Raw genomic sequence first — 72,089 nt, forward strand, 5'->3', positions numbered from 1 at the left:
AGAAGATTCTCTGCTGTTGGTTGTTTTATATATACAATACAGATTTTGTATATATAATAGTTGTAGCATATCAGCAAACATTTCCATAATTTTTAGCTGACAAGATGAGACAACAATGTGTGAGATTTCCCCATTCAGACTCTTCCTGTTAAAATACCATATTATTCTACACAAAGGAATAGCTTTATCCGCCAAAGTACATACCATAAGACAGAACTTCTCAACATTTTCAGAAATGTATAATATAATTTCTTACTCTTATAGTTGCTGCAATAGACAGATATTGCTTATCATCAGATGTGCTGCAAACTCCTTTTGAAGAAACAGCAGCTCAGTTTAAGGATCTATTTTGCTTTGTTTCTGACAAGCGAACATAATGCACTCCAGAGGATATGATTAGCTCTTGCTTATGGAAGATAGCCAGCACAAAGCAATGTCATTGTTGATCAAGGCTTTTAGTTGTGTGTTTTATTTTATGCTTATTTTTAATGTAGTCCACCTAGAGTCACTTTACTGTGAGATTGAAAGCTATACAAAAGTGTATAAAATAAATAAAACAGCAGTATAGATTCTTCACTTAATCGGACAAGTGTATTGTCAGATGGTATTTGTTCCAATTTTTATGATCTGGTCTTGGACGGTAATAAAATATTTATTCTTCAATATCAACAATTGCCATTTTAAAATGGCTTAGTTGGAAAATTGTTTTTTTATATATCATTGAAAAGTTAATAATAAACAAAGGCTAAAGATCAAATTCATTTTAATCTACTTTAGCCCCTAAGAAATTAATAGATTTTGGTAACTTAATGTACATGAGTCAAATGAGCATCAGCATTCTCATTAGTTGTAATTATATGAACATAATATGATCCTTTTTCCCCAAGAGCTTGCATTAAGTGAAATACAACTTGTAAAATTATATTCATATTATTTTCTAGCTTTCATTTTCCTGTGACTTTTGTATGCGTTATGTCATACTAATGGACCCATGTGCTTGTAGTTTTGGTGCTAATATTGTTGGTAGGACCAACTTTAATTATGCATTTCTTCTCTTAAATACATTTTTTTAACCCAATGGCCATCTTTAGGGCTACAATGGACCTGAAGTCGGTTGCTCCAAGGGTGGCCTGGCCCCATAAACAAAAATATATGGTAACTGGACATAGACAAACAAGATGGGAGGTGAGCAGAATTGTAAAAACTGTTCATCAAATTTTAGTGTAAAAATTGGCATCAAATTCAGACTTAGCATTACAAAATAACATAAAATGGGCCATTTGTGTGAAAAGAATGTCAATATTTTATTTTAAATTCATATAGAATCATTGTGATAAAGATATTATAATAGGAGTATGTGCATTAACAGATTAATTTATTTCTCTTTTCTCCAAATTTGAAGGCCTTTCATGAAAAAATTGAAATCAATATTTGATGTAGTCTAGTGCTTTAAATCTTGAGTTAAGTTTTGGTGGTTCATTGCCATGGTCTGTCGCCACAAAAGATATTTAAAGGGGGTCTGTGGTGAATAAAAGAGAATCTATAGGGAGAAATAAGTTATAACAGAATAGAACAGAATAACAGAATAATAGAATAACAGAGTTGGAACTTGGAGGTCTTCTAGTCTAGCTAAAGCAGGAAGCTCTATACCATTTCAGACAAATGGTTGTCCAATCTCTTCTTGAAAACCTGCACTGCCTAAAATATTTCTTATTACTTCATCTTCCATTATTTTCTCTAATTTCCAATTTTGTGCATAAACAATTCTTGCAGCTGTTATTACATTGTATAATCAAATAAATATATTCATTTTTAATTTTGTCAGGTAGGATAGATTGCGCTGAAATGAATTGATTAACTTTATTGATTAAAAATAGGGAAGAATCAGAATACTTTAAAACATGGAATTATTTTTTACTGTTGGTTGCAAAAGAGATATAAATGATTAATTGTATAAATATGTATAAAAAACCTGATAGTATGAATATGACTATAGTAATCAATTCGTACAGTGGTTTGAAGATGACTGAGACAGAAGAAACTGCTGGTACAAGAAGAATAAAATGAACTGAAGAATTTAACGCCGAGACGTCACAGGGGAGGGATGATTGATGTTTTAAATGTTTGTTTGTTTTTTAAAAAAATAATAATAAAAAACTTTACCAAAAAAAAAAGAAAGAAAGAAAAAGAAAACCTGCACTGTTGAGCACCCTAATTTCTGGAGCACTTATTAATTATTTTAACTGTCAGGAAATTTCTCCTTAGTTCTAGGTTGGTTGTCTTCTTGATTAGTTTCTACCCATTGCTTCTTGACCTACTTTCAGGTGCTTTGGACATTAGGTTGAGCCCAGTGGTGGGAATCAGCCAGTTCGCACCACTTCGGAAGAACCGGTTGTTAACTTTCTGAGCAGTTTGGTGAACTGGTTGTTGAAAGAAATCATTAGGGCAGAGAATCGGTTGTTAAATTATTTGAATCCCAGCACTGGTTGAGCCCCTCTTCTTAGTGGCAGCCCTTAGATATTCAAACACTGTTATCATGCTACCCTTAGTCCTTCTTTTCATTAAACTAGTATCAAATTTCTGCATTCATTTTTTGTGTTTTAGCCTCCAGTCCCCTAATCATTTTGGTTGTTCTTCTCTGCACTCTTTCTAGAGCCTTAACATTATATTGTGGTGACCAAAATTTGATGCAATATTCCAAATGTGGACTTTCCAAGGCAATGGAAAGTGGCACTAATATTTCACATGATCACTCTATTAATGTAGCTGAGAAATGTGTTGGCTTTTTTTGGCAGCACACTTCTGGCTCTTATTTAAGTGATTGTCCACTAGGACTCAAAGATCCGCCTTGCAGTAACTACTATTGAACAAGATACCACCTATTCTAAGTGATAGAAGTATGCCAGTGGAGTCAGTGTCCTAAAGACAGCTTTATTTGCTGGATTATGTAAAGATGTTTTAATTTCCATTTCTGCACAGAGCAGAATGTTTGACTCAATGACCTAAGTGGTATCCTCCCATGTTATCATTCTAGGAAGATAACACGGCATATGTTTAAGTTCACGGTCTTACTAAATTTGTTCAACTAAGCAGTTTAATATTCAAATTATATTTCAACCCAATTAATTGGCTGTCTTCCATTTTCTTGTAGTAATAATGGTCATGTAACTTAATATGAAGGAGAATGTGAAATTAATGCATGAAGATCTGCCCAAAGTTTTGCACTTCTTTCAAACAAGTTATGCCTGTCTTTGGGAATAATTCCAAGCTATTCCATATATCAATATATTCTGGAACTTTGAATAAACTACCATCAATGTTTTATCTAAAAACCATAGAGGTTGTAGTCTTCAAAAAAATCATACTTAACAACTTTTCCCAAACTAGTCCCTTCAAATTTAATTAATTATATTCCATCACCCCCATAAACTTAATGCAGGTGTTTTTGTATGTGTATGTTTTTAGGGGAAATTGTATTTCAAATATCTGGAAGGCAAGCAACATTGTCTAATGATGTCATAAATTTCAGTATATAATCTGAAGTACCTTTTGAATACTGTCCCTTTGTGTTTTAGAAGGTTCCTGGAAAAAATCGATAACCTATAAGTTAAATGCTACTTGTATAAATAATCACTTTCATCTTAAAAGGCAATGTGAGATTTGGAAGAAAGAAAAGTCTGTTAAAAGTTTTCATTCATTTGATGTATGTTTACAGGGACTGAATACATAATTGGATTTTAGTGAATACTTTAATTCTTATGCGAGCTTCTATCCTTTATGTTAAGCCCTGATATTTAATTTCAGGCAATAGTTGCTGTTAAATTTTTATTGCTTTGTTGGAGTAGATGTGGGTTGGTTTTTCATTTACTTTTAATTGTACTCTATATCTCAATTTGTTATCATTTTTCCCCAAGAATTACATGTAAAATGAATTCTAGCAAGGATTTCAGATCCCCTATTCTGTTCTCAGCTGCTATATAATTTGTGTACCTACTGTGTTGTCTTATCTTATTTATTTTTATGGCTTGATCCTTCTTACTACCCAGGAGTCTAAATGCAGCAATAGGAACTAAACAAATCATGCCATCATTTTTCAGAAAAGAAGAGGGAGGCAATCATTTTAGTTGCATGATGCTATAATAAATAATGAGATTCATTCTTTTAAATCTTTCCTTATACCCTGCAGAGTAAAATGGATTGTTTTAATGGCATGGTATAAAAAGGGCAATTTTGTTTGCAGAATGATGATTTGATTATCATATATTTCCCATATGATCTATGTGCTGAAACAACTTAGAAACCAATTTCCATGACCATCAACTACTAAAACTGTTTGAACAAAAAGTTTTCATTTGGATTGATGGATACAGAAGACAAAATAATGCATATATGAATGGTTTTTCCTTACAATGAGAGAAGAATTAAAACAAAATAAAAATAACGTGTAGTCCTTTTAACATCCATCTCTTACCATTAATACCATTGATGTGAAAATTATTCAGACAGAACTATTTGCTCTCAAGTTCTATACAACAGACATAACACACACACACACACACACACACACACAAACATAGAGAATTGGAAACAGAGCAGTAGGAATGATTCCTGCTTTCTGCTTCTTCACTTCTCTGTGTGTAAAAAAACAATGGCTATACTGAACCAGAACTTCCAGAATTTTTAATAATCAGCCAGTTGTCTTTCCAATGGGTTTTCTAATGGGATTGTAAGTGCCTTGGAGTAGAGAGAGATTATGCATGCTGCTCTGAACATTAAATAAATAAATAAATGAATCCAATCCTCAATATTTGGTCCATGCAGCTAGACAAGTTGGCCATTCTGCACTGTTGTGTGTTTTTAGATAATTAGCTCCCCCCAGAACACACATTGATAACATAATTGATTCAGAAGTATTATTTGAATTCAATAAGATGTTGAACTGAAACCACTATGTTCTTGTTTAGAAGAGAATCAAGTCACCAAAATATGTTGTTTCCTTGATGGTTTTGGAGCTTGGTTCTTTTCTGGCAGACATTTCATTACCCAAACTATGGTAATACTAGCACCGATGATGTTACATAGTTCGGGTAATGAAACCTCTGCAAAAAAACAACCAAGCTTAGAAAGCACCAAGAACTCTTCATTTCAACCGTGAACTGTTCAACTACAGTTACTAGGATTTTCATAATGACTCAATTGTAATAACAGACTTTTGAATAGACTTACTCTGTATCAGAGGTAATGGGGTCACCTGTCTAATATGGAAATAAATTTAGCAGTCATGCTGAACATTAAATATTCCCCTTTATCTGTTCTGGGAATAATATGCTTCTTATTTACACTGTGCCACATCCAGTTGCATAATCATGTACTTAGTTTCTAAAATATGCCCTCTAATATTTGGCAGACAGACCACAAGACCTATTGTTGTACTGTGGAATCTGAGATAGCTCTGCAGTAATGTTGTCCCAGAAACCCATTGTAAAAGCTCTCTTCATAAAAAATGACTTTGCATCAATGTAGTGATTCTCAAAGTCATATTGTCATTTGCCATAACATTGCAAACTTTAAAGTCAGGGATTCCCAATGCAGCACTTCTAACTTTAAAAAAAAAAGATTTTGAACTTGCAATCTGTCATAAGAATCAAAAACCCTAAGTGACAAGAAGCCTTTATGGCAAAGGCTGGCAAACTTTATTTATTTATTCATTCAATTTATATCTCATTTTTACGTGACTCTAGGTAGCTTTAAGAGAGGCTCAAAGCTCAGGGAGGAATAATTGGTATCCTATTTAAACTCTATGATTTAAACCTGCATTTAGTAGTACAAAGTTCCCCCTTACCCATTTAAAATCAATTTTAACCTTATAGACTCCTGCCTTCCATTTCATACTTAGATTTGGATCCATATAATTTTTACTTTTAAGGAGGAAAGATACACAATCCAAAGTGCGGTGAACATATTGAAGCAGGGGATAACTTTGAAATTGGTTAAGCTTGTCCAATTTTAATTTTCAGCTTCCCTTATCCAAATTTGAAAACTTCCATTAAGGAGTAGCAGGCTGCTCTGTGACAGCTTTATCCTCCTTTTCACTGCTGATATATTTAGTGGTAGTGAAGCTATGATTCACAATGAAGAAGCCAACAAAGGTGAAAAATATAAATATGGTGGAATCATGCGTTTTAAGTGCATTTGAAAGTTCAGGTTCAGAGGACACAATGCTAGAAGTCTTAGCTATCGTTACTATTTTTTTCCTTCTTTTTCACTTCCGCAGAGTTCAATCATTCTGTCCCACTAATTCAGACATATAGGTCTTTGTAGATAGAGGGTAAACTCTGCTGTTTAGCTAACTCCTAGGGATTCAGAGGATTGTTTTGTTTGCTACTGTGTCAATCATACCCCCACCCCCTCTTTCCCCCCAGAAATGAATGCTTTCTTATAAACCTCAAACACACTATTTTTCCAAGGCTAAGTTTTCAAATTGTATTTATTTTTCATTTACAATTCTTTATCTCCTTTCCGCTTCCTTTCTTATTTTTCTTTCACCAAATATAAACAAAAATAAACTCACAGACTGTCTTATAACACATGCAATGCAAGAAAAAGGAGATGGAGAAGAAATTGAAATAAAAATTTGTTTTAAACAAATAAATATTTTGTTTATTTCTTCCAAGGGGGGGAAGTTAAAGAGTGAACCATATCTAGCTGGCCTGTCTTCTCACATCCCTTTGACTCTACCAAAGACCAGGGGTGATTCAACCATTCCCCTTGACTCCACAATTTTTTCCCCAAGGGATTACAGTTACCAAGTGTCACCTTTAAAAAAATGGGGGGAACAGAAAAATAATAATAGTACAACAGAATATTGCTGGACTCTAAAATTGGTCTTGGAAATATCAACAACATTTTCAGAAGACTATCAATAGGCTCTAAATTGGGTCTAATTACAGGACCCTTGTGATTGTCTGGTTGCAACAATTTAAGAACTGAAGTTAGCCTCCTGGCATACTTCAAAGTACTAGTAATACCAGTAATGAATAGGCACCAGGATTCTTTAAAAAAGAATTTTCCATTGTAATGTTGTCTGGGTTTTGAGATTTTTATGTTTTAAAAATCTCAAAATGGGTTTTAAAACGCCCTGGAATTTGTTTGGTGGAAAAAATAAGCAATGTCCTAAGTAGCATTCATAGGTATTGGAATTCCTTGGTAAGACAGAGAAAGCTAAATTCATTTGTTCATACTGACACAAAGAGAAGCAATGATATATTATTTAAGCAGACATTGTGTTTGAATGACATATGGTTTTCTGTGGCTTTGTTCGGTATTTATTTTGTTTTTAATTAACAAAATTATTAATGTATTCTTTGTTAGTCACCCAAAGTTAAATAATAAAAATTATTAATAATTTATTAAATTTATATGTTGCTTGATTCCCTGTGAGTCTAAGCTATTTAACATTGGTAGCCATCTAAATTTTCAAAATTGGTTTTTTAAAAAATAATAATAATAATTGCTTTGCAGCCACCCATTGCTTCTCTGCCTAATCTATCCCACAGGAATTGTTGGTGGGAGCATGAGAGTAGTAAACACCATGTATGCTATTTTGGAAGAAGGTTGGAAAATAAATCTAACAAATACACTGCTCAAAAAAATAAAGAGAACACAAGCAGAAGATATCCGAGATCTGAATGAATGAAATAGCCTTATTAAATACTTTGTTCGTTACATACAGTAGTTTTGTGTTTCCTTTAGTTTTTTGAGCAGTGTATAAACTACTGTATGTAAAGAACAAAGTATTTAATAAGGCTATTTCATTCATTCAGATCTCGGATGTCTTCTGCTTGTGTTCCCTTTATTTTTTTGAGCAGTATATTTAAGTAAATACAATATAATTGTAGGTTTAATTACTTTTGTGCTAATACTAGCTGTTTTGGACACCATTTTGATACTAAGATGAGAAAACAATTAAATTAAAACAATTAAAAACAATTAATGAATACTTTTTTACTTGTGAAAATTCTGAAATAATACAAATAAATTTGAAAATCAAATATTACATTTTTACATTATTGGATCAATCTTTTTGTCTGATCAATTATCAATGTGGAAGATCATATGTGTACATAAATAAAAGATGCAATCATATATTTGAACATATCAAGGTTTTCTTTTTTGGGATGTTGCCTTCAGCATGCATTTTTAGCGGTGTTTTTTTTTTTTTTTTTTGCATTTGAGTCATTCTTGACACCTAGTAATTGCTTCGGCAAGTCCATGCTGTTTTCTAGTCATTTTTGGATTGGTTTGTCATTGCCTTTTTCCTATAGCAGAGAGAAAGTGATTGGCCATATGTTATCCAGCTGGATATATACCTAAATATATATATACCTATATTTATACCTAAGGCAAGCCTAGAATTCATGGTTCCTCAGTTTCTATCCCATGACTTTAACCACTATAACAAACTGGAAAAAGATGTTTATGAACGAAACAAATGAAAAGCTGCAACACTCAGCACTTGCTCCAAGTTAAATTGAATTAGAAGAATTAAATCAGGAATGTAATAAAGTTCCAAAAGAAGAGAATATCTGTAACTCAGGTTTAACTATGATTAGTGGTCTCTGATCACGGTTGTTGTTGTTGTTGTTGTTGTTTTAATTCAATGTGAGTGAGGGTGGGGTCTGCTTTTGGTGATGAAGTTAGCTAGTTGGATAATGAAATGTTTGCAAGCAAGCAACCAAGCAACCTCAGAAAGCACAGAGATTTCACAATGCAATGAAGGTCAGAGTATTCAGGAGTGAAAAGGAATGACATGAGGAAATTTAGTATGTTTTTACTACAATGCACTAAAATGGGTAATTGAAGTTGCTGCCCTCCTAATCTCATTTGGAATGAGACATCTAAAAAGGGTAATTGAAGATGACCTTAGGCAGATACATACAGTATTTGTCAAGTTTCACTGAAAAAATGTTTGATCAGAGTTGACTGATGTGGATGGAGGGCAAATTTATGAATACTTTTTGGCAGTTTTTGGAAATATTGCGAAAGGGCATCATACAGTTCACAAGGAACAATGGGGAGAAAATCAAAACTTTCTAATTAGAGAGATGATGGAAACTTTCTTCTCCTGTCCAGAAATTCATGGAGCAGCATATGCATCACAACAAGCATCACAAGGAAATGTGGACTGTTAATACAGTAGATGAATTATGCTGGATACTGATTCAAATGTAAACATTTTTCAGCACTACATTAAGTTGAATGTACATTTGGATGAGCATGTGTCGTATATTAAATATTAAATAATTACGACTAACTTTGTACAAATAGCTCTTTTGGACTGATATTTTGTCTGAAGGGCCAGTTGCAAATTAGAAGTTCCATTTACACAAATATTCCTGAATTTGTTCATATAACACGGACAAATGTTATCTGTAACAAATGTTGTAACCACAGTGCCCCAGTTGCAATTGAATTCATCCATATGCAGCTGTTTTAGTTTAAATAATAAAAAAGCAGAAGAGTTCTTTAATAAGTGGCTTTCTTGATTTAATTCTAGACTTTATATGAGTTTGAGATTGGTTCTAGGCAGCTGTGGCTGTCATTTCAGTGCTTACATTTAAAATTACTACTCAGCTGTTAGAGGGTGCTTGCAGTCATTGTCAGCTGTGTCAAAAGGATTAGAATGCATCCAGATTTCTTAAGTCTATTGTAGTGGAAATACTGCAGGAATGCCAATATGAAGCCCATGAAGCAGGTGGGAAGAATACTCATACAGCAGGACACAGAAGACATCCAACTGGTAAAGGCAGCAAATGGACGTAATCTGAAAGGAGAAGAGAAGATCTTATTTCAGCTTATTGAATAAATAAATTATTGAGCATATTTCTTGGACATAAATGTCATAGAGCCTAATTTCCCGCTCGATTGGTAATAGAGCTCAAAAAGAAGACTCAAAAATAAAGGGATATTTATTCTAAAGAAAGTTCCATTTTAGTAATCCATTAGTTTACCATTAATTTTGTAGCTTGATATTTATTAAAATTTGTACTGAGTTCTAAATGATCAGTTCTGAAGGGAACATAGTGCTGTGCTCAAGCATTTCCTATTGATGTAATTTTTGAAGAAGAAATTCAGAACAAAAACCATCAAAGCTTCAGCAGAATGGATGCTAATAAATCAGTGATAAATTCTAGTCCAACTCTGCTCATTTGTCCCTGAATTCCACCCAGATCAATGAATTAAAATGCATTAATATAATATAATCAACAAACTTTATTTTTAAACCATGCTTTGAAAACATTTGATGTAAAAGATGTTATAAACACTAGATGGAATAATTAAAAATCAGATGAATGCACTTTTTCTCAATGCAGTCTGCACTTACTTTAATTGAATTTGTTCTATGGGACAAATTAAGGCATCTGGTTGATGAAAACAGCAGTTTGCCTATACTTTCTTTATCATATTTTCAGGCTGACCACTTAGAACAATTCTTGCAATATGCAGATTAAAAGCATAAAAGCTTAGTACGTTAATGAAAATCATGTAAAAAAAAGGGAAAGATGGCCAAATAGGAAAGCAGCAGACACACCGACAATAAAATCACTCTTCCATTGATCCACACTGGGCCTTAGCCTGGGGAATGAGTCAGACCTTGGCTTTAAGGCTTCTCTTAAAAACACCAGAGGTCAGACTGGCTCTTTGGAAGACTGTCCTTCTAGAAGCCAAGCATTGTTATATAGATGGCATTTTCTTATCAGATAATGTTGTTTTAATAAGGTAAATTTTCCAAATGGTAAATTTTTCAGATATTACAGGATAGGGTGACAGCAAGACAGTCTCTCTCTCTCAAAAAAAGGTCTAAATATCATGTAGGTGTTTATAGGTAACAACTACCACCTTGCACTGTATCCTGAAGCTCAGCAGTAACCAGTTCAGCTTAAACAACAGAGATATTAAATGTAGATATCATGGTGTGTCCATAACTATTCATGCCATTGCATTAGGTTGTAGCTGAATGATCCTCAGGACAGTCCCTTGTAGAGCATATTGCAGTGATCCAGATAAAAGATGACTAAGATATAAGTGTCCTTAATTATGAAAAAGTTGCTTGTGTAATATAATTCACACTCAGTCAGAGCTGCCGGTATGTTTCAGTATTGTAAAATTTCAAAGTGTCATTTATTTGATATGCCTTCTGGTATTTCTTTCAAATAATTTGTTCTACTGTGTTGATGCTTTTATATTTAGTTGAGAATAGTTGCTTAAAAGAGATGCTATATTTTGGAGAGTTTAGTAGTAAATTAATGTAAATCAAGTACTTTCCAATGTTTTAGGCAGGGTTTGAGGAACAGAAAGCTGGGTTTTATATCACAGAAAATCTCCCCCCCCCCCCTCAGTTCTACAGATATTGGCTTTCACATTAAGAATTTTTAAAAAAATCAAGACTATTTTTTTTTTTTATAGATGAGGAATTCCCATAATATTATTGAAGTACAACACTGCCTTTCCCTTTGCACATACTTGCTGTCTGTGATTGTTGGGCTTAAAGTCTGCAGGCCAGCTTTCAAGTGGACCACCAAGAACAATTGTGTCTTTGAGTATCATAACGTTAGCTGGTGAGTCACCAAACTGTGTATGTTTTTCTTTTCCTTGACTCTTCTGTAACCTTCCTATCACAAGTTCTGGTTCAGACTGACTGTGGCCTTAGGCAACTACATGTCTGGAATTTCTTCTGCAGTTTGAAGCAACACAGCTTGAATTAATGTACAAGTGGTGTTGCATAGCAGTGCTTTAATCTAGGGATTTATTCAGCTGGATGGCTACACTGGTCATTATTTTTAACTGTGCTATATAGGCTCCCTATCTACTTGTATGCATTTTTAATCATTTCTTCAGAAAAGGATGTTAAGTAGTGTTTTACTGGTATGATTTATATTGAATTACTAATGTTACATATTGTTTCAGCTACCATTAAGTCATAAAGGTATAACGTAGAACATCTGCATTTAATTAATGAGTTAAATTTTATGTTAGGATGGAATAGGGGAAAAAATGATGTAGAGCCTGCTCCATGTCCTTAGAATTCAGTGTAGCTCATAAAAACAAACAACCTCAATACATTTTTACATTTTTTTTTGCCTTTTAACTCTAAAGAAGATTACACAACACATGAGCAACTAAAATAAAAGTGGGTTGCCATAGTTCATTTACAATATTAAGACATATTGTTTTAACTTAATGGTGGCTTGTTCAATGAACTGTGGTTTGAATGATCTATGGTAAGTATTAGGATTGAATTTCTTGAAGAAATCTAATTTCTTGAAATAAATGATTACCAAGTAACCAATATTTCGTAAAAGAAAATAAAGCATTAATAGATGGGAAAGAACACAAGAGAAGTTATTTGTTAAAATGAAACAGAAGCTTTGATTAATATATGGAGGAGCCGGAAGTCACATTCCAACCTTTAATTGGGTGGGATTAGTCACTTTTTCTCACAAGGTTTTTCACAGAAAAGAATAGAATCACCATAAAAGTGACCTTGAGTCTGGAGAAAAAGCAGAATATAAACTTAATAAGTAACCTTTGCATAAGAAGCAATAAGACATTGTATTTGAGTTCCAATGTAATTTATTACTTAATAGTTGGTGTACATATATTATGAGTTAATATTCAGCCATGCAAACTAAGAAAAAGTACTTAAAGCCAAACAGAGTTACTGGAAGACTCTGCATTCAGAAAACCAATTGATCAACTGGTGTAAAGGATTAAATATTCCAATTATAGCTCAGGTGAAATAAATTTACTACACTCACCATAATATGAAATGAATTTATTTTTTTCACCACATATTTTATGGATTTTGTAGAAAATCTTTACCTCCAATATTTAAAAATAACAAAAATTAAATACAGGTCTTTCTTTTCTTTTTTTAAAAGTTATAATTGAGAAAACTGGAACAACAATAGCAAATATTCACCAACTAGAGTTAGAATAGAGTAGAATAACAGAGTTGGAAGGAACCTTGGAGGTCTTCTAGTCCAAATCCCTGCTTAGGCAGGAAACCTACACCACTTCAGACAAATGGTTATCCAACATCTTAAAAATTTCCAGTATTAGAGCATTCACAACTTCTGGAGGCAAGTTGTTCTACTGATTAATTGTTCTAAATGTTAGGAAATTTCTCGTTAGTTCTAAGTTGCTTCTCTCCTTGATTAGTTTCCACCCATTGCTTCTTGTTCTACCCTCAGGTGCTTTGGAAAATAGCTTGACTCCCTCTTTGTGGCAGCCCCTGAGATATTGGAACACTGCTATCATGTCTCCCCTAGTTCTTCTTTTCATTAAACTAGACATACCCAGTTCCTGCAACTGTTCTTTATATGTTTTAGCCTCCAGTCCCCTAATCATCTTTCTTGCTCTTCCCTGCACTCTTTCTAGAGTCTCAACATCTTTTTTACATCATGGTGACCAAAACTGAATGCAGTATTCCAGGTGTGGCCTTGCCAAGGCATTATAAAGTGGTATTAACACTTCACGTGATCTTGATTCTATCCCTCTGTTTATGCAGCCTAGAACTGTGGATCTTGAAACTATTAATCTTGACAAACATTTAAATAGTGATAAGGGCACCAAATATCTTCAAGAGTAAAACAAGAGTCATTTAATCCTAGAAGACTGAAGAAATATAACTCATGATAAACCCATATAAAGAACTTGGAATTAAAGACTAAAACTTACTACTTGAATATTATGTCCAATTCTGGACAGGTTTGATGAGGGATTCAAACAAATTGATTGATTGATTGATTGATTGATTGGTTCGATTTATATGCTGCCCTTCTCCAGAGACTCAGGGTGGCTTATAATGTGTTAAGCAATAGCCTTCATACTTTTGTATATACCTGCTTAGTAGGGCTTTAAAACAGTATTAAAATTTAAAAATTTAAAATTAAAACAGTATTAGAGAAGGGGAGAAACACTAAGCTTATAAAGAGAGATGAAAAGAATTTAAATTTTGCCTTGAGAAGAAAGATGAAATGACACTATTCAAATGCCTGAAAAGATGTTTCACAGAATGAGGTCACATCTTGTTCCTACTAATTCTAGAATGCAGGATATAGAATAATATGTTTAAGTTATAGGAAGACCATTTCTGCTTGAATGTTAACTTTTTTTTGTTTTCTTTTTTTAAAGAGTAAATGTAGTTATATAGAGGAACTAATTAACCAGAGAGATAGTACTCTCTCCTTCACCGCATGTCTTCAATTAAAGGCTAGACATCCATCTGTTAAGAATACCTTAATTTGGATTCCTGTCCTGAGCAGGGCATTGGATTCAATCACCTAAATGACTGTTTTATGATTTTATGATATATGATTCTACTGAAATTTAACAAAAAGTTATCTTACTACATATGCCCTAATTCTGACTGAGAAATCCAAAACTATTATGGGAACTACAGTGTTGGAGAATTATGATGATCCTTAAAATTCTTCCAGCTCCATACTATCAGGGAAAAAGTCTAAAGGACAAATATGTTGCTGACTTTTTCATTACTTGTAATAACAAAAATAAGAAAAAATATTTAGTTCAACCAAATAGCTGATATGGGCTCTCCTCATGATCAGGAGGTTGGAGAAAAGCTGGTTAATGGTATTTTGGGACTTTCTAACACTCTAAGCAGACTTCCTGAAATGCTGGCAGATGGTCAGAATAGTTTCTAAGGGGTGATCTAAATTTGATTGGAGACAATGAATTGCATACATAAAAGTAAAGTATCCTTCAAGTTATGCTCAAATCCTCATAACTATAAGAGTCACTTTCATCTAGTTTATTTGGCAACTGCATGGACGTGGTTTGTCACGATCATTTTCTAAGATTTTTTTCACACACACACAGACACACACCCACACCCACATTTAACCTATAACCTTGAAATTTTTGTGTCAATTTCTAACTGTAAAGCATGATCAAGGAAATAAGATTTGAACAGCCTCATCACATTTAATGCCAGGGAAAAAGAATTGACTTATAAAGTCTCAGAAATTAGACACGATAGCTATACTCCAGTTCTCATTACGTAGAGAGTAGATTAAGGTGGAATTTCTGTTGAGGAGTTTGATATTTTGCATAGATTACCAATTAGACAAACTGACATCTCACTTAAGAAATGAGACTGAAATGTACATTTGCTTCTTCTCTGTTCTGTTTTAAAAGCCTCTCTTTAACTTCTTAGTCAGAATTTATTTGCAGTATGGTTTCCTATACACTTATTAACTAAATCTGACATAGCATACATTAGGAGAACATATATTACATAGAACTGAACCCTCCCTTACCAAACAAGAAACATATATCTTTGCAGGATCAAATCTGGGTCGGTCACCGGGACCAGAAGTTTAGCCTTCAAAGTTTTCGGACTCATGCTGGAGCCCATCCTCAGGAACTTCCCTCTTACACTGCTAGACACACCCAATAAACACCGTGGCAAGCTAATTGGGAGCTGGTTTCACTTTTCTTTATAAATAAGTGGGATATTTCTCTGAATATATTATTCATTCTTAATAGGTTTACTAAGCAGACTTAAACCTGTAGATATAGTTAACCAATGTTCCACCTAGTTAAACCCTGTTGAATGACAGGAAGTATTTTTGGGCAGTCATTTTTTAATGGTCTTTCCTAAAAAATGTTCCTGATTGTCTCTGAGACATGAAGCACAGAAAGCATCCCCTCTCATAGCATTTCCTGTTGTTTACCACTGTTACCTTCCCACTAAAATGGTACCTATTTATCTATTTGCATCAGTGATGGGTTGCCCCGGTTTGGACCAGTTTGCAAGAACCGATAGTAAAACCGGTGGGAGGCTCCGCCCATCACCCCAGATGTCATCATCGGCGATCTGCGCATGCCATTGCAAACCGGTAGTAAAGGTAAGAAAAACCCACCCCTGATTTGCATGCTTTTGAGCTGTTAGGTTGGAAGGAGCTGGGGCAAGGACTGGATCTCACCCTGTCTCATAGAGCTCGGGTCTTGAAACTGGGCTTCTAGCTTTCCAGCCAACAAACCTGTCTTAACCACTGAATCACCTGGCTTCCCTTATATTGTTGTAAAAGAATTTTGAATGAATATAACATATATAACCATATACAAGATGATCTTTCTATTTCTCGTGTGCTGTAAAGAAAATCTTAAATCATTCATAGCTGTGCATCACCGTGAACCAGAATTATTGTTAACATCCCCCCACCCTTTTAGCTAGGGCTATGGAAGATGAAGGACTTTTTCTTGGCTAAACACATTGTTTAATTCAGCCTTTCAAATTACTTAATATATTTGTAAATAAATTGTTGCTCTAAGACTTATATTTCCAATTATTTCATATTAAGTTTCTTTTGAACTCAAACTAGCTTAATTTTAACAAGGCTATAAGTTATTTGTCTCGTAGTTAACTATTTTGAACAGCTTTATTCTTGAATGGAATGAGTTGTACAAATAAACAAATAATGATGATAATCAAGCTATAAAATACACAAAAATGAGAATCCAACATTTTTTTTCTGCTTGACTTTTTAAGAAATATGTGTTAGATTTAACATAGTGGGATAGTATTCAACATACTTCTTAAACCACGAAGGCTTTAATCGAAAATATATTCACCCAAATAATTGGTGATTACAAAACAAGTGATGTATTTTTCATAGCATTATTTCTCCATTGGAATATATATAATATCTAAGTTCCATAAATATCTAAGAAGCAAAGATGCTTTTGGCTAATTGAAATAAAGACACCTTCACTCGTTTGTTACTTTTTTCAATGAACAAAACCTTTTCACTGGATAAATCTATGTTTTCCCATATGCAGGATGGTTACTCTGCCAGGTTATACAGGCCCTCAGAAAGCACCCCTTATTGCACAGGTCCAGATTCCAAGCTCAGTACAGCAAAAGACACTTGATAAACAAGTCCAATGGGACTTTGTGTGTGTCCAATGGACACACACAAAGTCCAGGAAAGCAGTCAATGAGTCAGACAGGCCAGGATACAAGGCACAAGCACACAAGGCACAGAATTGGGCATGTTGCTCCAGCAACACTCAAGTCTTCAGGGTGGGGTTAAATAGGTAATGCCAGTGCAGCTCTTCATGAGAGGTGAGATTGCCACCTCATGAGTAGCCTAGCTGACTGGCATTGTGACTGTCTTCTCTCTGCTCTATGTGGACTCCACCTCCTCCTCCTTACTAATTGCTGCTTCTAGTCCTCTCCTGGAGCTTTATCTTTTTCATCAGCCTGTCACTTATCCTATGACCCAGCTGAGGCTGCTGCATCAGACTAGCACTCTCTGAGCCCTATTCTTGACCAATACTCTGCTCCATGCTTTTCTCTGCAGACTCAAACTCACCCTCATCCTTTGAATTTGCATCTGGATAGAGGTCTGGTGGCAGATCAATGACAGGTTAGCTTGATGGCTTTCCTGAAATAACAAGAATTCTAAATTTTAGATAACTGGTTCTATTTGGAACCTGTTTAAACAACAACAAAAAAATCACACACATTCAAGAAGTGCTTGTTCCATGGTAAGCAAGAAATCTCAGTTAAATTTGCATTAAATAAAGATGTTCAGATATAACATCTAGGTCTCTCTTGATTTTAATATACTGCTTCTCTTGAGTGCCTTGCACTCAAATGTAAACATTCTACTACTGGATGTTACCTTTTATTTTTTTATTTTTAAAAATATTTAAGCTTATGAATATCCACTTGTTTGGTGTATCCATTTCTGTTTGCAGAGCTGATGTTATCTTCTTATGCTTTTCTACTTGAACTTGACTGCTTATAGTTTGAAAAGTCAAGTTCAAAAAGTCATTGTTCTTTGTGCTACTAAATTACCAGATTCACTTTGAATTCACGTGACAATAAAGGCATTATGATGAAAAATTAAACAAAGTCTGTCAACTTTACCCTCTGACACACATTTTAAGCATCAAAAGTTGCACTTAAAGATCTTTATGGGATGGGAAATTGGAAACACTACAGTGAATTTCTTTTCACCTCTGTCTATAATGTGTCACATTTAAAGTTACCACTTTTCACAGAGGCAGTGGAAACAAAATAATTCACATTTATTTTCTTCAAAATATACATCTTCATCCAATGTGTTATTAATACTATCAAATAATGGTCGTAAAATCATAAAAGCATGTCTGATTGTATAGTCAGTTCCCCTACCTCCAAGTTATTCACATCATCTTTCTAAGCTGTTGGGAAATGTTTATTGATATAAAGTAGCAATTTAGGAAAGGTTTAGCACATTTAATACCCATAATTGTATCACAGTTAACATTTATTCTATTCAAAACTATGGATTAAATAGTTACTCTTTAAAAGTATACAATTAATCTTGGTAATATACATACCTAGAGGCATCTGGATACTAATTATTTAATTTGAATAGCCACTACCTGCTTCAAATCAATTCTAGGTGACTCATATCATAAAAACAAAGAACAAATATGCAGTTAAAAGTAGGGCATATGATGGGAAACAAAAGGGTGGATCTGGCTAATAACAAATATCTACATTCAATAAGAGGTTCCATCAATTCTATCAAAGGCTGGGAGAAGACAGGTCTTTAAAGTCCTCTGGAACACAATCAGAGTTGGAGCCACCCAGATCTCAGGAAGAACCTTATTCATTTTAATCAATATTACCCTTCAAGCCCCCAAAATACAGGAAAGAACTAATTAAGTGGTATGGGGACCTTTTCCTTCTTGGATTCATTTTGCTCAAAGCAAGCTGACATCACCCAGAGGCCCAGCCCATAACTAGAAAAATGCACAGAACACCACCTTGAATACATTTAGAAAGTGTATTGGTGGAATGTTATTTGGTAAGTCAGTTATGGCAAAATAGGAAAGGAGCCATAGATTTTCCAGAAAAGATATTTTATAAAATAATTGGCATTTATAAATTGGCATTTATAAAATAAAATATAAGTCATCAAGGAAAGGAGATAGAAAGGAAGAAGAAAGGAAAGAAGAAAAACTAGGATTAATAAAGATAGCAATGAACCATGTCTAGTTTGGCTTCAGCATTTTGGAAAAAGGGGTGTTGGAAAGAAAAAGAAATACCAAAAAATTGTTAAATATTTAATCAATTATGTAATTGTTGTTCTTCCCTATGATCTATCTAAGTAAGGTATCATGGGAACACTGAGTGTTGGATTGGAACCAAATTCAGTCCCAGTTAAAAAATCTCCACTTGTCCATGAAGTTTGTTGAGTGATCTTTGGTCAGTCATTATCAATACCAGCTGTTACGTTGTGAGGATAAAATAAATAAAGCATTGTATAAAGGAAATACTGGAACAAATAATTTAGAGATGTGTATAGAAATGTTAATCACATATTGAAAAATAGAACTGAAATGAATGCTATGAATATTAATGGTCAGTATAAAAAATGATGAAATGAGTTAACCATGCTATCAGAATACCAACAAATGTAATGCCACTGATGTAGATGGTATAACTGGACAACTGAATGCAATTTGCTAATGGAGTTGCAGTGTGTCTTATTTAATGTATTTAATAAGAGTGCATCTGGGCTTCATAATTATAATTATAAAATTACAATCAAAATTATAAAAATTATAAAAATGCTATCACTATAGGAAGAATGAATGCAAAAATTATAAGAAAATTTGTTGAACATTCCTGGGAAAGAATTCTGTCTGAAAGTGAACACATCTGAGAAATAGAGTACAATTATATGCCAGGCAGAGTGGTTTGTGTAGATCTGATTTTTGTTTTTTACTAGATCGTTAAGAAATACAGTATATGAATGGGAGAAAGTAAGTTGAGAGCATGCAGTTCTTTTAAAAAAAATTCAAGAGAGCATATGAATAATGAGTAGGTTTCAAATTTGGAACTGATTGCACTAATAAGGATTTGAAGGTTGTTTTCTGACTGCTATAAAAGTAGTATATAATGAAAATAACATGTAACATAATTGGAATCCTTAATGAATGGCTCAACATTGAGCAGGGAATGATATTTTAGTATCTTCATTTTCTGTTCTAAACTGATTACTGTACCTGTTGTCATTAGTTTGGCCTTCTTCATATTTAATCTTAGAGCCAGTTTTTCATTGTGCTCCTTGACTTGCATTTATTAGAACTTGCAGTTCATTTGCATTTTCAGTTATCAGAGTAGTGTCATCAGCAGAGGGCAGGTTATTGATGTCTCTTCATTGTGCTGTTGCTTACTCCAAAAGGAAATAGCATTCTAGCTATTAATGTATGGATGAATATGGATTAAAAATAATCTTCTTCCAGTGGTAAACAAATTTAAATATATAAATAGACAACAGTCTATTTAGTTGTTTTGCAGAGATTTTTTTTAAAAAAACAAAGCAGTAATCCATGAATGGGAGTTAATGCTTACTTTTCCCTATATGATCATGATCATATGAGCTACCCCCAGGGATACGACTGATCCCGGACCTCCGGACCTTCCGCCTGGCCCTGAAGACTTTTTTATTTCAGCAAGCCGGGCTGGATTAAAAATCTTTTAATTGGGGAATTTAATGGGGAAGGGATTTTAAATTGGGGAAGCCACAGATAAATTTAATTTCGTTTTAATGTATTTTAATATTTATATTATGTTTTTAATTTTGGCTGTTCACCGCCCCGAGTCCTTTGGGAGAGGGGGCGGTATAAAAATTAAATAAATAAATAAATAAATAAATAAATAAATAAATAAATAAATAAATAAATAAATGTAACTGGCATTTGCAGAATGAAACATAGGGCCTAAAGATATTTTAGGGATTATATCAGGGGTGAAATGCTCTCGGTTCGGACTGGATCACCCAATCCATTAGCGATGGAGGCGGGTGGTTCGGAGCAAAAATCCCTGCGCCCTCCCCCCCATGCCCAGCTGAGCCGAACAATCATCAGAGGCTTTCTTTTTACTTTTAAAAGCATTTTTTCTACAAACTCTTTGGGCAAAAAATGCTTTTAAAAGTAAAAAGAAAACCTCTGATGATTGTTCAGCTCAGCTGGGCATGGGAGGTGGGAGGCAGAGATTTTTGCTACCGGCTCAGTTGGAATCCTCAAAGGCTTTTAAAAGAAAAAAACCCTTTTTTTCTTTTAAATACCTCTGACCATCCAAGCTGAATTGTCTGATTGGCAGAGGCTTTTTAAAAAACCCTCTGCTGATCAGGCAACTCAGCTGGGATCGTTAGAGCCTTTTTAAAGTATTTTTTTACAACCTCTTCGCCGAAGAAGTTGCAGAAAAAATGGTTTTAAAAGTAAAAAAAAAAAATTGGCCACACCCACCCAGTCACATTACCACTCCCACCAAGCCATGCCGACAGAACTGGTAGTAACAACTTTTAGATTTCACCACTGGATTATATGAATCAGTTTTTAAACCATCCGTGACTGATGCCCAAATCTCCAAAATGACGGCTCAAAAATACAATTTTTCTGTGACTGAGCATATGCTTTTTATTCACAAAGTGTATATACCCACTTTGATAGATTCTGCTATATTAGACATCAGTGCAAAGAACAATCTATGCCTTAGTCCTTAGAATTCTGTCCTAGGCACAGATTGAATCAAATAGGTCAGTCATCTGGCTAGCTCATGTTACATTTCCTCTGACCTATTTTTCATGACATGTATATTTAAATAGAGTTTTTCATTTCCAAGATCCTCATAATACAATAAAACTTTCAATATTCCCATGGTCTCCCTCTACTCCTTCAACTCTTCTTTGGGATAGCTAGCTTAAAAAAAATTGAAGAGAAGTTGCCCTTATACCTTGATGAAGTTGGAGTCACCCAAGCTACTGGTGAGTTGGATGGCTATAGGATCTATACTTCAATTGTTTTTTCAGTTAGATCTGCAAATCTGGTTTTATTATCCTTTTGTTTGTATTTCTTGTTCTAGTTACAAAAGACTTATCCTTGGAAAAAAAGATTGTCCTTGTAGCTGCTTTGGGATAGAATATATGGAGCAGTCTCAGCCAGCTTTACAATAACTTCCCAGAATACATCTTGTTATTATATTTTCCCCTCTATTTTCTCAGGTTAACTTTATCTCAGTATTTCTATCAGCCACAAAGGCTTGAAGTAGTATATCATCATCCTCCAAAATGACACCTTCATATCTGAAATTCACAAACCCGTGAAGAGTTGCATGTTTTTTTCCTTTGTAGATAGTTTTTTTTCTATATCATTTTGTTTATATTTTTATTGAGAATTTATTTTTAGTGCTCCTAGCTCCTCTGTACCTAACAGAGGATCCAACAACTGTTTCTATTTCACCTGGATTATAATTTATTTGAAAAACTTTCTGATGTAGTTATTAAAATCATCATATTTCCTATCACTCCAAGAACATTATTGAAAGCTATCTCTTGGACTGTCTATTATTTTGCTTTTTTTAAAAAAAATGTTTGTTTTTATAGTTTTTAAGCATTCTTAGCTTTACAGCAATGGTTTTATTTAATACTGTTTTTATTGATCCCTTGAAAACCACTTTCAGCTACTCTGGGAGTTAAAACAGTATGTAGAGAAGTAAAATTAAATCAATCAATAAAGAGTAGGTTGAGAATAAAGCCACAGTGCTGCAGAAATTCCAAGTTGTTGCACAGATCTGATGTCCTGCATAATTCAATAACTGCAGGATGTGATAAAGTCTTTTCAACTACAGAATTTCCTAAGCAATGATGATAAAGTATTTAAGTTCAGATCTGTCACTATTTTGTTTATTAGTAATTTTTCTTTGTCTCTGAAGAAACAATGTGGCACTGGTGATTTTCTATCCAAAATTCTGCCTATTTTAAGCAAAGTTGCACATCATGTGTCTTCACACTCTCTTGCAAATATATGACTTATAAGTGGCTAGATTTCTTTTAGGCTACATATGCCAGAAAAACACACTTGTATAATTTGTTAATCAGGCTCTTTCATAATTCACTTTATGCAATGGGAACAGCTTGATGTGTTTCTGTCTGAGATACGGCATTTAAATGTCACAAGAAGGGTGCTACATATTTATATATGTCAGTTCTTGATTCTTCTCCTGCATAACATTTGATCTGGCTATAGCAAACAGAAAGAGCCACAATAGTTTAACCTTTCTTTTCAGTATCATTCAATTGGTGTTTGCTAGTTTTATTGCTGATTTAGAAGACCTGACGTAAGACAGACAAAATTAATGCATTTCTTCCTGACTCATTAAAACACACACACACACACACACACACACACACACACACACACACACACACGAAATCCTAAGCCTACTTCTTGTTATATATGTTTTCCTCCTAATTCCATACATATATGTTCTCATTATTTCCATGAATTCAGTGTCTTTAATAAAACTGCCATTTTCTTAAAATTTTTATGTCATGACTCAGAGAAAATCAAAGAATCTAGGGAATTCAAATAGGTATAAAGATTTATTGCAAGCTTAAGTACTCTACAAGAATCTGAACTACTAACAGTTCAACCAAATTAGCAGTAGATAAGAGTTATAGGAATTCAAGGTGGCTTAGTGCAAAGGGACTCATGACTAATGATGCATTTGACCCTCCCTCAGGATCAACCTTGCCATCTCCAACAATTTAAAGCAGTGTTTCTCAAACTTTACAATTCTAAGAAGTCTGGGCTTCAGTCCCAGAATTCCTCATGGCTATCTGGGAAATTCTAACAGTTGAAGTCCAAACCTCTAAAAGTTGTCAAGGTTGAGAAACACTACTTAGCAAGCTGCTAAGAAGCATTTAGCTACTGAATAAATCTGAAGATTGTCTAGATTAATTCCATGAAATGAGATTGTGAATTTAAAGAAAAAGGGCAGCATAATGGCTGTACAGCAATATTATACAACAATCCCATCCCTAAACCTGACATTCATTGAACATCTGAAGTGGTTAATTAAATATATACAGTACTTGTAATTTTCACCACAAGGAGGCTTCTACTGGAGCTTAGCCCTAGTCAAGAACATCAAGAAAGTTACTGGTATTAGAGGTGGATTCAGCATGCTTTTCAGAATTAGAGAAGCTTCTAGGATGAGAAGCAAAACATTTTCAAGGTGGGGGGGAACAAGAAACTCTAGTTGTCTTTTGGAAAAGCACCTTTGGGACAATCATGACCTGGATGATGGAGAATTTCCATAGACGTTTAGTAATGTGATCGCACTTCCTCTACATCAACACATTTCCTAAATTGTATTTACTGGAGACTTCTTATAAGTGAAACAGGAGGACACTCTCCCCCGTGTGGGAAGAAATTGGTCTCTGAAAATGGGGGAAACATTAAGTTCTGTTCTGTTTCTTAATGTCAGTAAAAAATTATTCTGAAATTGGTAAACTACGGTATTACTTTGATAAGCTATTGTTGACCTCAGTCATTAACTGAAATATTCTAACTGGGTCTGGAAAGCTTCAGCACCTCATGTAGGTATTTCAACATGGATCTAATGCTGTACATAGTTTGATCTTTAAATTAGATTTTTATATTATTGAGTTCTGTATCTATTTTAGCAGACTATCTGTAAAAAAAACCTCCTCTGCTTGCTTACTTATTTCCTACTTAGTGTACACACATAACTATTATGGTTAAATAGCTTCTGGGAATTTCTCCTTTAGAATGTGTCTTATTAACAAACACAGAGAAAACAAGCTTTTCTTAAAGCGTTGTCCTAGGGTTGTAATTGTCTTTGGGATTTAAGGTGAACAGATTTAGAGAAAAGGAAGTGAATAATCATTAAGAGACCTGATCCAGCTTTCTAGCTTTTATTCAAACAATGCAATCCTTAGTGTATTGTAAAAGTAAAGGTAAAGGTTCCCCTCGCACATATGTGCTAGTCTTTCTCGACTCTAGGGGGTGGTGATCATCTCCGTTTCAAAGCCGAGGAGCCAGCGCTGTCTGAAGACATCTCTATGGTTATGTGGCCTGCATGACTAAATGCCAAAGGCACAGGGAATGCTGTTATCTTCCCACCAAAGGTGGTCCCTATTTTTCTACTTGCATTTTTTTCGTGCTTTCAAACTGCTCGGGCGACAGAAGCTGTGACAAGTAACTGGAGCTTACCCCGAACTGCCGACCTTTTGATTGACAAGCTAAGTGCCTTAGCCACTGAGCTACCATGTCTCTTAGTGTATTGACTCAGAGGTAAATCTAAATTATTTCTAGTAGAAAATTATTCTCAGATAAATATATTTAGAATTGTATCATTAGTGTCATAAGACAACCACCATCACCACAATCATCATCTACCTAGTAAACTCAGTACCCAGTATTGGCTGCAAATAGCTGATATAAAATTGAAAATAGTAAAAATAGAAAATTCTGCAAAGCCATTGGGACATTCCTGTTCCATGTTACTAGGAATCCAAATAAATTATTAAAATGAATTGAGAAGAAAACCTTTTGTTCTTATGTGCTTTTGCATACCTTGGACAGAAAGAAAATGAATTCTATTTTAAATATAGGATAAAAGGAACATACATTATACAGAGAATATAAATATGAATGTGGAAATTGTGCAGTTGAGAGTTGCAGTGCTTTTTCATTCAACACTTTGATCTTTTCTGTAATCTTTCTATACTTTCATAAAGGTTAACACATGAAAAAGCATCACTACCAAAATATTCAGACATTGCTGGCTAAAAGACAACAATGCTTTTGATCTTCACCTATTGTCATTTTGGTGAGTTATGTGAAACAAATCATAAGCTGCTATTCTTTCTTTTAAAAGGCATTGAAAAATGTATCCAATTGCAAGGCAAATGATTATCTTTGCAAAGTTCTTCTCTGGTAGAAACTTGGGAGCATTTATTCTTATTTTTTCTCTCCTCTGTAGATGTTTTTTTTTATTTTTATTTACTTAGATTTTTATCCCACTTTTATTACTTTATAAGTACTGTAACTCAACATGATACACAGTACTCCTTCTTCCTCTTTTCCCCACAACAACGAACCTATGAGGTTAGTTTGGCTGAGAGAGAGTTACTGGTACAAAGTCACCCAGCTGACTAAGGTTGGACTAAAATTCACAGTCTCTTGGTTTCTAGGCCAGCATCTTAACTACTACACCAACTTGGCTATTGTCCTACTCTTTATATTCATAATATAAAGTCTCGTTTCATAATATAAAAATCCATTGTCCCTTTTTGCCATTTTTCAATGTTTTGCCCTGTTTTTCCAAGTCCTGGATTCCAGATGGTTGATAAGACAATCATATGACTTTAGAATTATTGGCTTTCCATTTATCTCTCACAACTCAATCCTAATTTTAATGTTAATATTCTGAAAACCTGGTTCTTCTTTTGAGCAATCAGTATAATGACCAAACATCAAACTGTAAAACAGCTACTCATACATGCTCTTTGAAATATGCTTTCAAGGAAAAGTATGTCCACAATACCATGAACAATGACTAAAAATAATATCATGAATAATGGAAGATTGTATAGCATTTTTTTTAAAAAAAGTGTGTGTGTGTGTGTGTGTGTGTGTGTGTGTGTGTTAATGACTGTCACATTAATTGAGGAGACTTTAACCAAAAGGTACAAATATTCTAATTTATGCACATATAATTCCATATATATAATGTGAAATAAATCTAAATTTGTGAAATAAATCTAAATTTCAAAAGCATTCCATCCTTTTCCCTCAGCCATCTTTCCTTGATACTGTAATACTTAAACTTCTATCTTGCTGAGATTTTTAGATGATTAAAGGAAATAACAGCAACTATTACAAGGTAACATTTATAGCTGTCCTTTTTTTGTGAAAAGAAATGTGACTCATGTAAGTAAATGGTTGAAAAGAAACCTAAATTTATTTCAGATCTTGCTTGAATTCAGGCAAAAAAGGCTAAATAAAAAGTTCAAATTACCTAAATTTTCTAGAACATCTGAATTAAAGGACACGCTTCTTAAGATCTTAAGATCTCTAGCCTACAACTGCATACTGAAGTTCATGGTTCTGAGCAAAGGGCTAAGATGTTGTAACTGAAAGAAACCAAGTGTCAAGAAACATTTCAAAGGGGAAAAAAAAGAATTGTACATCAAGTAAAAAGAAAAAAAAAATGTACCTCGAGCAAACCAGGACATGTGTGTCCCAGTGAGGCACTAACTTGAAGAGGTTGTGGGACTTGTATACTCTGAAGAAAATGAGAGTTATGCCAGAGGCTCAATAGTGGGCAGATCTCATCAGAAAAGTCAGATGAAGAGCGTTTGTCCCATAAACAATAGGTAGCTTTACTTGGAACAGAGCTTACATTCTGCAATAATGCCTTTAGTTTTAAACAACAACATCTATCCCAGGCCCTTGAGAAGGACTCAGTTGGTGGATAAAATTCAGTCTAAGCATCTGGTTGACTATCCAATGAACCATAATAATCTATATACCTTAAAACAAGATAGAAAGTGTAAAAACATTTTTAAAACCAGCAAAATAGCAACAACAATCAATAAAACCATAATGATTTGCGACTACCTTTTAGATCTATCATAGAACTCTATTTTTTTTAAAAAAAATTGTTGCTACTAAAACATTATCTTTAATAATAGAAACTCCTGTAGAACTGAATATTGCAAGGCATTATGGCATTTGAGTCATAGATAAGATGGAAAATAAAAGTTAGATAAATTCACATTAAAAATTAATGACTTTACTCCTATTCTCTGTTTTTCGAAATGTGACTAAGATTGCCATATATTAATGTTTTTCATGATGGCTGGGTAAATTGAAGTTTGTACATCTTAAAATTACTAAGTTTGGAAAACATTGGCATATATCATTGCAATCCCCTAGCTGCATATCTACTTAAGAGTAAGAACACTGAGTTGTTTCTAGTGTCTGAATAGCTGTTAGATGTTTGTTGTCTCATTATTCTAGAACAGGAATGTCAAACTCAAGGCCCATAGGGACGGGCTGGAAATAGCAAAGGACTGGCCCATAGTGCCTCTGGCAGCCAAAACAGGGCACAGAGGGTGCCATGTGAGTGCCCCCTGTGCCCTGTTTTCTGCATGTATGGCCTTCTGCAGTACTTTGCTGGCCATAACGGGGCGCAGAGGATCTTGTGTGATTCCCCCATGCCCCATTTTGGCCAGCAGGGTACTGCAGGAGGCAACTGTCCTCTCTCCCCACGCCCCCGGCTGGCCCATGGAGTAGAACTACAATGTTGATCTGGCCCTTGAAGAAATCTAGTTTAACACTCCTGTTGTAGAATAATCAAATGAATAATCAATGACATCATATCGTCACTGCTACTGACTCGGCGGAACCGGGCGGAACCGGGTGGAACCCACCACTGGTAGTCCTTGATTTATGACCACAACTGAGCCCAAAGTTTCTGTTGTGAGACATTTGTGAGACATTTGTAAGTGAGTTTTGTCCCAATTTATGACTTTTCTTGTTGTTTAGTGAATCACTGCAGTTGATTAGTTAGAAACCTGGCTGTTAAGTGAATCTGGCTTCCCCATTGACTTTTCTTATCATAAGGCTGCAAAAGGTGATAACATGACCCTGGGACACAGCAACGCTCATAAATAGGAATCAGTTGCCAAGCATCTGAATTTTGATCACATGATCATGAGGATGCTGCAAAGGGTGTAATTGTAATAAATGGCTATGCCACTTTTTTCAGTTGTAACTTTGAACAGTCACTAAATGAACTGTTGTAAATTGAGGACTATATGTACATCATGAGGCATATATCTGTGACTCAAGATACCTCAAACTTAGAAATATGTAAAGTCTGGCAGCCATTACTTCCTGTGGAACTGAAATTCTAAGTATCTTCCGACCAGTTGTATTTGCAAACATCTGACCACTACAATGCGTCCTGAGTCAAGCATGCATCATAATGCAATTGTGATTTCCAATGCTCCATGCCAGTTCCCCACATCTTAGTCAATGGGAAGCTGGCAGGAAGTCAGAAGTGATTCCTGTTCCCACTGCTTGTTGTTGTTGTTGTTGTTGTTGTTGTTGTTGTTGTTGTCTGTAATCATTCAGTTTCTCCATTTAGGTACGGACTGTTTCTGAAAAAATGACCCAGTAGATAATGGATCATTTAATACTTTACAAATTTTATACATTTTGCTGGTCACTGACCCAATAAACTCTACTGGTAGTGGTACTGTACAGCTTTGTACATTATTTTGTTATATTTTCCAGAAGAAAGAGTATTTTCCAAAATATGCATTATAGGTGGTCACCTTTGACTCTGATTATTTTTCTGGAAGCAAAAATTGATTTCATCACAACCAAAGCAAGAAATATAGTTGCAAACATTTCAACCATTGATTTTAATTTTTCTTTTCATCTGGAAGAATACAGAAGGACCAATTTGCCATGTACAAGTCGAGGGTAATTGGCTGAAATCTAATTGGAATGAAGTAAAATTACCCATCTATGGTTTTTCATTGATATTGAATCCATAGTGACATTAAAAAGATACAATGCTTGCTAAAACCTTTCTTGTCACTATTGTAGTATATGGAAGGCTAATACAATGTTTGTTAATAAGATGTGAACATCATATGATATTAAACTTTCTCATCGAGGTAAATAACATCACATTTTATTACCAATTCTGAGGATGTTACAGAAACACATTGCTGTGGATGCCTTTCTTTGTTCACCTTGCTGGACTGCGTCACATACTTTAGAGTGTACATTTCAGAAAACCCAGTGCATGTCTGATTGAGTCAGTATATTATCTGGTATAATAGATTAGAATCAGTTACAGTTCATAGAGCCCAAGTGATGCATTGGAGTTCTGACCAATAGCAGCAAAAAATTACATTTCTATTCACACACACAGGTAACCCTTCGTGATATAGCAAGATTTTCAGGGGAGTAAAGAAGATAGCTAGTTTAAGTAAAATGTAGCAGTCCTATAGTTCTTGTTTTTTATTTTTATTTTTATTTTATTTTAAATTTATATACCGCCCTTCTCCCTGAGGACTCAGGGCGGTGTACAGCCAGAATTAAAAAACATGGAATACAAATATTAAAAACAATTAAAATATATATAAATTTGGCCCAAAATTAAAAATACAAACCAATTAAAACATTTAAAATTTCTTCTTAAGCCAGCCCGGCTTGCTGGAAAAAGTGGGTTTTAAGGGCACGGCAGAAGGCGCTAAGATCTTGGATTCTCCTTATCTCTGGGGGCAACTGATTCCAGAGGGTAGGTGCCCCCACAGAGAAGGCCCTCCCCCTGGGGGTCACCAGCCTGCATTGATTGGCTGATGGCACCCTGAGGAGGCCCTCTCTGTGGGAGCGCACGGGACGATGGGAGGTCGTTGGTAGCAGCAGGCGGTCTCGAAGATAGCTAGGCCCGATGCCATGGAGCGCTTTAAAGGTGATAACCAGCACCTTGAAGCGCACCCGGAAGACCACTGGGAGCCAGTGCAGCTCGCGCAGGAGTGGTGTTACATGGGAGCGCCATGCTGTTCCCATCACTACCCACGCTGCTGCATTCTGGACCAGTTGGAGCCTCCGGGTGCCCTTCAAGGGGAGCCCCATGTAGAGAGCGTTGCAGTAGTCAAGGCTAGAGGTGACGAGGGCATGAGTGACTGTGCACAGGGAATCCCGATCAAGAAAGGGCCGCAATTTTTATGATCTTATGTTATTTCGTTTAATAAAAGACTTTTCTTTTAGGAGGGACAAGACACAAGGGCCATATCACTGATGCTGGATGGTCATCTTTCAGTCTGTATTACAATCTGTGTCTTCTGTGAACACACTAACCTCTGTAGCCATTACATATTAGATATTCATTCAATCAATATATCAATCAATATATCAATCAGTCAATCGGAATAGAGCTGGAAAGGAACTTTGAGGTCTTCTAGTCCAACCACCTGCTCAAGCAGAAGACCTTATACATTTCAGGGAAGTGACTGTCCACTCTCTTCTTAAAAACCTCCAGTGATAGAGCACCCACAACTTCTTATGGCAAGCTGTTCCACTGGTTAATTGTTCTTACTGTCAGGATGTTTTTCCTTAATTCTAGGTTGCTTCTTTCCTTGATTATTTTCCATCCATTGCTTCTTGTCCTGCCCTCTGATGCTTTGGAAAATAAGTTGACCCAATATTCTTTGTGGCAACCTTTCAAATACTGGAATATTGCTATCATGTCCCGCCAATCCTTCTTTTCTCTAGACTAGCCAAATCCAAATCCTGCAACCAAATCCTGCAACCATTCTTTGTATGTTTTTGTCTCCAGGCCTTTAATCATCTTAGTTGCTTTTCTTTGCACTTTTTCCAAAGTCTCAGCATCTTTTTTGAAATGTGGTGACCAAACCTAGATGCAGTATTCCAGGTGTGGTCTTACTAAGGCTTTATAAAGCAGTACTAATACTTCACATGATTTTGATTCTAAGCCTCTGTTTATACAACCAAGGATTGTATTAGCTTTTTTTGGCTGCTGCCGCACACTGCTGGCTCATGTTTAAGAGATTGTCCACTAGGACTTCAAAGTCCCCCTCACAGTTACTGTTTTTGAGCCAGGTTTCTGGCTGTATACTTCTACCTTTGGTTTTTCCTGCCTAAGTGTAAACTCTTGCTTTTCTCCACATTACGGACCCATTGTCCAAGTCTGTCAAGATCTTTTTGGACCCTGAGCTTGTCATCTGGATTCTAAGATTCTAAGCATATTTGCCTCTTTAATGGACTTCTTTGTTTAAACTGTCTATGGATAGCCAATGTATTTTCAGTGTGGTAAGCATAGAAGTATGTGTTTGAAAGATTCATTCATATTATCTTCTCATATAATGTTTCTGTTCCTTGGTGTTCCTTGGCTCCTGGGTGTATAGAATTTGGATGAACCATCTCTGAATCTATCAAACCATGGTTCTCTTCTCTTCTTTCATTTCTTACCCATGTATTGTATGCTATACTCTCTGCAGCAAGATACAATTCCCTTTAATTTACTTGCATTTATAAATCACACATTTATAGCAATACATTTCCTCAAAACTCTAAAATCTTTGTTCAATTATCCTTATTTAGAACTGTCAATTTAGCAAAGCTTATTCCAGAGGCGAGTGTAAGAAGCCGGCCCCAAGCCTGTCTAAGGGGAAGTTGATTAAAAGATGTTGGAAGCTCAACCATGTTGTTGGATAAAACTGAACCTTGGGAGACAAAGTATGTGGCCAGGCTGTTCTTCCTGAGGTTCAAGAATTTTGAAAGAAATCCATTTACCGAGGGCTATCAATACCTAATACAAACATCCTCTAATTCCACTGAACCATTCTCTTATGGCTTGTATTTTTCTTGTTTTGTGTGCTTTGTTTCTTCCAGAAACATAATTTTAAATGAGGTTTCTACAATCTACATGGGGGTGCTAAACAAATAAAAGGTAATCCCAAAATATATTTGAGTATGTTCCTTATAACAAAAAATTGGAAGGGTTCATTCACAGACTGAAAACGATTGCCTGCAGCAATGTTTAAGAAAAGTGCTACTGCTAATCAAAATTTTTCATTCATGAGCTGGTTTCTATAAAGAAAGCCTGGAATAAGCATTTGAAATATTGAATGGAGCTGTAGAATGAGAGGAAGCAGCATGTAAAAATTACAAGGGTGTGAAAAAGCTTCCTTCTTAATGGAAACTTTGATGAGCTCCAAGCTACAGCACAGTGGTACTCCAACCCCAGCTATGACTGTCACTTTTCTTTGACTTAAAAAATGATGCTTGAAATGAATCTTAAAATAAGATTTCTATGCTAATAGCTGAAATAGTGACTGCCTTGGCCAGCCATTATTCATTCTACTATAATCATTCCTACACTCTAAGTGGCACTCAGTTTCAATAAGACTGTATAGCCTGGCATTTCTACTATGAATTCTAAACCTTCAGTTGGTATTAAATGAATCTACCTCTCGTGGTTCCAGATTCCGCTAACCTCTATTTCAGTCTATATATCACATGTACAAATCATATTTTAGAAACCTGTTTTTACATCCTCTCTTATTGTTTCTCTGGTGCTGCTTCTCTGCAATTGTTTAATAAATAATGAAATATGCCTGTAAGATTTTGCATGTATAATCTTCCTATAATCAATACTTAGCAGCAGAATAGAATGAATGTTGTAGAATTAGAAATTGCCATTTTAGTTCCAGTTTATAAAGTATGCTAACTACGTGCAATGCAATCCTTATTCTGTTCAATTTGGAGATTTAAGATTCAAAGAAAACATGGATCAATTAGAGTTTGCAATTTGAAATGTGAGGGCGGATTGATCTGGTTCATGTTCCTTCAAGACCGAAGCCTGAATGAAAATATATCCTTATAATAGGGAAAGCATCAAAATGCTTGAAATGTTGTCAGTTTGGAGCAGAATGGGATGAATTTAGCAATATGTCCTTTAGAGTAGACAATATAAGCAGCTAAATTTCAGTGAAATAACTTCAAGGATTCCCTGCAAAAATGTTTGAATTATTTCTCCTCTATTACTGTCTCTTGGAACTCAGTTAGCAGAGATTAGGAGAAAATAAAATAAAACATCCAGAAAATAGACTTCTGGGAAATTTTGCTGAGCTGTTGCAAAATTATTATTCTCTAATTTTCGATCAGAAACTGATAGAAAGTAAACTATTACTTTTCTAATTGCTTTTCTAAGAGGCAAACAGTTTTTGCACATTTCTTCAAAATTATGTCCTCTATTCACTACAGTTAAGTTTAGTAGAGCTGATTGCTAATCCTGGCCTCTCAGACTCTTTCATCTATGACAAAGTTAGATTGTGTCAGGATTGTGGCTTGTGGTCTATGTCACAGAGCTATCAAAAGGAGCAGAAGTGGCACCTACAGTGAATACAATTTTACAATAAGCAAGCCACAGAAAAAAGAAGGAAGGAAGGAAGGAAGGAAGGAAGGAAGGAAGGAAGGAAGGAAGGAAGGAAGGAAGGAAGGAAGGAAAAGCTATTGTGGCTACCCTCTTTGGTTTAAAACAATAACATTTACAAAAGCAAATTAGGCAGAATTTAAAAATAGTGCTTATCTTAGTGGAGTCTAATGAAGTGTATGAAACTGGTTGGTATGAATCTATATTCAGAGTACTGAGAACTATGCCAAAATTAATCTAGAAATGTAACAGACTATTTGGGTAAGAAAGGGTGATTAGTGAGAAACTAACTGAAGACCAAGCAACATTAGCTTTATCATTCCAAAATTGCCCTAATAGGCAAAAAGGTGACAAAAATTACTCATTAACATTTGAGGGAGCTCCTCACTCAAAACACAGGATTCCAGCACTTATCATGTGTAAAAGTGAAGTTGCAACATTGCATATTGTCAGCAATAAGTCAAGAAGTAGCAAAAATCTATAAAATCTGCAAAGCACTTTGAAAGTCTGTGAAATGCTTCAGTACACAAGGCCACTTCAACAGGGTGATTCAGACACAGCTCCATCAAACTGAAGGATCTCTTTGAAACTCTGCTTAGACAAAAACTGAGAATTAAAAGCCACAGTAAAGTCATAGTCTGGCAAGATTTGTAGAATTATGGTGGTCTGCATCAAAAATCATGGATCAGTACTGATTCAGTAATGATAGTAATGATTCAGTTACTGTATAGTTATTGAACACATACAGTTTAAGAAGAAAATTTATTTATTTTCATTATTGGTTCTCATGAGTTATATTGCTTGCTAAATTCTATTTTTTTTACCACATACACAGGCAAGAAAGCATAACCAAAAGCTTTAGGCAGCTGTTCTTTTATTGATATACAATGTGAATGAAAATAGTTTTCTATAATATTTTTATAAACAAGTGTAACATGTACAATGCATGAAAACTGTTTTTTATAACAACAGCAAACCTAAAAATTTTCCAATCCTTTGCTATTTCCTTTCTACAGTGATACATAATATTTGTATTTAATTGGATCTGGAACAAGTACAAAAAGGATGGGTAGAAAACAAACCATGTGATTTACCACATGACCCTTTGTTTTGTCCAGGAAGGACTTCCCATCTATCCCTTCTTCTATATCAGAAACCTTACTAGCATGGCTGACTTCCTGTCCACCCTCTGAGGCTGTCCGTCACTTCCTTTTGCAGCACATTGAGTACCAAACGAAGACGAGTACTGGTACAATATTTTTACATCAAAATGTGTCGAGTACCAAATTTGATGAGTTTTGAAGCAATTGAGTACTGAGGTACCACTGTGTCTCATACAATGAATTTTTTTTTACTCCATGTTAAAAAAAAGTCTAGAAGTAATATTTAGGAATTGGCCAAATAATAGCAGTCAAAATTTTAAGGACAGAAGTATAAACATTTCATATTGTATGCTTTATCAATCACAGTATTCCTAATAATATATTTATTACAAGACATTAATACTATGATATATATCATATATATATATATATATACACACACACACACACACACACACACACACACACACACACACATATATATATGTGTGTGTGTGTGTGTGTGTATATATATATATACTAACTTGCAATAGAAAACTTGTAACAGGAAAATTATCTTACATGTTATCCGTTTACAATGTTTAAATGTACATTAATTTATGAAGAAATACTTTGTTAATATAGAAAGCCATTTAACCTTCTTCCTAAGAGTCAACCATATGGTAAACTGCTGATATAAATTGTCAAATCAATAGGAGAATATTCTAATGCTACACTGAAAGAAAGGAATATAGCTGAAGCAGCATGACACCATTTTAACTATATTTTAAAAAGAGCTAAGATAATTGATTTCATATAAAGTGTTTTACCTATAAACATTCCAGATTGGTCTTTGAAGAATTGTTCAGTATTTAGAAATATTTAACTTGTCATTAATATAATTAATATATATGGTAATATATTATTGAAATGACAGCCATACAGAGACTTAAAACTTATTTCTATATATAATTCAACTTTTATGGGGTAAAGAGTCTTGTTAAGTGACAAAATTATAAATGCCAGTTTTGTACAGGAATAACACAACTATATAAAGCAAAGTAATTAACGTTGCATAATTTGCTTGTAAATGGATAGAAATAGCTTTGATATAGCATGTTGCAGTTTTGTTGTAACAAGTGAAAGGTTACCAAAGGTGTTTCTACTTGGAGTGTAATTGCCAAATGTGTGGAATCCAAATCAGAATCTGGAAGATGTTCATCATATGAAAAAGAAACCAAACTCTTATTTAAAACAAATGAGAACAATAGGACAACCCCTTTTAAACAGGAGGTCAAAAAAATTACATTGATGATGATGGCCATGCAATCAAGGTCTTATTCCTTTAATATGCTTGTCAATACCACACAATTGTACAAAAGGGCAGGGCTTGGATCACGTGATCCTGGTCCTATCTTAACTTTTGCATCCCCCCTAACCTTTTTCAGATGCTGGTGACTTCATATTCTCCCCCTGTGTATTCTTTTATCAAGATATGCTAAAGCCACCAAATTAGCAGTATTGGGAAAACAGCATGATTAACAAAGGGTTCTGTTTAGATTTTCTTGATCTACAGAACATTCACCCACTCCATCATTACTCCATCTGACTCTGAGAGTCAGACTTTAAGCGACTTTTGTTCACAGATTAGCATTTGATTCCGTTTTTAAAAATGAATGAACAGCAAAAAAGTTAACTTGTGAAGTTAGCCTGTGGCAACTAACAATAACACTTTGATTTCCAAGCGAGTTTAATTGATACAAGTCAAGCTTTATTCCTCCACTCCTAGATATCTACAGTTGGCATTTCCTACTTTGTATACAGGATATATTCTGAATATGGAGTTCTGAAAGGGAAGAATTAGTCATCATTCTTATCTGGATTGGATTCCCTGTGTCTGTGATGTAGTTATTAAAAACACACACAAACAAACTTGCAAAGTCTAGCTCTGAGAGATTTAATGATGGAGTGGGAGAATGTTCTGTAGAGCATGCAAGCAGACAAAACAGAAGGGTTTGCCACTTTATGTTTTGAAAGCATGATAACCACCTAATTGACCCTATTTCCTTCCTTCCTTCCTTCCTTCCTTCCTTCCTTCCTTCCTTCCTTCCTTCCTTCCTTCCTTCCTTCCTTCCTTCCTTCCTTCTTCCCCCACTCCCTTTTGTTGTACACCTTAAGTGAGATGACTGGAAGTTTCTTCAGTATAAAACATATGAGTAACATTATGAATTCACTTGTTCCTTCAGATTCCTGATTTCTTTGAATTGAACCAAAAGGTCTGAAGGGAATTGTATTTACATTCATTTCAACACAAGTACACTATTTCTGTCCCACTGAGGAGCCTGTAATTTTCTAGCTCCTTGTGGAATTATTATCATCATGTTCCCAGGCCTGCAGCTAGTGTTATTGTGGAACCCCTGTTGTGTTTTTATTGTTATGGTTGCTTTTAATTGTCTGTGGGGCTGACAAATTTTGTTTCATATGCACAATTGTATATTTGGATATTGTAAGCCATCCACAGCCCTTTGGAATAAATGCAAATAATAATACATATTTTATAAGAGACTAAGATGAACATAATTTCATGACAAAAGTTACAGACACAAGAGAAACAAAGGTTAAAATATTGCTAAGAATTTTCTACACAATAAGAGAAAGAGTATAAGGATAATATTAGAATGCAGAAGAAGATCTAAGATACTTTAAAAAGCTAAAATTACAAAATTGCTTATCTATTAATATAGATTATTACTGTATTACTGAATGGCAAGCCAAAGAGTTACTGAAACATTGATGTAATAACAATTAAAAGATTTAAGACTGTTGAGGCATAACTTTAAAGTGATATAATATGTGGCTCCACATAACAGTGGTTAAGAGTCTCAATTTATTTTACAAAGCACCAGAGGGCAGAACAACAAACAATGGATGGAAACTAATCAAGCAGAGAACAAAATGGAATTAAGAAGAAACTTCCTAACAGTGAGAACAATTAACTAGTGGAATAGCTTGCCTTCACCTTGTGGGCGCTTCATAATTGGAGATCTTTAAGAAGAGACTGGACAGCAACTTGTCTCAAATTGTATAGGATCTTCTTTACAGGGTATGGACTAGAAGACCTCCAAGGTCCCTTCCAGTTCTATTCAGATTGAACTGAAAATACCTAAAATATAGGAACCGTGACTATATATATAATCCTTGGACAAACTGTAAAAGTTTTTTTAAAATCTGTGATTACCATCTATTTCTGGCTTGCAGATATCTGCTTTTTACAAAACACTTCTCAAATTATCTGTTTATTGGTTTTTAAGTCCTTTTGTTACAATATTGTGAAACTGCTTAATTATCTCTACTTTACCAGATCTAATTTAAATCCCATAATGTCTTGGTCTTATTTTCAAAGCTGATTTATGATGATTTTCAAATGAAACAACCAGAAATTTATGGGTTAATAGTTAATTTAGTTTTATTTAATTTAAGATTAGAATTTGTTCTTTCAATTTTTTCCCCATATGTATTTAAGGAAAGGCATACCCGTTTATGGTAGCCAAACTAAGAAGCAGTCTGGTAGCACCTTTTCAGATTCACACATTTTAATAAAAAGCATATTTTTAATGACCTAAAGCTCACTTCCTCAGATGTAAGGGAGTGACTAGACTGATGTAGGATTTAAATTTGAATGAAGTGAAAATAGAAGACCAGGTGATAATACAGATATATGGTTACAAGGATCCGTTTTATATATATATAACGTGATTTTTTTTAAAAAAATATGTAAGTTTAGGAATCTCTTGCTCAATTGTGCTGGTGAATTTTTATTTTTTAAAATGTGGCTACTTTGGAATGTCCTGGAAAATTGAAATGGTCTGATATTACTTGGTCCTTGCTTGGAGACCCAATTATTTTTCTGTACTGAAGGTTTTTTGTGAAAAAAAAATAATAACACAAGTTTTCTTTGCCTGTACAAAGAAACGCAGTACTTCTTTGACTCCAAGAATACAACTCCAAGCATCCATCCCCCTCAGTAGTGGGTTTCAAAATTTTTTACTACCAGTTCTGTGGGTGTGGATGGTGGGCATGGCATGGCTTGGTGGGTGTGGCTTGGTGGGCGTGGCAGAGAAAGGACATTGTAAAATCTCCATTCCCTCCCCTGGGACTCCAGGAGAAGGTTACTGTAAAATCCCCATTTCCTCCCGATCAGCTGGGACTCGGGAGGCAGAGACTAGATGAGGGCGGGGCCAGTCAGAGGTGGTATTTACCAGTTCTCCGAACTACTCAAAATTTCCACTACCGGTTCTCCAGAACTGGTCAGAACCTGCTGAAACCCACCTCTGATCCCCCTCCTCAAAACTATTGTATATAAACAGAAAGAAGCACCACGATAACTCAAAATGATGTACTTAGCTGAGTAATGAAACATCTGAAAGCAAGAACCAAGCTCAGGGAGCATCAAGGAGTGCATGGTTTAAACCCGAGCTACATATATTTTTTTCTATTGAAACTCCAAGAATATAGTTAGGATCAAAGAAGAAATATATATGCTTTGTATTTTAAATATATGATGTGTAACAAAATCTTAAATATGATTATATTTCATTTCAGCATTATAAATTGACAACTCTAATGGTCTTTTCTAGTTAGTCCTATTACATTATTGTCCCCCAAAACTTCCTCCCCCTCATTTGGCATTCTGAACTGTTTTTCATTAAATCACTAAAATATAAGGATGGTTATTTTAATTGTTTCTGTGTGTGAATATATATATATATAAATATATTTGGGGAGGAGGTGAGGTTGTGTCTGCTGGTGTTATCCTATTCCTGCATACTATTATACTAACTATCTTATTGTCGCTTACCACTTGAGTTTATTATTAAAGTGATTAATAATGAATTTCCCTCTGGAAATACTAAATAACTAAGAGCATGCCACTCTTGGAATCATCTTTTAAGTTTCTAATGATTTAGTTTTTTATCATGCAGGGTTATTGCTTCCTATAGAAAGACCCCAGCGTAAATGTTTGAGTGCTCCTAATTTGTGTTTTAAGGCTTTGTATATGATTGTTGAACTGTGGGAACTGAAATTAATAACAAGTACTTCAGAAAAAGCTGGAATGTTTTTGAAAAAAACATTGTGTAAATGGCAAAAATAATTGAATGCTATAATACTCAGTGACTTGAAGTTCTAATTTTGTCAGTGGTTTTATCTTTAGATGAAGTAATTTTTATTCACCACCTCTGCAATTTATTGTGGAATGAAAACAGCTAAGACATTTACCAGTTTCTTTAGATTTTCCATATGTAAAGTTTGAATTGGACAAATGGGTTAATTATGGATGTATGCATTATGTTGTTTTATTTTTGATGTTGGTTTAATTCTTGGTTGGGAGGCACCCAGAGTTTGACATAAGATAGATGGTTACTTTAATATTTTAATTAAAGAAACAAACAAATAAATAAGCATGCAATCATATTGTAGATTAAATATTGAAGGTATGCAATAATTGACTAGTATGATTATTTGTAGATAATTACATACAAACAAAGATACCTTGCTCATTCTTTTAATTCAAAATGTTTTTCAACATTAATTATGTTACTGATTAATCTCCTAAATGTTGCCACTTTTATGGTAATTAACAAAGGGCAAATTAAATGAAACCAAAATAAAACAGTAATCCACAAAACTGTGATTGCTAAGCAGACTACATTATCATGTATAAAATCCAGTTTTAAACTGTTTACTACAGTAAAGCACAGGCAGCTCTCCAGGTGTTGTATTCCAGCATCAACCTCCAAAGTGGCTTCTGTTGACTCTGGAAACTGAAAATTGTAATTCACCAGGTTAGTAATTTGTGATTTAAAATAGGGCTGGGCACTCTTAAATGCCCCTACAATGCTTTTTTGGGGGGCAGGTTTTAAAATGGGCCACTAACATTACTGGTTATATTACAAACATGGGTACATTTTATTTTAAATATAGCACATGTATTTTAGGTATATATTGTAAATCTGAGGTGTTTTTCACCTCATAATAGTTGAAAAAGTTGTATGTTCCCAACAACCCTAGCCTGAGGGTTACAATAAGGGTCTAGGGATGTGCAACCTATAGTTCAAAGACTACAAAGACTATTTCAACCATAGACATATTGCTGCATGCACTGAAGAACAAGATGCCTCATCCTTTCAAATGTAGAGATAACCATAGTGGTTCCAACTTCACCCTGAGTAATGGGACACTGCCTTCAGGTAAGCAAGTTATCTTAAAGCTTGCAGCAATAGTACACAGCTCTCTTCCCTATAATACTTCACTACTGTGCACAGATTACCATCTTCTGCTGGCTGGGATAGCTTTTTCCCAAATAGCAAGACTAGATTACCCATGAAAATGCCATTCAATATAGTAAGTTGATTAAGGAAAAGAAAAAAAATGGATTTATTTAAGTTATGAATTAGTACCTCTTCTAAATAATTATTGAAAGCAATTCCCTTTGAATTTTCATTACTCTCTATTCATGACAATGTTTTCTAGGACCAGAATGGGGACTAGCATTTTTTTTTTCACCAGTTCATATTCAGTTTGATGAAATAAAATATTTCTTTCAAAGACATTTATATAAAATGTCTTTGAAAGCCTTGGTAGTACAAGGGTTTAAGGCACCCTGTTATTAAGCTGCTTAAGACCAGCTGCCTGCAATTACTGCAGGGTTCGAATCTCGCCAAGGCTCAAGGTTGACTCAGCCTTCCATCCTTTCTAAGGTAGGTGAAATGAGGACCCAGTTTGTGGGGGCAATAAGCTGACTTTGTATAAATATACAAAAGGATGAAGGCTATTGCTGAGCACATTGTAAGCCTCCCTGAGTCTTCGGAGAAGGGCGGCATATAAATCAAATTAAAAAAAAAATGGCATAAAATGGTATTGAATTTTTTTTTAGCAACAGGCAGGATAAAGAAATATATGCACAATTGTCTCTCCAATGGCAGATGGGCTCCCTGGCTCATGACATAACCTCTCCTATTGGGATTTTTAGATTGGAATATGGGTAATCAGGGAAACATCAGAATGATTGAGTGGTTGGAAGTTAAAAGTTCTCTGATCTGCCCCTCCCTTTGCCACCTCACTCCTACACCGGGAAGGCAGGAATTCCCTCAGATTAATGGAAGATGCCAGATCCTCTCATAATAATTCACACCTGGGACGATCTTCCTTTTTGGATTTTACACTCCCTCAGGATTAAAATCCAGGGCAGGCTGGATTTTAATCCTAATCTTAGGTAATGATAACCTAAGCAAATTAAGCAGACTTTTGACCAGTGGTGAAATTTAGCTTGTTCTATCCGGCTCGGAAGAACCAGTAGAGCCGGCGGTGGGAGACTGTGCCCACCCTCCCGAACATCATCACGTCCTATTTTTGACCTTTTGTGCATGTGTATGCATGGAGGATGTGCATGTGCTCACATTTGTGAACCGGTAACAGGTAGTGAAGGTAGGTGGATTTCACCTCTGCTTTTGACAGAATTACACACTAAACCAGCATATACATAAACCATTCCTCCCAAATCCACACCAGACCCCATATAAAACCAAGTCTCTGGACGCCTTTTCTCTGTAGTCTACCCCATAAAACAAACCTCTTTGCTTTTGGGAATAAAAATATCTCCTTTGTCACAGAATGTCTGGATTTCATTTTTTATTTATTCTTGCACAACCCAGGTTTGCAGAACCCCCAAATTATTCTTCTAACAGAGTTATTGATTGTTATTGTTTATAGTTAAGGGGAAGGATTGAGATTGAAAAACCAAGCATACCATCAAAGATCATGCACTAAACAAAATTAGTTGGGTGTGCTTGGTTGTACAGTTGGTCATCTCTTGCCATACATTTAATAAGTAAAATTCAAGTATATGTGAACACCCAGTATTTCATTGTATAATTATATCTTTTTTCATGGATACCTGGCCTTCCTGGTTTCACATACTTTAATTAAATTCCAACAAAACTTCTCCTAAAGGAATTTCTGCTACTGGAGTTTCTCAGTGGCAATATTACTTATGAACACTATGAGGAAATCCTGTTGATAAATTCTTTGGGAATATTTATTTACTTTGGAAAAATCTGGGAAATAATGTGCCTAGACTCTGGGCCCTCATATGTAATGGAATTTTTATCTTTTATAATTTTAAGATACTCAGTTACCTTGAGGCATGAAGGGCAGTCTATAAATTTTATAAATAAATAAATATGTCAAAAATGTGTGCCGTGCACTATTTTTTTCCTTGACTTCTTCACCTTCTGTGTTCCTGACTAAACAACACAAATATTAATGATAACCTAAGAAAACTATATTTTTATCCTTATAGTGCATATAATTTGTATATTTGGCTGACAATGACATTGTAATATCCCTATTAGTGGCATCTTTACTTGCTGTATTATTTGAAATGAGGGAAAAACTTTTTAAATTTGTACATAGAAGGAAAATGCAACTCTTCCTCCCTTTTGGCCATTTTTCAGAATTAAAGGAGAGAAAGCAAACAACACCTAGGACAGGAAGCTCTTCTTGAGCTTGCAGAGACTGCAGGAAACTCTGGGCTTCTTTTTCACTTTGAAGCCAAACAACCTGCTGAGGAAAATGGAGCAATGACAGAAAAAAAGGGAGAGGGAATCAAAGTGATTTCCTGAGCTTTGATCTCTTGCTTTCTCACGTGTCTGAATAAAATTTCTGCAGCACAGTAGGGGCTATAGCTGTGTTTTGTATGTACAATATCAAACAAGAGATTCATTCCCAATTTTAGGAGAAGATGACTTCCAAAAACAGGATATAAAGAAGAAAGAAAAATAAATAAAGAATATTTATTTTGCTTTGTCGTTGTTATGTTCGCCCCAGCAACATTCAATGTGTTCCCTTGAACTTGCTAAAAGAAGTGAATGGGCTAAATCTGGGCAGGAAATTATATTCCTATTTATTTGGATATCTGACTCAGTGGGTTTCCTACCCTGCATGCTAAGATTTTCTTCTCTTGGGCCACTCAGCTTTCTGAAGCCATTTTTGAATGTCATAAAGTTTGCCAGAAAAGGAAGAAATAGTATCCGTTAGTCAATACCATGTATAATACTATCATATTGGATAGTTAATATTGCGGTACTGTATTTATGAAACAAAACAATTGTATACAATGGGCATGCATTTAGATCTTATTTTTACATTTTATATATAATACACTGTTGCAAATGTAACCTGTGAGTTGCAGTAAAGTTAAGGAATGAATGAAGCTGATGCAGACGGTAGGTGTTTGAAGCTGGTGCAGATTGCAGACAAGAAAATAATGAAGGTGTTGGGGGCAATATGCTGACTCTGTAAACTTAGAGAGGGCTGTAAAGCACTGTGAAGCAGTACATAAGTCTAAGTGCTACTGCTATTAACTAGAAATCTTTTTCTCAGCCAAAATAAGTAATATTTCTAAGTGATTAAGGAAAGAAAGAAGCACGTCTTCCCTCTGAAGCTTTCTGGATTCCATGCATTTCAGAGTATTGATTGAGGATCTATGAATCAATAAATTGTTCCTTGTCTATATTTCTCATCTTATTTGAATAGACTGGAACAGAACCATATATAATGTCATAAGGGCATTATTCTTCTACATGCAACACATAAATAATGTGACAATTTACCATTTATGCTGCATCTTGATAAGCTTCATAATGCTTTACATGTCACATTCATTTTTTGAATAATGAATTGTGACACTTAGGTTTTCATCAAGTTTTGACACTGGTAGGCAATAGTTTTTCAAACTGTAATTTTTCATACTTATAGAACAATCGAAGACAGAAACAAAGATAACCTCAAGATTTATCAGTAACACTTATATCAGACTTATTCATTGAGGTGAGCTTTTCTTTGAAAAATGTCTACTGTTCCTAGTTGGTACTAATTTTATTTCATTTTTTAAATAAAAAATATTAATTGTCCTTCTGAATGAACTCATTCATGTTCATGAAAGAACAAAAAGGCTTTTAAAAATCTCATTCACTAGGATCAGCTTCCCATCAAAAATTACTTTCACTCCTGGCTGGAGCTAATTTTATTTTTTTTTAATTTAAACAGAAAATATGATATTTCATATAACCATGTATTTCCCAAGATTAATCCATGTATGTAGGACAACTAAATAACATAGTGATCCTCTAAATCAAAAAGTTGTTATGTTAAGTGGAATTGTGGAGTATTTATTCATTTAATTTGATTTACATTTGGTTGTCCATTTCTGGGTACTTAACAGAAGTTTAAAATGTCAATATAGTAACAATAATGAAGTAGTAAACAAGTAGTAATTACCCAAAGCATAAAATGGCAGCTGAGGATAACCATACATCTTAGTCATCTTAGGCTCATGAACCTCCTGACATGGGAAAAGTGCTTGATCTTAAGAACTTTCCAAGACAGCAAGATTGGTCAAACTAATGTCATGTGAAATAGAGTTGAAAAGGGGAGGGACTGTGACAGAATGACATAGTTGGTTATTCTACCTGATTGGAGAGAAGAAACAATTGGAGGCAGTCCCTTAAACAATCCAGACCTGTGCCATCACAGGCTTTATCAGTCACAATCAGCATTTTGAATTGCACTGGGAAGCATATTGGGAGCATACAGATAGTTTGCAGGCAAATATGTATTAGGATAGAAGGAGCCAGTATCCATGTATCATCCATATTCATGAAAATCTTAGAATATTTCATATGAGATTCTATTAACGTTTCCTAAATGTTGCTGTGCAAAAGGTATCTGATTTATTTCCCTTCTTTTTTAAGGGAATGTTTGGTGATTATATATAATCACCAAACGTAAATTATTCACAGTAACTTAAAATGCAATAATCCTATAGCATGAAATCACAATTTTAAGACCAGAAGTTGGTCTTATGAAAAACATTTTTAAAAACATTAAAATGGGTAATTTTTAGGAACCCATTTTTGTCTTCAAAGTTCTAAGTGGCTTAGTACTTAAAAGAAAAAGGCATCTTGCTCCAATATCTTCTAACTTAAGATCAACTGGAACACTCCTTTCCATGGTTCTTCACACAATGCAATGATCAGGAAATTGGCCCACCTACAGCACAGTCTCCAATATCCCATGGATTATTTAGGGAGTTACCATATTCCAAGAGGAAGCATGTATGCACCTGCCCATTGGAATAACACCCTCCCACCCCCAAGGCTAGGACCTCTTGGTGCTGAAGACTTGGCTTTGCCATCAGGCCCATGGATCCCATAGAAAGAGGGAGTCTGCAAAATGGCTGCATTGTGTGTAAGATTTTGATTCCATATTTCACATATTTGTAGCTTTAAATTCTTTTAATTTAAATGCTTAGTTCAGTGATGGCTAACCTTTTTGTCATTGCGTGCCTTCACCCATAATTCAATGTGTGCACAATGCCCATAGCACATGCATGCACATACCCCCCGCACTCCCCCCGCCGCTGCACATACATGTGCGACCCCCTCATGCCCTGTTTTGGGCCTAGCAGGCTTCCCTGCAGCCTCTTGGGACCAACCCTCTCCCGTGCCACACATCCCTGAACTCTCCCCACCCATGAATGCACACACCACCCCCTACCCCCTGTGCATTCATGCATGTCTCCTGCATGTGCCCTGTCCCCTGCGCATGTGTGGCAGAAACCCAAAAATCAGTCGGCTGGCGGGAGGCCTGAGCTGAGCTGGGGCAATGGCTCACGTGCCCGCAGAGAAGGCTCTGCATGCCACCTGTGGCACGTGTCCCATAGGTTTGCCATCACGGGCTTAGTCACTTAGGTGAGATTGGATAGATAGAAATTTAATAAATCAATAAATAATATTTTAACAGTTTTGTTGTAATTGGGTTAATAGGATTTTTTTTTTGTTATTTTAATTCAGAGTGCCACTCTGAATGGCACAAATATATATATATATATTTTCAATAACCAGACCAAAATTAGATTTTGGCTTACTTCTGAGCCCTTACCAATTTAATTACACTATAGTTTTTTTTCCTTTTACTTACCATAAAATCCATTAAATGTTTCTTGTTTGTATTTTCTGTTTCATGTTTTTACATTTCATTATATAGAAAAGAATGAATACACACACACACACACGCACACACACACACACACACGTGTATTTTTGCATATGTGTGTGTTATTTTTCTTTTTGTCTCACAAAAATGATTTTTTTCTTGCGGAGCAAAACTTTATCACTAAAAATAATTTTTCTTATAGCGGAATTATTAATAATAACTGCTGCTGTGGATAATATTGTTTAGGACAAGTTTAGAAACAGTTTCTGTTTCTGTGTCACCAGCAAAAATTTAGAACAACCTACTGGGCTCTGGAAACTTCTTCATATCTGTGAAAATTTAAGACCTTGAAAACACTGCACACATTCAGGGATATTTCTTGGTATATAAAATTACAGAAGGTGGAAAAAAGTGATATTCTGGATATTCTGTCAAGCTTTCGTGCACATCATTGTTTCACTCTGCCAAGGGAATACGCTATGTAGAAATAAAAAGAAATGGAGAGAGAACCTGAAGCTGTGGGAATTAATTATATGGGATCAGAAACGATATAAAGGAATACCTTTTATTTCCACTAGGTATAATTCAATGAATTATATCTATCTCGGAAAGAAAGTACCCAACACCTGAAAAATATGGAGTATATGAAGTTTCTGCAGAGCAGATAATGGTTGATTTTGCACTGTCACAATCAGAGGCCAGCTTCTGCTTCATTTGAGACCAAATGAACTCTGTTTATCTGTCAGTACCAAGACTGAGTACAGCTGGGAGGGGAAAAAAAAGAATAATAATAAGTGAAAAAGATGCTTTGTTTCTTTTAAAAGTTTTTCTCAGGTTCCCCAGGTGAGATGAAATTTCAGAAACACTTTATAAAGATGCTGCAGTATAATATAATTAACCCTTTTCCATATGGACTTGAGAACCCCATGTGGGCAAATAATTGAACTATAGTTTTATTGTCCATAGGAAATATAGAACTAAACAATGAATAGTTAAAGTGTCAAGTTTATTATACAATTGTTTTTAAATGGTTCCTTTTCTTTGCTTCCTGTATTCATTTTAAAATCATATTCCTGGGGTGATTCTGCAGTCTACTATAGTAGGTATCCTGGAATCTTCCTGAGTTTGAACAAGAAGCCAATATTTGAAAGACAGAGCTTAGTGCAATTCACTACAGACAAAGGGTAAAGGCCAGTGGAAAATCTTCTTTGTGTTATTCATTTAACTTTGCAGAACTGACAAGTTAAGACCTGATAAAATATTTAAACAGTAACATTGTTGATAAAGTCAACATTAAATAAAAATACATTGTGATATACACAGTGATGTCTGCCAGTTGAATGGACACTGCTGATAGAATAAATGCATCCTCCCCCCTCCCTTATGTTGTGTTTATGTGTAGAATTCCCTAGACTGCTCCTTCCTTCCTTCCTGCTCTCTTCTTCCCTTCTTCTGTATCTTGTAAAACCCCAAATATATGCTATGAATTCCTGAAATAACCTCCACATGCAGGATGAAGATGAGAAAGTGAAATTCCATTGCAGGAACAGCAGTTTATCATGTGACATGGGGTGTAGATCTATATGTAGTGGAGAAGACAATAGAAGACATGATAGCAATTACAAAATATCTGAAGAGCTATCATGTGGCATACGATACATAATTGTTCATTGTTCTTCCAAAACTAAAACAAGAAACAAGAGGTTTCAATTACCAGAAAATAGATTTTAGTGGTCTGGAAGAAAAATGTTCTAATAATAAGAGCTGTTCAACAGTGCACAGAATGCATTGTCTGCAAGTTATTGAACAAACAATTAGATGGCCATCTGTCAGAGACATTGCAAAAGTAGATTCCTAATGGGACAGAAATTGGATTAGATAATTTCCAACCCATACATTGTATCATTCTACATCTGTATAAAAGAGCATGCCAGATCAAGGTCTTCCAAAGGGATTCTCAAGAAGGTCCATTATCAACCCAACCTCAGGTAGTTGTTAAAACCAAATGTAGTTTGATGGAAATTCTATGAAGCTTTCTTCCATGAAGTCAGCTACTTTCACTGAGTAATAAGGGAAGGGAGTATGTGAAAAAATAATACTAGTTAAAATATTAAAACATTACAATGCGTTATGGCTTCTGTGTTCGAGAAGGTGCTCAGTTTTGATGGAGCAACTTGTATTTTAAAATCTACATTCTGTGCAAGGAAAATCCATGTAATGCCTCTTTTCGTGGTGATGTTCTTTGCCTTATACACAGATATTGGATAACCTTAGAAATAGTGCTTTCTTGGATTGACTACCTGTGCGAAATATTTTTTATTTTCTGTCTGATGGTAGCATGCAAGCGTCTGAGTCAGCACAATGACTTGCTTTCCATTTTCAATTCCATAATTGTACAGTAGACATCTTTCAGTTTTATTTAAAGTCATGACGGATATAATGGTGTTCTTGAATATTCTTCCTGTTATGAAAGAACTGGCTTCTGAGCATATTTATTCCCTTCTATGATATTCTATTCTAAAAACTTTGCCAGTGTATTTCTAGCCATTGGCAGAAAACGATACCCATTAAAGTAAATAAAGTATACACCATCCTTTACAATATGTACATTCTTTCAGTTGTATATTTCTTATACCTCTTAAATGTCTTTATACTAAGGTTATGTGATCCCTATGGAAGGACAGCATCAACAATCTTTTAAAATATCTGCCTACTGTTAGATATTTGCAAACAAAAGTGCCTACAGTAATGATACGGAACTCACTGGAGTTTTTATTCTCATATAATAAACTTTATCAAATGACAAGAGGCCATAGATAATACTGAGATAATTAAATTTTAGTCAGTCATGAAAATAAAATGTGATGCTATTTGTTTTTTTTTTTTAGTTACCAAAAAGTATTTGATGGTACCTTTACAGTTTTAGATGATTGCTGTGCTGAGGAGCCTAACTAAATGCCAGAGGAGACAAGAGGTTACAATAACTGTCAGAAATTAAGATTAATTTATTCTTCCTTAATTTTTGTTGCTTTGGGATGTCGTCCAACAAATTTGAAAGATCCAACAAATCTTAAATGTTTGTGATGTACTGTGATGATATCATGAAAGCTCCATATATGAAATAAACTTTGTCATGGATGGCCATAATTCTAATCTGGTTAAGTGTAGTAATTTATTTCTAAAGTACAAATAAAGTGGGAGAAGGGGATAAGAATGTATTAATGTTTTAAAGGACAAGAACATTAATGACACTTGAAGAATGAAATTTGTTTGATGTTGAAGTGAATCCCAATTACAGTGTGGAACTTAATCTTTTTAACAACATGGTTATATGGAAAAGGAATTTATAATAAGCCATTGAGCCCCTGATAATGCAAACAATTTATTGCTCGTTTTTGAAGTGTTTTTTTTATCCTCCACTGCTTTCCATATCCCAAATCATAATAAATGGTCTCAAATTTTAAATATATTTTAATAAAAATAATATTAAATATAGTGCATAGATCTCAAAGGACTATACTTTGTTGAAAGTTAGTTTTTTTCATTAGGATGAAAATAAAGAAAAGTTATGATTGTTCATAAACATGATTTTTTTAAAAAAATGATCTCAAGCAAAGAGATCAAACACCCCAAAAAATGGGTTTTGTGATTAAAAGTTATGCTTTATTATGGGAACATATTTTGCAGAGACTCAGCAAAACTGTGCTCATGATTAGTTTAGATTGCCTTTACTTAAAGTGTATGTTCAAGCGTATCTTTTCCCTCCTCTTTCTTAAAATGAGGTCAACAGTGAAACTTCAAGGAGAAATGTTTAGGTTTATTTTAATTATCTCAAGTGAACAAAACAAGTACAAGGGGGAAAAAAAGGACTTTTCAGAATATTTTCCTATCCAATGCATGCATTGTCAATTTTGAATCTTTCTGTATATATTTATATCTATATAAAGGTACATACCATCTTCATAAAACAAAGAAAAGAAGTTCTGGAGAATCAAAAACAGAGATTGCAACACAAAAGAACTATTTGAAAAATATATTGTTCTATGGCTTAATAAGAAGATTAGCAAATGAATTTGTTTATTTTAGAGACCAGGTTGAAAGCAGTGCATTGAATGCAAACTGTTTCTTGTTGCCTGTTATGTGTCTTGATTCTGAAGTACTACCAAGTATCTTGAAACATATTACTGTAATTTTAAAGTGAGACTAATCAAAGGTTGTTTTTATATATTCATGGACACTCCAGATAATATTTTAAAAGGACTGGTTGTCAGCCTTCCAAAGTTGAACCTGTGGTTTAGTCTTCTCCCACAATTTCCCTTTTTCGTTTTAGTATCTACAGCAAAAGTTTGTTGATATGGTGTTACAAGAATCAGTATTGTTAAAAACAGGTACGTGTTCTTGAATGGTAGAACCAACATTTGGAACTGTATCAATGATTACAGATCTATTGAGGATGGAGATACAAAAATGTTACTCTTTTTTCTTTGGTACAGCATGTGACCCTAAGTTTACTATCTTGGATTGTCAATATGTGTTTGCTTTCTGTGTGTCAGCTATTTCTCTGTCCACATAATGGAAAGAACTGATCAATATTATTCTGTGTGAACAAGTTTTAATGATGTATTTAAAAATTAGGCTGAATGATTACCTATCATAATTTAGCATAATATATTTTCTTCTTTCAGTTTCTTTTTCTTCTGTTTTTGTTTTTCATTTCTTTCATTTCATTTTTCCCCTTATTTACCCTATATAATGATAATTTAAAAAAAAAAGACATCAGCAAGCACAGTATAATGCCTGCCATCATATAATACCTAAAATCTCAGTTGCTACATATTGATAACATCTAATTAAATAGAAGGAGAGAAATTCAAACTTGTCTGTTTGAATTGTGGACACCATCCACATTTTTTTTTTTTAAAAAAAAATCACTTCATTGAAATGTTATCTGATACAATGAGGGTGGTTTTAGCATGTGCTATGTGGTTGCAGATAATCAAAAACCATCTAGCAATGGCATGGATAAACTATTATCTCATACTCATCTTATCCATGAGGGGGAAGGTGAAAGACAAAATTGTCTTCAGGGCAGGTCACATTTTAATTATTTTTGATGGGTTACTCATCCAGTTTTGGGCAGGGAGTCCTGGCCAAATCTGACACCAATCTACTTGGTGTCAGCCTGGTTGTTATAGGATTCTCAAACAAGAATTTGATATAATTCTCATGGATAGAATGGAGACATTCAGTTATGGATATTGCATCTTTTCTCTTTTTTTATAAGATATAGTAATTTATTGCCTTCGCAAATTCCAATTCTTCCATTAAATTCCAAAGGTTGGAAATAAATTTTTCTCACTGAGCTTTTCAGATTAGGCACTTAAGGCAACCAAGAATGCTACAAAAAGATGTAACATAAAACATAATCCCTCCACCATTTTTAGCAATACACTAAATGAAAAATTCTAGCTAGAGAAAGGATTCACCAGCCTGAGAATAGAATATAAAAAGAGGATTTTTTTTCTGCAATTTTGAGAAATTACAAGGCAGATCTTAACACTTTAACCTGATTTATTATTTCAATTTGGCTTCTACTCTTATTAGATTTAGACATATAGCTGATAGCCGACAAATACATACACGTTAGCACATATAGATCTATATATAGTAGGAAACCACCTATAACTTCTACTAAGAAGTTCCCCTAATTCACTTAATAGTATAAGTAATAAATTGCAGTGATATTATTTATATTATATTATTATTTATATATATAATAATATATATATTATCTATATTATTTATAGATAAATAGTGATAACCCTTACAAATAGCCATTTTTCAAACATATGTATCCAATAGCCCTTGTATAAGGGCTAATAATTCCATGAATGGAATATTTTTTCACTTGATTGTTGCGATAATCTTTACTTCATGTACTTGTTGAATTTAAAGAACAAAGCCTTCCTTTTGGATTGAACAGTATTTCTTTGTATACCTCATATATATTTTCAACCCAAGTGAAATCTTAACATGTAAAATATTACTCCAAGTAAACAAGACCTATAATGAAAACATAAATGCTGACAGAAACTTAAAAATAATAACTGACTGAACCTCTTCATAGTGCGGTATATGTTATTCCATCTCTCACTAAGGCATTTATATTAAGTGTTTTTAGAAATATAAATCAAAGGCAGTGCTATCATTACATTCCTATTTGGCTGTAATTTATCCAGGGGCCAAAGCAAATATAGCTAACACTGAAGTATTTAACACTAAGTTCACAGAGGCATTAAATGTTATAAAAAGTGACCTTCGATACTGTTGGATATGCAGAATATGAAGCAGACTTCATTTTTCATGCATATATATTGAGAAAACAAGCTGTTAATCTGGACCTGCTGGGGTAATCATCCAGACCAACAATTTACGTATGTGCTTTTATTTGATAGCACTTCTCACTGATTTAATTGCTTCTACCTGAAGCAGCAGAATGTTAAGTAGGACACAACAACAAAAAATCAAACCAGTGTTTTGAATGTTTTGCAAATACAATGGATCTCTGGAGTTAACTGCAAAAAAAGCTAAATATTTATGGAGTAGTGTGGGGTGTTGTATCCAGATTCCCTTTACTTTTGATTGGATCAAAATTTCTGCTAAATTCATTGAATCTTATTAGCAATTCATTGTGTAACCCATTTGCCTTTGCTTCATATATCAAAGTGGAAACCATACACTATGCAGAGACTTGTGAAAAATTTGCTGTTCTAAAACACCAACTAGGTCATTTTCCTTGTAAAATGATGTGTATAAATAGATTGAAAAATCAAAATAAAATTAGCTGGAAATTACATATATAGAATGGGATTTCATAGTTTTAGTGGAACTGCAGAGTATAATTGGGCCTTTTGCACCATGAATTATGCATTTCAGTAAAATTTCCCTTTTTATCCCACTGAGTCTATCAAAATGCAAATCTTACCAAATTATAGTGAAAAATCAAGTTATATACATAAAGTTAGTGGCATGGTCTGATTATTTCCTACAGATTTTGCTCCATAATATCATCAGAGAAGAATAAGATCGGTATGAGATATATAGGAAAATAATAATAATAAATATCTGCCTATCCCAGGTCCTTGGGATGGACTCAATGCATGGATAATAATGCCAAATCCAATTTAAATGTCTGACTGACTGTGCGACAAACCATAATAATTCTCACCGCACAAAACTAAGTCTTAAGAACAAAAGCTTACAAAGCCAGAATTGAGAAGATAGAAAGAGACAGCAAATGCCATCTCTGCAAAGAAGCTGAAGAAGCAGTAGACTTACTTAGCTGTTGCAAGAAGATTGACTACTGTACAAACAAAGGCATGGCAAAGTAGCAACAGTGGTGCATTGGAAGATCTTGAAGAGACACTATGTGCCTGCAAGCAAGAACTGGTAGAAACATAAAATAGAGAAAATAATAGAAAATTAAGAAGCTAAATTCTCTGACACTTTAGAATTTTAACAGATGAGCACCCAAAACATAACATTCCAGGTTTAACAATTATTGATAAGATAGACAAAAAAGTCTGAATAGTGGATGTGGTAGTACCTGGAGACAGCAGAACAGAAGAGAAAGAACTGGAAAAGAAGAAATACAAAGACCTGCAAATAGAAATAGAATGACTGTGGCAAAAGAAAGCAAAGATAGTATCAATAGTAATAGGTGCCTTGGGTGAAATCCCAAAACAACTGCAACACCACTTGAACTCCATCAGCATTGACAAATTCACTATCAGTCAATTGCAAAAGGCAGCTTTACTTAGAACAGCTTGTATCCTGTGAGGATATCTGTACGCCATACCATCAAATGTCCACATTGGCCTAACCTAGATCCCTGGGAAGGACTCAATAGCTGTACAAAAATGACAAATCCAGTCTAAACATTTGGCTGACTATGCATCAAATAATATATTTCAGACATTCATCTCCATTTGTGAGATCTTGAGTCTAGTTAGAGAATGGAGCTGTTTATTGAGCTCCTATTCTTTCTGATATCTCTGCAATTGAATCAATAGTGATAAATTGAATCTTGAGGAAGTACTGAGATAGAAATTAAAATAAAATGTCCATCCTTTTAATGAAAGTCAGTGGGCAATATTCTTTTATGAATTCGATGAAAGAGATAATTTTTGAAGAAAAAACAGTTATGTTACACTGTATATTTATTTAATGGATTAAGTTTTGATACTGAAAGAGAAATAACTTATAATTCACTCCGCTAGAAATTTTGTTGAGCTTTCATCTCACTTATGTTCTTCTGACACGTAGATATTTATAGCAGTCATCCAGAAAGAATGCATTTAGAGAACAGCAAATATTAATAGAGTTATATTTTTGTTGTCCACGGAATACCTGTACTCCCTTTTGAAATTAAAGTCTGCTAGATTTGTCTTTGAAATGAGCAAAATATTTCTCTCAAGAATGTAAGATTCAAAGCATGAATTGAACAAACAGAAAACTGTTCATAGATTTAATATCTTTAGTCTAAATTGACAAATACTATCAAAACAGCTATTGCATTACCACTCTATTTAAACAGATGATCTGTCATTCTTATTTCCCCAAGAGGATTTCAAGGAACATATCACCCTGTTTAAAGAAAGTGTGTCTAAGTGTGTGTGTATGTGTACTATTAGTGTCTCTTATATGAGTGAGATAATTAGAGCAAACTAGAATCAGACTTGGATTCCATACCTTTGAGTCTTCATGTGGGCCATCTTCATCTCACTTTATGATGGATGGCAAAGGAAAGTGATTTTTTTTTTTTTAATTTGATTTATATGCCGCCCTTCTCCGGAGACTCAGGGCGGCTTACAATGCGTTAAGCAATAGCCTTCATTCTTTTGTATATTTTATACAAAGTCAGCTTATTGCCCCCACAAACTGGGTCCTCATTTCACCTACCTTAGAAAGGATGGAAGGCTGAGTCAACCTTGAGCCTTGGAGAGATTCGAACCAGCAGAAATTGCAGGCAGCTGTGTTAATAACAGGGTGCACTAAACCACTGTACTATCAAGGCTCTTACTTTTTGATTACTTTTCTGATACATTTTCAATCACCACCTATTCAACTTTGCTTGTCAGAGGGTCGTGGCCATCATAGGTCAGTTGCCAGGCATCCAAATTTTGATCATGTAATCATGGGGAGGCTGAAGCGGTTGTGGGAGTGAAGCAGTCATAGGTCATTTTTTTTCTGTGGCATTGTGGCTTCAAACGAACACTAAACAAATGGTTGTAAGTCAAAGACTACTTGTATAACCCTTTCTGAACTTGGTGGTCTTTAGTGACTATCCATCAGGATGTTGGAGGAACATCAAAAATCCTGAAAAAAAGGAACCCCTAAAATCCTGCAACATCACAAAGCTTCTAAGCAAGATAGTCATGTGGATTCAACCCAAAGCAACACTGATCTGAACAAATAGACGAGTTGCACTGTCAGAATTTTGCTACCTTATAAATACCATCAACAAATAAACAAACAAACAAAGGGCTTTCCACTAGACAATGTGGAGGTTTTTAAGAGACTGGACAGACATTTGTCTGAAATGTTATAGGGTCTTCTGCTTGAACAGAGGGTTGGACTAGATGACCTCTTAGGTCCCTTCCAACTCTATTATTCTGTTTCTTTTAAATTTGGCTATCTTAGTCATTAGCCACTTCACTTACCAACTCCTACAAAGCCACTCTCAACTCCCTACTTCTGTCAGCTGTCATAAGTCTATTGGAATTGCCTGTCTGGTATGGTTTAGCTGGATGCCTGTCTGGTATGGTTTAGCTGGATGAGAAGGCCAACTGCAAGACTTAGCTATGGAGCATTTTCCCAAACCATGGTTTGCTTTCAGGGCTTATTCTTAAAGAAATATGGTCCAGTGAGCACCAATTTTATTCAGTCATATCTGAAAGAGGGAAAATAAACAAGGGAGGAAAATGAAGTAATACAGTATGTATAGATAAAAAGAATTAATATAGTAATGTTAGTTTTATATTGATAGACTCTAAAGTCATTTATTAGAAGGAATGTTTCAAGGAATGAAATGCCAAAATGAATCATTTTAGAACAAGAACCATAATTTGGCATATGAGTTTGGTGAACTGAGAGAAGAGCATAAGAGAAGGATGAAAAAGACGATGGTCTGTTCCAATTAGCAAATTAGATAAATACTGTTAATTCAAATATTGAAGAAAATAAATAAACCTTTATTTCCAGAATATATCATAGCAGGAAATGCCCTGAAAATGGCTCAGTGAACTTAAGCTGTGGCATTTTAACAAGCCTAAATGATTTAAAGTTTGCACAGAGCTTGTTATTTGAGTGGGCACAATTAGTAGAAAATAAACTATATATATATATATATGAGATAAGCAATTGGGCCATTCGTCCAAATATTACCTGGCAATAACACTGTTTCTCAAAGATGCAGCATATAACTTCCTGTTCTTCCAAGAGGTATGGATGATTGGACATAAGACATAAAACCTTCCAGATTCAAAGGTGCTTGGTCACCTACTCCTCAGAACACAACATATTTAAGTACAAGTCGTCCCTGACCAATGACCACAATTGAGCCCAAAGTTCCTGTTGCTAAGTAAGACAGTTATTAAGTGAGTTTTGCCCTATTTAACGACCTTTCTTGCCACAGTTAAGTTACTAACATGGTTGTTAAGTGAATCTGGTTTCCCCATTGACTTTGCTTGCCAGATTGTCAAAAAAGGTGAGCGCATGGCCCAGGCATACTGCAACCGTCATAAATATGAGTCAGTCGTCAAGCGTCTGAATCTTGATCACATGACCATGGGGATGCTGCAATGGTTGTTAAGCGTGAAAAAGGGTCATAAGTCACTTTTTTCCAGTGCCGTTGTAACTTTGAACGGTCACTAAATGAACTGTTGCAAGTCAAGGGCTACTTGTAGTTGAGCTGATGACAAGAAATTCCATCACTTGGATAGAATTATGAAAACAGCTATTGGATATCACAATCTAAATCCAATTCTTGGACCAAAGAAGAATGGAATTTCCCTGAGTATAAAATTAAGCTAATGTCTGGAGTAAGAAAGTAATATTCAGTTTATCTTACATCACAGAATTATTATAATGCCTCATAATGTAACAATTGTGTGAATGATCATGATTCATCTTATCCTCTTATATGTTAATTGTGGGCACATTACTAATTATCTCTTCATTGTCTCTGAGTGTATAACCTTAATAAAATGTTGAACTTAGATAACAATTACAGAGGAAAGGACGGGAGGAGAACACCATTAACCAAGTGCCTCCCCTCTTGTGGTCTCTCTGCCGATATTACTAAAAATAATGAATGCACTTATCTGCCTGCAATAATGCAGTGTCTGTGCACAGTTCAGCAACTAATGGGTCAGACCAGAAGAATTCAAGCTCAGCGCAGTCAAGCAATGCTCCCTTCGTACTAATTGTGCCCACTCAAATAACAAGCTCTGTGCAAACTTTAAATCATTTAGGCTTGTTAAAATGCCACAGCTAAAGTTCACTGAGCCATTTTCAGGGCATTTCCTGCTGTGATATATTCTGGAAATAAAGAGTGATGGAAGAAGGTACGTTTGAAGAATAATCAACTGTACATAAGTGTTTCTTTTGTTTCTGTGCTGCACTTAATGCTTCTGCTGCAACAACACGGGATCAGGCATCACTGACCCAGGGTTTAATTTAAAATCACCTGAGGTTCATTTTGTTGAAATGTCTAAGTCACGGGTGTCAAACTTGCCATGTGATGTTTTGCAATGGTTTTCCCATTCATGGAGCTGGGGTGGGCATGGCCTGCATGTGACGCATCTGGCCCATAGGCCACCAGTTTGATACCCCTGGTCTAAGTCATCTTCAAAGAGTGACACTTTTCTAGAAATTTAGAAGTAGTGCATTCTGATACAGTTCTGCAGAGGAATTACTGAGTCTGTCATCTGCACCTCTATAGCTGTCTGGTTTGGTTCTGCAACCCAACAAGACAGACACACACTTCAGAGGATACTTAAAACTTCAGAAAAAACAATTACTACCAACCTGCCTTCCATTGAGGACCTGTATACTGCACGAGTCAAAAAGAGGGATGTGAAAATATTTAGAGATGCCTCGCATCCAGGACATAAACTGTTTCAACTCCTACCCTCAAAATGATGCTATAGAGCACTGCACATCAGAACAACTAGATACAAGAACAGTTTTTTCCTGAATGCCATCACTCTGCTAAACAAATAATTCCCTCAACACAGTCAAACTATTTACTAAATCTGCACTACTATTAATCTTCTCATCGTTCCTATCACCCATGTCCTCCCACTTATGACTCTATGACGGTAACCTTGTTGCTGGTATCCTTACGATTTATATTGATTTTGATTGTTTCCTGATTGCTTATTTGTAACCTATGACTATCATTAAGTGTTGTATCTTAGGATTCTTGACGAATGTATCTTTTCTTTTATGTACACTGAGAGCATATGCACCAAGACAAATTCCTTGTGTGTCCAATCACACTTGGCCAATAAAGAATTCTATTCTATTCTATTCTATTCTATTCTATTCTATTCTATTCTATTCTATTCTATTCTATTCTATTCTATTCTATTCTATTCTCAGTGAACATCTGTCCATTAATGTTTTGCTTGTGCTGTATGGATCTGAAACTCAGAGCCCCAACCTCTTCCCTCTGTAAATATTATGATTCATTTATCTGGGTGAGCTGATTACATATTAGAGATGTGTAGATTAGTATTTCTTTATATATATATATACAATGATTTTATATTTCAATCTCAATAATATGAAAACACCAGATAATAAAAACTAACAGAAGAAACATGAAAATACTGGGTGAAAACTGGTTGTACTGTAACTGTAGTAAGGTGGTTGTGTTTCTTTGATTGTTAAAAAAAACCCTTTGCTATTCTTAACTTTGCCCAACCGAGGGGCTTTTTTTGTGCAGATTCCATCTAAATTTTAATAGTACCATTTGCCTCACCATACCCAAATTTCTATACCATCCTTCTTTTTATTTATTTTTTTCACCAGTTTTTAAAGCAAAGAGTTTTTTCTCATATAAACTTCTTTGTAATGTACAGGTAGTCCTTGATTTACAATCACAATCACGATCACAATCAAGCCAAAAATGTCTATGCTAAGTGAAACATTTGTTAAGTGAGTTTTGTCCCATTTACAGCTTTTTTTCCCACAGTTATTAAGTGAATCACTGCAGCGGTTAAGTTAGTAACACGGTTGTTAAGTGAATCTGGCTTTCCCACTGACTTTGTCAGAAGGTCACAAGAGACGGTCATATGTCCCCTCGACCAGGGGTGAAATGCTTCCAGTTTGGACCGGATCGCCCGATCCGGTAACGATAGAGGCGGGTAGTTCAGTGACTTTTTTCAGTGCCGTTGTAACTTGAACGGTCACTAAACAAACTGTAGCAAAAATCCCTGCCCCTCCCCCATGCCCAGCTGAGCCGCACAATCATCAGAGGCTTTTTTTTTTACTTTTAAAAGCATTTTTCCTACAACCTCTTCGGCCAAAAAATGCTTTTAAAAGTAAAAAAAAAAAGCCTCTGATGATCGTGCGGCTCAGCTGGAATCATCAAAGGCTTTTAAAAGAAAAAAACTTTTTTTTTCTTTTAAATGCCTCTGACAATCCAAGCTGAGTTGCCTGATCGGCCGAGGCTTTTTTAAAAACTCAGCTTGGATCATCAGAGGCATTTATAATAAAAAAAGGTTTTTTTTCTTTTAAATGCTTCTGACGATCCAAGCTGAGTTGTCTGGTCGGGAGAGGCTTTTTAAAAGCCTCTGCCAATCAGGCAACTCAGCTGGGATCGTCAGAGCCTTTTGAAAGCATTTTTTTACTACCTCTTCGCCAAAGAGGTTGTAGAAAAAATGGTTTTAAAAGTAAAAAAAAAATTGGCTATGCCCACCGAGTCACATTACCCCCGCCCCCCACCAAGCCATGCCCACAGAACCGGTAATAACAAATTTTAGATTTCACCACTGCCCCGGACACTGCGTCCATCATAAATATAAGTCAGTTGTCAAGTGTATGAATTTTGAACACATGACAATGGGGATGCTGCAAAGGTCATAAGTATGAAAAATGGTCATAAGTCAACTTTTCAATGCCATGGTAACTTTGAATGGTCACTAAATGAACAGCTGTAAGTCTAGGGTTACCTAAAAAAAAAGTATTTTCACAAAAAACACAAATACAAAATATTGCTAGAGTAGTTTTTCACCAGTGGCGGAGTCAGCATGGGCACATCTTTCCAATCTGATTTATTGAAAGGTTTGCCTGATTTCTTTTTACCTTCCTAATGCATAAAACATTATAAAGCTTCTCCACGCTTCTTAATTCTGACTTTAGATGGCCTGCCGACACCCAGCTTTTTCTCTTTTAGCCAAGTAACGTAAACTCATCTTCATTTCGATTGAGGCAGTCATGGAAGTTTTAAGCAGTCCCCTGTTTATGTCAGGTAATGAGAAGGTGACTTTGGACTAAGCAAAGCTGCATTATCTTCACAGCGTGCATTCAACGATCACCGCTGGTTAGGTTCAAGAGCATAGCTGCCTAATGGCAAGACACTTTGAGCATTTTCAGTCTTTTTTCCTGCTGAGCCCAGATGTCTAAGGAGCAGGCTCTCTCTCTCCCCCCCCCTCAATTCCATTAAGGTGGCTGGAGTTGATTAAAATGTCACACATGGCATGCACTGTCATTGGACTACTTTAAAATGTGTTATCTGTATAACCTTTGTGAATTACATCTAGGAATCTATGAAATATAATCACTGTCACACATTAACCAGGGTTGTTAGAGACCTAAAAGGTCATATGCGGAATCCCAAAGTCCTGTACACTGTTCACCTTGTAGCAATACAGATGTCTGCATTTTTTAAATTTGCTACCTGTTCTTTTGGTTAAAAAAAGTAGCAAAACTACATTTGGGAGAAACACATAAAGTTTATACTGTTATAGAAGAATAGCAAGAAAACACACATACATACTCACAGACAGACACACACATAAAGATCAGACATGCAATACAGGTGAATGAAGGTAATAATATCAGGTGTTTTGTTTCAGCCCACAAGTATCAATATATACAAATAAATAGTAAAGAAAATAGTACAAATAATATATTAAAATAAAATAGTAGTATAGGAAAGGAATTACAAAACCAATGTGGAATACTAAGGGCCTGATGGCTCAGCAGACTGATAGCATTTTGATTAACACCAGCTGTCTGCAATTACTGTAAATTCGAATCTCACCAGGCTCAAGGTTGACTCAGCCTTCCATCCTTTCTAAGGTAGGTAAAATGAGGACCCAGCTTATGGGGGCAATAAACTGACTTTGTATAAATATACAAAAGTATGAAGGCTATTGCTTAACGCATTGTAAGCAGCCCTGAGTCTCCGGAGAAGGGCAGCATATAAATCAAATTAAAAAAAAAGAGAGAGATGTATAATATATTTGAAAAACCTATTGTGCATAATTCAAATCGTTTAATTGGTGCTGAAGTATTTTTCAGAAACTAAACAAATCAAAAACTGTATGATTAAATGGATGCAGAACTTTACACAGGGAGCATCAATAAAAGAAAAAATGTGAAACATACTGTCAATATTATACCTAGAGAAAATGTGTGTGTGAGTGTGTGTGTGTGTGTGTGTGTGTGTGTGTGTGTGATTTTTAATGTAATGCAATAATCATGTTGGATTATTTTTTCATATTTGGTAGCAATGCTGTAAACCTTCACAATTTTGGAAAATTATTAATAATATAATGGAACCAATTTTAAAGGTGGTTATATCTTTTCAAGGTACTATATTTTCAATTAAATATTACTAAACCTTATATCCCTAGAAAGTGTACAGAACTGGAAAAAGCTGCTACAATGTTTTATGGTTCTCACTGGACATTGCCAATATATTTCTATAGAAAAAAAAATAGCAAATTAAGTTACAGGAGTAGTGCCAATGTCAAAACTAATATTATATCTAGAAATACATGATATAAAATTTAAATCAGTGTGGAAACCAGTTTTGGATTTGGTTATGTTATCAAGGAAGTGTTGACTTTTTGCAATCACATAGACTTTCAGGATGTTCAACCTGGCCCTTCAGGCCTTCCAATGTACAGTCATTATTTGTTCTAATTCAGTATTTCCATCTTGCAGCTAGTCATTCTTTTTCCTTCCATCTTTTCCAGAATTGTAGACTTGTGGGAACTGGATCTTTTTGTATATTCCAAAATATTATGAATTGAGCCTGCTTATATGTACAATATACAATCCTGTATTATTTTCCTGACTATGAATCTTGTTTTGTTAACATAGTGAGTGATTTAAAATGCAGTAGAGAGCAGGTAACTTTCAAAACAACTCCTGATCATATAAAGGTATCCCTTCATACGTTACCTTGTTATCTAAACCATCATATGCCAGGTAGCATTCTTTGAATCCCATTCAATTCTCTTTTAAAAAATTGTATCAGAATGCAGATCCTTTCAGGAAAAGAGGGCTATAATTCTCTTATACTTTGTCAACACTGACATTTCTACTGCAAAAGAAATTTATGGGTCTGAAAGATGCACTTGAAAAGAGAATGTATGCCCTGCTTGATTCTAATACTTTTTTCCCCTTTGTTGAACTCATTTGGGTTTATGCCCAATCCCGCTTGGTTTAGATTATTATAAAGCCATTGAACTGAATAATGTAAAGCTTCCCCATCACTTCTGTGATGACCTGTTTGAGAACCATTGAAACTGTCACACTTCTGCTCATTGTGTTAAAAATTAAGTGGAAGACAGGTTTTATTTCAGAAAGATTTAACACGATTATGATTAAATAAAAGCAGGGAGTGAAGAAAAAATCAGCATCAGTACTGAGCAAGTACTCAGCATTTGATTTCATGCTGCAAATGAAGCATTATATAGGTTCTAAATTCTGGCAAAGCATAGCAATAAATGATGCCTGCAAAATCATAGGATTACTTATTCTGAACATGCAGAAAACGTCTTCTTGATAGGTTGTTCATAATTACTATGATCACTGATGGAAGTAGAAAAAAAATTGGTTGAGACTAATTTTGTAGAATGAATGTTGATTTTGCTTTGTTTTTATTGGATAGTCTCATAGCTACCTGGACCTGTTACAGCTCCACAGGGGAACATTTGGCAATCAAAAACAGCAATCTGGATTTTCTGCCAAAAATGCATTATTTCTCCATTGGGCAATAATTCCTGCAGGTGATTATGACCACTGAGCAGTATTTATTTATATAGGTTTGTTTCATGCCTCCGTGCTATTTCTAAAAGGATTTCTGTTTTAAAGAATTTAAATGGCTGTTGTACATAGAATATGATCTTTCTCTAATCTTTGGTTAGGTTTGGGTTCAAACTATGTTTGAGATAAAACCAGAAATTGGATAATCCTCCCTCCTTCCTTCCTTCCTTCCTTCCTTCCTTCCTTCGTTCCTTCCTTCCTTCCTTCCTTCCTTCCTTCCTTCCTTCCTTCCTATTTTAAATTGAATGGAAGACTTTGTTATTGAGGTACAGGTAGAGATTTAGAACCAACTAAAAGATTTTTGTTTCACTAAGTAAGTGTTCTCTCCTTACAGTCCCTCCTTAATTTGATCATTATGATTTGCAGCTGAATTCAGTTGTGACTGTTGAAACAAAATCATCATATCGATTTCTGGTGTTGCACCAGTCTCAGAGGGCTTGCTAACCTAATGTTGATCTCTGCCCTTTGCTCTCTCAGGCAGATCCCACCATTTATGCCTGTACTTTTTTTTTGGGTTCTATGGTCCCATCTTTCTACCTTGCTGAAAGTCCATGATGGTCTTTCAATAAAACAGTACTATACTATCCTACAGATGCTCCATAAATCCCCATCCACTGCTATTTGTTTTCTGCTGTCCTGTGATAGTAGGAGGCACCATGCAAAAGATATTTCTGAGATGTTTTGGTAAGATAATATCATAAACCAGTAGCTTGACTTTGGATTTCTACTTGTTATTTTTTATTCCTTTTTAAAATAAGGAAGAAGAAAATGGTAAAAATCAGAACATAAAAATATAAATACATACTTATCAAAGAAAAAAAAGACACAGAAATGTGACACACACATATATATTTCTAGAAATAGTTTCTGCTATTTGGTTGTTTGGATGAATAATGCAGTTAAGAACTTTACCATATCTTGTCTGACCAGACCTAACAATATTCTTTCTACAATCAAATGTCTTTTAAAAATTCACATGCTTAATACAGTTGTAAAATAGATTCATAGTAATTGCAGTTAATATATTTACATAAAATCAATTAATGTGCAGATAGCTATTAAAATCAACCAGGACAGGGAAGAATATTAGGAACTGGATCTCAGTAGCTGAGTAGGAGAAGTAACATTTTCCTGCCTGCCACAGAAAATGAATGAAAATTTCCCTCTCATCAAACACCATATTTAGATCAGCTGGAAAACTCCAACTGGTATCATTGAAATTCATATCAGTGAACATGATGTGAATAATTTTTACAAGAAACAAAAGCTTAAATCTTTCTTTCCAGATGTTCCTACTTGCTCCAATGCAATGCGCACATTTGTTCTTATACAGGTATGTATAATTTTGCCTTGAATGTTCTAACCATGTAAACCAGTTTTGGCATCTATAGTTTTACATCTAGTTATTTAAAATGTGACTTAGCCTTGATATAATCGCCAATTTGGACTTTCTGAGCACATTGAAAGAAGTACAAAAAAAAAATATATAGTTTTGAAAGTTACCTAAATCTAAACAGCTGCTAATATAACAATTTCTCCACTTTAAAAAGTTAAATTAAACAGGTACTGAATTCCATCATAAGATAAATGATATTCAGGTGCGGCTCATATCTGTGGCTATTCATGTACTCATATGTATGATGTATATTTGGCATGCTACTGCTGTATTATCAGTTAGCTACAGAAAGAGGAAAGAAAGAACATTACTTATTTATAATGCTGCATATGTTATTTTTTTTTTCCATGCCTGAATTATATAAGTGTGATTGGGGGGGAAATCATATAAATGTAAGATTTGCATTTGTAAGGTTTTTCTCTTTACCACTTAAATATATATATAAATATATATATAAATCCTGCCAAGAGCCTTCATTATAATTTCTTTCAAAATAAAGTTAAGAAATATTCATTTATCTTTTTTCACATTTATTGCAAAAAAAAAAAAGTGGAAAAAATGAAGGCATTCCATATATCTAGAAGAGCAGAGCAATACATCTGGAAGTTGGCATCATTGCTCCAGTGTGACTAAATTAAGAAACATGGAGAGCCTAATATGTACAAATAGGCTTACAAAATTCTTGTGGATAATATGAATTCACATTGCTGCTTTAAAACTTCAGATATTTTATGGCATTGCATTGGAAAAGGATGGCAGGAGTTGTTGATGACCAGACAGATGGAAAACATTCTTGTTGAGTGCTTTATCAGACACCTGCCATTCTATAAATGAAAGAGGGCAGTTTGGTCCATTTCTCTGTGTGACATCTGCGCCTCTAAATATATTAACACAACAACATGAAGCTCCATATATATTGCAATAACAAGTTTCTAAATCCAAGAATCTTCTGGATTATGATAATTATATCATTGATGGTGCCAAAGTTTCAGAATTTTTTTTAAAAGAGTGGAAATGCCATTTTATAACCACTGCTAACTAATCATGTCACAATAAGGTGCCTTTGAAATGCCTAGATATGGATATATTTAAGTGAAAGTATGGCTAAATGAACAGATTTGGTAGAGCAATTTCAATTAGGCACTTAAAGAGAGATTCTGAGTGAAATACAGCCTGATCAAATACAGTTCACTAAATGTGAAAGCAGTCATAAATCCAGCAAAAGCAGAAACTGTCAACCATATAATTTGAAAATTATTATAGTTCAACTTTCATTTTAGTTTTTAAAGAGCTGGAGCAGCTTAGTTAAACAAGAGATTTAAATTCCCGCAATGAGAGCTAAACAAAACCAGTGAAATAACATGTTGCTTAAGCAAATTCTGCAGATAGATGGCAAATATGTTGGCCTTCTTCTCAAGTGGATAAAAACAGATATAGATGAAAGAAGGGTTGGTTCACACAGATTTATTTAGGAAAAACATAGTTTGATAAAATGTTTGTCCCTAAAGATTTTAATTCAATAAATATACAACTTCTTCCATCCATTTTATATATTGCAAAGGTGATTAATCCAAAAATTTAAAGAAATAGAAAAGAAAGAATTTCACACTGCAAATCCCAGCTGGGATATATATTTTACTGACATCATCACATTTTTATAATGAAAAAAGTTCAAAGGTTTTCTAGTGAATTACTGTGAAAATATCCACTTCATTTCTAACTGTGAAGCTGGCTTGATTATTAATGTATTTCTTGTTCTAGAAGTATTGAAATTCAATAGAAGGTGGATATTCAATCAATAATAAAATAGTTAGCAGCATTATTATCAAGCTTCTAGATTGTTTGTTTGTTATGCTGGTCATATGCAGAAACTTTCTATAACTTGATAGCTTGTATTTGAATGAATGTCTTCTGGAAAACATTGAGAAATTATTTAGAAACATTGAGAAATTATTTCTAAGAATTACTTGTTTACATAGAAATAAGAGCCATTTGCATTCAATGAGGTATTTCCAAATATATTTATAATTGCTTCCTTAGTATTTTCCCCAAATTATTAGTTTCCTTGTTTTGTCTTTTGTTATGATTTAATGCCACAGTTAGATTACTAAAAAGCCCAATTTCTTTCCATAATGTCTATGGATTGTGCAAGCTATTAAAATGAACAAAAAGGGATAATTGACCTTCATTGATAGGGAAATTCAGCAGATGCAATTTTCTCCAATATGAGACGCTCATGTGATACATGCTTGACATTTAGTTATTAAAGACTGACATTCTGTCAAAATGCAGTGATAATTCTAATTTAGTATCAGAATAAAAAAGAATTGAAACCTTAATATTTAAGAAGCAGGGATTTTGCCTGACTACATTAATACATCCATTTCAGTAGTGGGTTGCCCCTAGTTTGGACCGGTTCTATAGAACCGGAAGTAAAACCGGTGGGATGCTCCGCCCACTGACCCTGATGTCATCAGAAGCAATCTGCGCATGCGCGATTCCATTGCGAACCGGTAGTAAAGGTAAGTAGAACCCACCCCTAATCCATTTGCCTTTCTCCCAGATTCAATATTTTAAATAAATATTAATTTTAAAACAACTGAAAAGTTTTCTGTTCCATTTCTGAAGAAATATGCTTCTGTGTTTTGACAAGTTCTTATTTTTTAAAAAATACACATAATAGATATATTTGTATTATTTTTCTTATTGTGATTAAAGTTATGATTAGTAGTCATGGTATTTGATAACTTTCATTTATATCCCAGCTTTCTATTTAAAGGACAGTTTCTTATGGGACTATTGCCTACATCTTAATTCTTGTAACATCTTAACATAATATATGTCAATAAAAATAGCACAGGTTATCCTTATTCAAGACAACCAATGAAAGAATACTGGATGTGACTATACTGATCATTTTAATGAGTTTTGACATTTCAAGTACAAAAGATATGTTTTGTGTTGGGATAGACATGCAATAAATAAATAAATGGGGGATTGACTTTTTTAAAAAAATTGTAAAAGATGTACTAAACAAAATCCTACTAATGCCAAGGATTAAATCTAAATTTAGATGGAAAGATTTTTTCCATTAGTCATAAATTTTAGATATACTGAACAGTTCCCACTAATGCAAGGATGGTCACAAAATTCATACCAAAAATATCAGTATTGCCAGGTAATAAAAGTATGGTTTTCTAGAACAATTTGTCAATTGATGTGTTAAATTTAACCAGTTATGTTCAGTTATTTAACCAATTTCCAAATTAAAAGAACATACTGTCTACTCTTAGCCTATGTATACTTTTGAGTGAAAGAGATTGGATGCACAGATGAACAAATTCATTTCAACATAAAATTCATATATGGCCCAATTTTCTGCTAACATGAGAGAGGTTGCAGAATTTAATTTGGTTCAAGTTTTAATGTAAAACTGGGCAAATTGTACTTTAGAAAAATGTAAATACTATAGTAAAGAAATTGGATGTTTACATATTAGCTGAGATAACATAAACCTGATCCAATCCAAGGAAGTAATTGCCAGAAAAGATTCTCCTGGAAGGCTGGTTCTGAATTTAGTCATATATTTCAGGAAAATCTCATTGGATGTTACATGAACATATATCCTTTCAAACAGTTTGTTCCTCAGACAAGCACAACTCAGCTGTCAGAAGAAAATGGTAAATAGTGCCAGCACCAGGGGGAAAAATTAATTAGGGATAGATTGTCATATCAGTCTTTCTCAAAATGGGGCACTGCTCTGATGGGCTGACTTCAGTTCTTAGAATTCCTTGACTAACATGATTATTGATGAAATTTCTGAAAGGTGAAGCCTATGTGTATGGAGAGTATCCAGGATGGAAAAGATATGCTTATTTTTCTGTTCTGTTGTATTTTCTGGTCAAATGAATAAATATATTTGCCTTAAACTCCATTTCTTAAATTTGTTTCCCAGTTAAATAAATCCATTGATTTCTTTTATGGTCATTATATCATTTCAGAAAGTGCATCTGAACAAAGAATAATAAATATTTCATGCCTTTGTTTAGATTTCACTGATTTCTTCAAATGGACCACATAAATAAATAAAAAGGAACAGTTGGATAATTGTATGTTTTACTGGAAATATGAACGTTATCATAAAAATAGTGTTACTGTTTTCAGGGATCTTAAGTTAAAGAATAATATACATCGGGAGCTCATAAAATATGATATATTTCCTGAATCATATCTACCTCTCCTGGGCCTTCACAGGAGACATTATTATTAGACAGCCAAGTAGACATCACCATCATCCATCTTGTTTTCTAAATGTGCGTCTGGATTATTTGCCAAAAAGATTTCTGGCAATCTCCCGGTATCCCTAAGGTTCCACAATTACAATGTCCCTATTGAAAATGTTAAAGCAATAATAAAAAGTAGCCATCACACAAAGCATAATTCATGATGATTGCATGTTACTTCCATTACTCTGAATCTCTTGGTACCTTGATGGATAATGCCTGTGTTTTACCATTATACTATAGTAAAAGAAGCTTGGAAAACACAGTGGACATGAAACCTTCATTTGTCCTATAACAAATAAAAAATAAAATATTATGATGAAGGATATGATTTATAGTTCTTCTAGATTGAGATCATAAATTGTTTATTCAAAACTGATACTAAGGCTAATTATATAAAACATTCTCTACTATTACATACTGCATAATATAAATATTCACCATTTACTGTACATCTACCCCTGCTGTTTTGGGGGCCTCTTACTGCAGAACCTGATCTTCTCAAGGGTCCTGCCAAACCCCCAGCTCCTTTTGGTTCTTTTAAGTAAGAGTGGCATCATGAATGCCTACCCCCAGAACCAGTGCTTTGTTGGCGAGGCTTTGTTCATCCCCTCAAATGCTTCTCTGAGAATTTGAATGAATAAAGCCTATTCATAACTGTGAACAATGGCTTTCCTCTGAGTTTTTCCAAACCACTACTAGAATCAAACACTTTAAATAGTGTTTAAAGTGAGATTCATTCTCAGCTCCCACAAAATCCTGTTACAAGCTGGCTTAAAGCAATGTACATGGAGTTCTTCTCCCCGTCACAATTGTATCATCTGATTTTTCTCCAGGAGATCACAATTCTCCCCACTGTCACCAGTGGAAATGCTGTTTACCAGAAAAAGTTATGGCTTATTTCCACATACACCATTTTTATTGGCTGGAAATACACTGTCTACTCACTCCTAATCAAGCTTTTTCTTTCCTTCAGTGTTAACCCCTTCATTCTTTAATCTCTTCTTTCTTCCCAACAAAACTCCTCCCTTATTAGGCCCATACCCAAACTTCAGGTCTGCTGCTTCTTTATTTTCCCAATAATGTTTGTTTATTTGCTAAGTTTCTATACTTTATAAAAATTACATTAAAATTATATAAATTATGTAGTTGTGTCTTCCAAAGATCTAAACAATAAAAAGTTATATGGAACAGATAATTTTCAGTGAATATCTTTTGTTCCTCAGCAATAAGTTTTGAATCTATGGGAACTGCCTTTAATATTGCAATTTGACTTAAAAACTGGTTTGGGAAGCCACATGATAAAAAGGCTGGCTAGGAAAAGCATGTTATGAGACCTTTTCAGATAGGTTTTAGTTTTAAAAGCTAAAAAATATGTGTATTTTTTTCTAGGCCTTGTTCATTACAAAGCTTGGTCTTCATTTTTTGCCATTTAGAGAGCGAAATTGGGAAACAATTAATTTAATATTTTGTGTGAGTTACCTTTAAAGAATAGGATTTTCTTCAATCATTTTAAATCAAACCATATCACTGCTCCTCACTTAAGGTTTGTTTAAAAAGAAAGGGGTTCACATGGAGCATGATTTCAAAATGTGATATTAATACAGTTTTTGGCTTATAAATTTAAAAAAAAAACAATTCTGTGACTGATAATGAGAAACTGTTCCTAAATGACAGATAAAAACTAATTCTTACTACCCAAATGTAATGTACAGCTTGTCATGTCATTAAGCTGACTGAAAAGATTTGGAATGAGGAAAATAAAATATGCATTTCTCAGAAAGATTGTTGGGGGAAAATCACAAGCAGTGCAATGACCATAATGGTGATGATAATGATTTGTTTCATTCAGAATGGTGCAGCAAAATTCTATGAATTCTATGAATTTACATACAGTAGTGGAATTATATTCAGGAGGACTAATGTCCAGGAAAGCCTGATTAACTATTAATTTGAATAATAGTTCTATAAAGATATAATACAATTCTATTGTATTCAAATGAGTTAAATAGCCAAGGGTCTTCAGGATGAAATAAGTTTAT

Source organism: Pituophis catenifer, unplaced genomic scaffold, assembly GCF_029215685.1.
Source record: "Pituophis catenifer annectens isolate HBS135680 unplaced genomic scaffold, rPitCat1.0.hap2 SCAF_2, whole genome shotgun sequence".
Lineage (NCBI taxonomy): Eukaryota > Metazoa > Chordata > Lepidosauria > Squamata > Colubridae > Pituophis > Pituophis catenifer.